The sequence below is a fragment of the Mytilus edulis genome, chromosome 13 (genome assembly GCF_963676685.1).
Source record: "Mytilus edulis chromosome 13, xbMytEdul2.2, whole genome shotgun sequence".
Taxonomy (NCBI): domain Eukaryota; kingdom Metazoa; phylum Mollusca; class Bivalvia; order Mytilida; family Mytilidae; genus Mytilus; species Mytilus edulis.
In genome coordinates, this window is record NC_092356.1 from 29687690 (window position 1) to 29754584 (window position 66895).

Consider the following 66895-nt stretch of genomic DNA (forward strand, 5'->3'; position numbering starts at 1 on the left):
CCTTATCCTTTTCTGACTAACTCGTACGGGTCTAGGGCATAAGTGCTATGGGCCATTTTAGAGGCAATACCAACCTCTACCTCTGGTATAATGGCCGATTTTGAGAATCTCTTAGTTTGGCCAGCCGGCAATAGTTCAGTTCGAATTCGTTGTATCCGGGATACCATATCCTCCCTTTGAACCCTCTACTGACAAACTCGTACGGGTCTAGGGTATAAGTGCTATGGGCCATTTTAAAGGCAATAAGTACCTCTTCCTCTGGTATCATTGCCCACGTGGAGAATCTCTTCGTTTGGCCAGCCGGCAATAGTTCATTTTCGAATTTGTGATATACCAGGGTACCCCCTTATCCTTTTCTGACTAACTCGTACGGGTCTAGGGCATAAGTGCTATGGGCCATTTTAGAGGCAATACCAACCTCTACCTCTGGTATAATGGCCGATGTGGAGAATCTCTTAGTTTGGCCAGCCGGCAATAGTTCAGTTCGAATTCGTTGTATCCGGGATACCATATCCCCCCTTTGAACCCTCTACTGACAAACTCGTACGGGTCTAGGGTATAAGTGCTATGGGCCATTTTAAAGGCAATAAGTACCTCTTCCTCTGGTATCATTGCCCACGTGGAGAATCTCTTCGTTTGGCCAGCCGGCAATAGTTCATTTTCGAATTTGTGATATACCAGGGTACCCCCCTTATCCTTTTCTGACTAACTCGTACGGGTCTAGGGCATAAGTGCTATGGGCCATTTTAGAGGCAATACCAACCTCTACCTCTGGTATAATGGCCGATTTTGAGAATCTCTTAGTTTGGCCAGCCGGCAATAGTTCAGTTCGAATTCGTTGTATCCGGGATACCATATCCTCCCTTTGAACCCTCTACTGACAAACTCGTACGGGTCTAGGGTATAAGTGCTATGGGCCATTTTAAAGGCAATAAGTACCTCTTCCTCTGGTATCATTGCCCACGTGGAGAATCTCTTCGTTTGGCCAGCCGGCAATTGTTCATTTTCGAATTTGTGATATACCAGGGTACCCCCTTATCCTTTTCTGACTAACTCGTACGGGTCTAGGGCATAAGTGCTATGGGCCATTTTAGAGGCAATACCAACCTCTACCTCTGGTATAATGGCCGATGTGGAGAATCTCTTAGTTTGGCCAGCCGGCAATAGTTCAGTTCGAATTCGTTGTATCCGGGATACCATATCCCCCCTTTGAACCCTCTACTGACAAACTCGTACGGGTCTAGGGTATAAGTGCTATGGGCCATTTTAAAGGCAATAAGTACCTCTTCCTCTGGTATCATTGCCCACGTGGAGAATCTCTTCGTTTGGCCAGCCGGCAATAGTTCATTTTCGAATTTGTGATATACCAGGGTACCCCCCTTATCCTTTTCTGACTAACTCGTACGGGTCTAGGGCATAAGTGCTATGGGCCATTTTAGAGGCAATACCAACCTCTACCTCTGGTATAATGGCCGATTTTGAGAATCTCTTAGTTTGGCCAGGCGGCAATAGTTCAGTTCGAATTCGTTGTATCCGGGATACCATATCCTCCCTTTGAACCCTCTACTGACAAACTCGTACGGGTCTAGGGTATAAGTGCTATGGGCCATTTTAAAGGCAATAAGTACCTCTTCCTCTGGTATCATTGCCCACGTGGAGAATCTCTTCGTTTGGCCAGCCGGCAATAGTTCATTTTCGAATTTGTGATATACCAGGGTACCCCCTTATCCTTTTCTGACTAACTCGTACGGGTCTAGGGCATAAGTGCTATGAGCCATTTTAGAGGCAATACCAACCTCTACCTCTGGTATAATGGCCGATGTGGAGAATCTCTTAGTTTGGCCAGCCGGCAATAGTTCAGTTCGAATTCGTTGTATCCGGGATACCATATCCCCCCTTTGAACCCTCTACTGACAAACTCGTACGGGTCTAGGGTATAAGTGCTATGGGCCATTTTAAAGGCAATAAGTACCTCTTCCTCTGGTATCATTACCCACGTGGAGAATCTCTTCGTTTGGCCAGCCGGCAATAGTTCATTTTCGAATTTGTGATATACCAGGGTACCCCCCTTATCCTTTTCTGACTAACTCGTACGGGTCTAGGGCATAAGTGCTATGGGCCATTTTAGAGGCAATACCAACCTCTACCTCTGGTATAATGGCCGATTTTGAGAATCTCTTAGTTTGGCCAGCCGGCAATAGTTCAGTTCGAATTCGTTGTATCCGGGATACCATATCCTCCCTTTGAACCCTCTACTGACAAACTCGTACGGGTCTAGGGTATAAGTGCTATGGGCCATTTTAAAGGCAATAAGTACCTCTTCCTCTGGTATCATTGCCCACGTGGAGAATCTCTTCGTTTGGCCAGCCGGCAATAGTTCATTTTCGAATTTGTGATATACCAGGGTACCCCCTTATCCTTTTCTGACTAACTCGTACGGGTCTAGGGCATAAGTGCTATGGGCCATTTTAGAGGCAATACCAACCTCTACCTCTGGTATAATGGCCGATGTGGAGAATCTCTTAGTTTGGCCAGCCGGCAATAGTTCAGTTCGAATTCGTTGTATCCGGGATACCATATCCCCCCTTTGAACCCTCTACTGACAAACTCGTACGGGTCTAGGGTATAAGTGCTATGGGCCATTTTAAAGGCAATAAGTACCTCTTCCTCTGGTATCATTGCCCACGTGGAGAATCTCTTCGTTTGGCCAGCAGGCAATAGTTCATTTTCGAATTTGTGATATACCAGGGTACCCCCTTATCCTTTTCTGACTAACTCGTACGGGTCTAGGGCATAAGTGCTATGGGCCATTTTAGAGGCAATACCAACCTCTACCTCTGGTATAATGGCCGATTTTGAGAATCTCTTAGTTTGGCCAGCCGGCAATAGTTCATTTTCGAATTCGTTGTATCCGGGATACCATATCCTCCCTTTGAACCCTCTACTGACAAACTCGTACGGGTCTAGGGTATAAGTGCTATGGGCCATTTTAAAGGCAATAAGTACCTCTTCCTCTGGTATCATTGCCCACGTGGAGAATCTCTTCGTTTGGCCAGCCGGCAATAGTTCATTTTCGAATTTGTGATATACCAGGGTACCCCCTTATCCTTTTCTGACTAACTCGTACGGGTCTAGGGCATAAGTGCTATGGGCCATTTTAGAGGCAATACCAACCTCTACCTCTGGTATAATGGCCGATTTTGAGAATCTCTTAGTTTGGCCAGCCGGCAATAGTTCATTTTCGAATTCGTTGTATCCGGGATACCATATCCTCCCTTTGAACCCTCTACTGACAAACTCGTACGGGTCTAGGGTATAAGTGCTATGGGCCATTTTAAAGGCAATAAGTACCTCTTCCTCTGGTATCATTGCCCACGTGGAGAATCTCTTCGTTTGGCCAGCCGGCAATAGTTCATTTTCGAATTTGTGATATACCAGGGTACCCCCTTATCCTTTTCTGACTAACTCGTACGGGTCTAGGGCATAAGTGCTATGGGACATTTTAGAGGCAATACCAACCTCTACCTCTGGTATAATGGCCGATTTTGAGAATCTCTTAGTTTGGCCAGCCGGCAATAGTTCATTTTCGAATTCGTTGTATCCGGGATACCATATCCTCCCTTTGAACCCTCTACTGACAAACTCGTACGGGTCTAGGGTATAAGTGCTATGGGCCATTTTAAAGGCAATAAGTACCTCTTCCTCTGGTATCATTGCCCACGTGGAGAATCTCTTCGTTTGGCCAGCCGGCAATAGTTCATTTTCGAATTTGTGATATACCAGGGTACCCCCTTATCCTTTTCTGACTAACTCGTACGGGTCTAGGGCATAAGTGCTATGGGCCATTTTAGAGGCAATACCAACCTCTACCTCTGGTATAATGGCCGATTTTGAGAATCTCTTAGTTTGGCCAGCCGGCAATAGTTCATTTTCGAATTCGTTGTATCCGGGATACCATATCCTCCCTTTGAACCCTCTACTGACAAACTCGTACGGGTCTAGGGTATAAGTGCTATGGGCCATTTTAAAGGCAATAAGTACCTCTTCCTCTGGTATCATTGCCCACGTGGAGAATCTCTTCGTTTGGCCAGCCGGCAATAGTTCATTTTCGAATTTGTGATATACCAGGGTACCCCCTTATCCTTTTCTGACTAACTCGTACGGGTCTAGGGCATAAGTGCTATGGGACATTTTAGAGGCAATACCAACCTCTACCTCTGGTATAATGGCCGATTTTGAGAATCTCTTAGTTTGGCCAGCCGGCAATAGTTCATTTTCGAATTCGTTGTATCCGGGATACCATATCCTCCCTTTGAACCCTCTACTGACAAACTCGTACGGGTCTAGGGTATAAGTGCTATGGGCCATTTTAAAGGCAATAAGTACCTCTTCCTCTGGTATCATTGCCCACGTGGAGAATCTCTTCGTTTGGCCAGCCGGCAATAGTTCATTTTCGAATTTGTGATATACCAGGGTACCCCCTTATCCTTTTCTGACTAACTCGTACGGGTCTAGGGCATAAGTGCTATGGGACATTTTAGAGGCAATACCAACCTCTACCTCTGGTATAATGGCCGATTTTGAGAATCTCTTAGTTTGGCCAGCCGGCAATAGTTCATTTTCGAATTCGTTGTATCCGGGATACCATATCCTCCCTTTGAACCCTCTACTGACAAACTCGTACGGGTCTAGGGTATAAGTGCTATGGGCCATTTTAAAGGCAATAAGTACCTCTTCCTCTGGTATCATTGCCCACGTGGAGAATCTCTTCGTTTGGCCAGCCGGCAATAGTTCATTTTCGAATTTGTGATATACCAGGGTACCCCCTTATCCTTTTCTGACTAACTCGTACGGGTCTAGGGCATAAGTGCTATGGGCCATTTTAGAGGCAATACCAACCTCTACCTCTGGTATAATGGCCGATTTTGAGAATCTCTTAGTTTGGCCAGCCGGCAATAGTTCATTTTCGAATTCGTTGTATCCGGGATACCATATCCTCCCTTTGAACCCTCTACTGACAAACTCGTACGGGTCTAGGGTATAAGTGCTATGGGCCATTTTAAAGGCAATAAGTACCTCTTCCTCTGGTATCATTGCCCACGTGGAGAATCTCTTCGTTTGGCCAGCCGGCAATAGTTCATTTTCGAATTTGTGATATACCAGGGTACCCCCTTATCCTTTTCTGACTAACTCGTACGGGTCTAGGGCATAAGTGCTATGGGCCATTTTAGAGGCAATACCAACCTCTACCTCTGGTATAATGGCCGATTTTGAGAATCTCTTAGTTTGGCCAGCCGGCAATAGTTCATTTTCGAATTCGTTGTATCCGGGATACCATATCCTCCCTTTGAACCCTCTACTGACAAACTCGTACGGGTCTAGGGTATAAGTGCTATGGGCCATTTTAAAGGCAATAAGTACCTCTTCCTCTGGTATCATTGCCCACGTGGAGAATCTCTTCGTTTGGCCAGCCGGCAATAGTTCATTTTCGAATTTGTGATATACCAGGGTACCCCCTTATCCTTTTCTGACTAACTCGTACGGGTCTAGGGCATAAGTGCTATGGGACATTTTAGAGGCAATACCAACCTCTACCTCTGGTATAATGGCCGATTTTGAGAATCTCTTAGTTTGGCCAGCCGGCAATAGTTCATTTTCGAATTCGTTGTATCCGGGATACCATATCCTCCCTTTGAACCCTCTACTGACAAACTCGTACGGGTCTAGGGTATAAGTGCTATGGGCCATTTTAAAGGCAATAAGTACCTCTTCCTCTGGTATCATTGCCCACGTGGAGAATCTCTTCGTTTGGCCAGCCGGCAATAGTTCATTTTCGAATTTGTGATATACCAGGGTACCCCCTTATCCTTTTCTGACTAACTCGTACGGGTCTAGGGCATAAGTGCTATGGGACATTTTAGAGGCAATACCAACCTCTACCTCTGGTATAATGGCCGATTTTGAGAATCTCTTAGTTTGGCCAGCCGGCAATAGTTCATTTTCGAATTCGTTGTATCCGGGATACCATATCCTCCCTTTGAACCCTCTACTGACAAACTCGTACGGGTCTAGGGTATAAGTGCTATGGGCCATTTTAAAGGCAATAAGTACCTCTTCCTCTGGTATCATTGCCCACGTGGAGAATCTCTTCGTTTGGCCAGCCGGCAATAGTTCATTTTCGAATTTGTGATATACCAGGGTACCCCCTTATCCTTTTCTGACTAACTCGTACGGGTCTAGGGCATAAGTGCTATGGGCCATTTTAGAGGCAATACCAACCTCTACCTCTGGTATAATGGCCGATTTTGAGAATCTCTTAGTTTGGCCAGCCGGCAATAGTTCATTTTCGAATTCGTTGTATCCGGGATACCATATCCTCCCTTTGAACCCTCTACTGACAAACTCGTACGGGTCTAGGGTATAAGTGCTATGGGCCATTTTAAAGGCAATAAGTACCTCTTCCTCTGGTATCATTGCCCACGTGGAGAATCTCTTCGTTTGGCCAGCCGGCAATAGTTCATTTTCGAATTTGTGATATACCAGGGTACCCCCTTATCCTTTTCTGACTAACTCGTACGGGTCTAGGGCATAAGTGCTATGGGCCATTTTAGAGGCAATACCAACCTCTACCTCTGGTATAATGGCCGATTTTGAGAATCTCTTAGTTTGGCCAGCCGGCAATAGTTCATTTTCGAATTCGTTGTATCCGGGATACCATATCCTCCCTTTGAACCCTCTACTGACAAACTCGTACGGGTCTAGGGTATAAGTGCTATGGGCCATTTTAAAGGCAATAAGTACCTCTTCCTCTGGTATCATTGCCCACGTGGAGAATCTCTTCGTTTGGCCAGCCGGCAATAGTTCATTTTCGAATTTGTGATATACCAGGGTACCCCCTTATCCTTTTCTGACTAACTCGTACGGGTCTAGGGCATAAGTGCTATGGGACATTTTAGAGGCAATACCAACCTCTACCTCTGGTATAATGGCCGATTTTGAGAATCTCTTAGTTTGGCCAGCCGGCAATAGTTCATTTTCGAATTCGTTGTATCCGGGATACCATATCCTCCCTTTGAACCCTCTACTGACAAACTCGTACGGGTCTAGGGTATAAGTGCTATGGGCCATTTTAAAGGCAATAAGTACCTCTTCCTCTGGTATCATTGCCCACGTGGAGAATCTCTTCGTTTGGCCAGCCGGCAATAGTTCATTTTCGAATTTGTGATATACCAGGGTACCCCCTTATCCTTTTCTGACTAACTCGTACGGGTCTAGGGCATAAGTGCTATGGGCCATTTTAGAGGCAATACCAACCTCTACCTCTGGTATAATGGCCGATTTTGAGAATCTCTTAGTTTGGCCAGCCGGCAATAGTTCATTTTCGAATTCGTTGTATCCGGGATACCATATCCTCCCTTTGAACCCTCTACTGAGAAACTCGTACGGGTCTAGGGTATAAGTGCTATGGGCCATTTTAAAGGCAATAAGTACCTCTTCCTCTGGTATCATTGCCCACGTGGAGAATCTCTTCGTTTGGCCAGCCGGCAATAGTTCATTTTCGAATTTGTGATATACCAGGGTACCCCCTTATCCTTTTCTGACTAACTCGTACGGGTCTAGGGCATAAGTGCTATGGGCCATTTTAGAGGCAATACCAACCTCTACCTCTGGTATAATGGCCGATTTTGAGAATCTCTTAGTTTGGCCAGCCGGCAATAGTTCATTTTCGAATTCGTTGTATCCGGGATACCATATCCTCCCTTTGAACCCTCTACTGACAAACTCGTACGGGTCTAGGGTATAAGTGCTATGGGCCATTTTAAAGGCAATAAGTACCTCTTCCTCTGGTATCATTGCCCACGTGGAGAATCTCTTCGTTTGGCCAGCCGGCAATAGTTCATTTTCGAATTTGTGATATACCAGGGTACCCCCTTATCCTTTTCTGACTAACTCGTACGGGTCTAGGGCATAAGTGCTATGGGCCATTTTAGAGGCAATACCAACCTCTACCTCTGGTATAATGGCCGATTTTGAGAATCTCTTAGTTTGGCCAGCCGGCAATAGTTCATTTTCGAATTCGTTGTATCCGGGATACCATATCCTCCCTTTGAACCCTCTACTGACAAACTCGTACGGGTCTAGGGTATAAGTGCTATGGGCCATTTTAAAGGCAATAAGTACCTCTTCCTCTGGTATCATTGCCCACGTGGAGAATCTCTTCGTTTGGCCAGCCGGCAATAGTTCATTTTCGAATTTGTGATATACCAGGGTACCCCCTTATCCTTTTCTGACTAACTCGTACGGGTCTAGGGCATAAGTGCTATGGGCCATTTTAGAGGCAATACCAACCTCTACCTCTGGTATAATGGCCGATTTTGAGAATCTCTTAGTTTGGCCAGCCGGCAATAGTTCATTTTCGAATTCGTTGTATCCGGGATACCATATCCTCCCTTTGAACCCTCTACTGACAAACTCGTACGGGTCTAGGGTATAAGTGCTATGGGCCATTTTAAAGGCAATAAGTACCTCTTCCTCTGGTATCATTGCCCACGTGGAGAATCTCTTCGTTTGGCCAGCCGGCAATAGTTCATTTTCGAATTTGTGATATACCAGGGTACCCCCTTATCCTTTTCTGACTAACTCGTACGGGTCTAGGGCATAAGTGCTATGGGCCATTTTAGAGGCAATACCAACCTCTACCTCTGGTATAATGGCCGATTTTGAGAATCTCTTAGTTTGGCCAGCCGGCAATAGTTCATTTTCGAATTCGTTGTATCCGGGATACCATATCCTCCCTTTGAACCCTCTACTGACAAACTCGTACGGGTCTAGGGTATAAGTGCTATGGGCCATTTTAAAGGCAATAAGTACCTCTTCCTCTGGTATCATTGCCCACGTGGAGAATCTCTTCGTTTGGCCAGCCGGCAATAGTTCATTTTCGAATTTGTGATATACCAGGGTACCCCCTTATCCTTTTCTGACTAACTCGTACGGGTCTAGGGCATAAGTGCTATGGGCCATTTTAGAGGCAATACCAACCTCTACCTCTGGTATAATGGCCGATTTTGAGAATCTCTTAGTTTGGCCAGCCGGCAATAGTTCATTTTCGAATTCGTTGTATCCGGGATACCATATCCTCCCTTTGAACCCTCTACTGACAAACTCGTACGGGTCTAGGGTATAAGTGCTATGGGCCATTTTAAAGGCAATAAGTACCTCTTCCTCTGGTATCATTGCCCACGTGGAGAATCTCTTCGTTTGGCCAGCCGGCAATAGTTCATTTTCGAATTTGTGATATACCAGGGTACCCCCTTATCCTTTTCTGACTAACTCGTACGGGTCTAGGGCATAAGTGCTATGGGCCATTTTAGAGGCAATACCAACCTCTACCTCTGGTATAATGGCCGATTTTGAGAATCTCTTAGTTTGGCCAGCCGGCAATAGTTCATTTTCGAATTCGTTGTATCCGGGATACCATATCCTCCCTTTGAACCCTCTACTGACAAACTCGTACGGGTCTAGGGTATAAGTGCTATGGGCCATTTTAAAGGCAATAAGTACCTCTTCCTCTGGTATCATTGCCCACGTGGAGAATCTCTTCGTTTGGCCAGCCGGCAATAGTTCATTTTCGAATTTGTGATATACCAGGGTACCCCCTTATCCTTTTCTGACTAACTCGTACGGGTCTAGGGCATAAGTGCTATGGGCCATTTTAGAGGCAATACCAACCTCTACCTCTGGTATAATGGCCGATTTTGAGAATCTCTTAGCTTGGCCAGCCGGCAATAGTTCATTTTCGAATTCGTTGTATCCGGGATACCATATCCTCCCTTTGAACCCTCTACTGACAAACTCGTACGGGTCTAGGGTATAAGTGCTATGGGCCATTTTAAAGGCAATAAGTACCTCTTCCTCTGGTATCATTGCCCACGTGGAGAATCTCTTCGTTTGGCCAGCCGGCAATAGTTCATTTTCGAATTTGTGATATACCAGGGTACCCCCTTATCCTTTTCTGACTAACTCGTACGGGTCTAGGGCATAAGTACTATGGGCCATTTTAGAGGCAATACCAACCTCTACCTCTGGTATAATGGCCGATTTTGAGAATCTCTTAGTTTGGCCAGCCGGCAATAGTTCATTTTCGAATTCGTTGTATCCGGGATACCATATCCTCCCTTTGAACCCTCTACTGACAAACTCGTACGGGTCTAGGGTATAAGTGCTATGGGCCATTTTAAAGGCAATAAGTACCTCTTCCTCTGGTATCATTGCCCACGTGGAGAATCTCTTCGTTTGGCCAGCCGGCAATAGTTCATTTTCGAATTTGTGATATACCAGGGTACCCCCTTATCCTTTTCTGACTAACTCGTACGGGTCTAGGGCATAAGTGCTATGGGCCATTTTAGAGGCAATACCAACCTCTACCTCTGGTATAATGGCCGATTTTGAGAATCTCTTAGTTTGGCCAGCCGGCAATAGTTCATTTTCGAATTCGTTGTATCCGGGATACCATATCCTCCCTTTGAACCCTCTACTGACAAACTCGTACGGGTCTAGGGTATAAGTGCTATGGGCCATTTTAAAGGCAATAAGTACCTCTTCCTCTGGTATCATTGCCCACGTGGAGAATCTCTTCGTTTGGCCAGCCGGCAATAGTTCATTTTCGAATTTGTGATATACCAGGGTACCCCCTTATCCTTTTCTGACTAACTCGTACGGGTCTAGGGCATAAGTGCTATGGGCCATTTTAGAGGCAATACCAACCTCTACCTCTGGTATAATGGCCGATTTTGAGAATCTCTTAGTTTGGCCAGCCGGCAATAGTTCATTTTCGAATTCGTTGTATCCGGGATACCATATCCTCCCTTTGAACCCTCTACTGACAAACTCGTACGGGTCTAGGGTATAAGTGCTATGGGCCATTTTAAAGGCAATAAGTACCTCTTCCTCTGGTATCATTGCCCACGTGGAGAATCTCTTCGTTTGGCCAGCCGGCAATAGTTCATTTTCGAATTTGTGATATACCAGGGTACCCCCTTATCCTTTTCTGACTAACTCGTACGGGTCTAGGGCATAAGTGCTATGGGCCATTTTAGAGGCAATACCAACCTCTACCTCTGGTATAATGGCCGATTTTGAGAATCTCTTAGTTTGGCCAACCGGCAATAGTTCATTTTCGAATTCGTTGTATTCGGGATACCATATCCTCCCTTTGAACCCTCTACTGACAAACTCGTACGGGTCTAGGGTATAAGTGCTATGGGCCATTTTAAAGGCAATAAGTACCTCTTCCTCTGGTATCATTGCCCACGTGGAGAATCTCTTCGTTTGGCCAGCCGGCAATAGTTCATTTTCGAATTTGTGATATACCAGGGTACCCCCTTATCCTTTTCTGACTAACTCGTACGGGTCTAGGGCATAAGTGCTATGGGCCATTTTAGAGGCAATACCAACCTCTACCTCTGGTATAATGGCCGATTTTGAGAATCTCTTAGTTTGGCCAGCCGGCAATAGTTCATTTTCGAATTCGTTGTATCCGGGATACCATATCCTCCCTTTGAACCCTCTACTGACAAACTCGTACGGGTCTAGGGTATAAGTGCTATGGGCCATTTTAAAGGCAATAAGTACCTCTTCCTCTGGTATCATTGCCCACGTGGAGAATCTCTTCGTTTGGCCAGCCGGCAATAGTTCATTTTCGAATTTGTGATATACCAGGGTACCCCCTTATCCTTTTCTGACTAACTCGTACGGGTCTAGGGCATAAGTGCTATGGGCCATTTTAGAGGCAATACCAACCTCTACCTCTGGTATAATGGCCGATTTTGAGAATCTCTTAGTTTGGCCAGCCGGCAATAGTTCATTTTCGAATTCGTTGTATCCGGGATACCATATCCTCCCTTTGAACCCTCTACTGACAAACTCGTACGGGTCTAGGGTATAAGTGCTATGGGCCATTTTAAAGGCAATAAGTACCTCTTCCTCTGGTATCATTGCCCACGTGGAGAATCTCTTCGTTTGGCCAGCCGGCAATAGTTCATTTTCGAATTTGTGATATACCAGGGTACCCCCTTATCCTTTTCTGACTAACTCGTACGGGTCTAGGGCATAAGTGCTATGGGCCATTTTAGAGGCAATACCAACCTCTACCTCTGGTATAATGGCCGATTTTGAGAATCTCTTAGTTTGGCCAGCCGGCAATAGTTCATTTTCGAATTCGTTGTATCCGGGATACCATATCCTCCCTTTGAACCCTCTACTGACAAACTCGTACGGGTCTAGGGTATAAGTGCTATGGGCCATTTTAAAGGCAATAAGTACCTCTTCCTCTGGTATCATTGCCCACGTGGAGAATCTCTTCGTTTGGCCAGCCGGCAATAGTTCATTTTCGAATTTGTGATATACCAGGGTACCCCCTTATCCTTTTCTGACTAACTCGTACGGGTCTAGGGCATAAGTGCTATGGGCCATTTTAGAGGCAATTAAATGGACTGGTAATGTTGAGATTAAAGACTCTTATTGATCTCCGTAATTTTGAAGAATTATGTCATTGAAATAGTAATTGACAGTTTCTATTTTTCTGTTTATTATATTCCTTCAACAAACTATGTTTCTTGTTTTTCTGATCTTTTTAATTGTGTGATACTATCGTATGTATTGTATATTTTAGTTTTAGAATTGGACTATATTTGTAGACAACGAACAGATTATGGAATGCCCATATGACAATTAATTCCATTTAATTACCCTATATTTAATCATCTTGTTTTAATTACTATAGTTTACATTGATTCAATAATAACAACATTTTAATGTTCATAATTGTTTTGTGTTGTGTGAGGCAATGCAATTAAACTTTTCATTTACTTTCATTTTAAATGACGCGGACCTTGCAGGAGACACCTATTGGCTTACTATTTCCTAATTACTTTATATTGCTATAAATAGCATAACCATATTGGATATTAACAGCAAAAGTTATTTTATTGTCACAATCTAATAACTACCCAAAATATTTCATCGAACGCGGTTTTGATCTCATGAATATTATTGACGGCTAGCCTCATGAATATTAACGCCGGCTAGATCCACACTAGTGCCCATTTCGACAATACATGTCTCTTCAGTGATGCTCGTGGCCAAAATATTTGAAATCCAAAGCTTACATAAAAGATGAAGAGCTATAATCCAAAAGGTCCAAAAAGTATAGCCAAATCCGTGAAAGGAATCAGAGCTTTGCACGAGGGAGATACATTCCTTTCTTAACTTGCACGTATTTTTAATAGGGTTTTATACACAAATGGTGTTATCGGGTGTATTCGCCGTTTTTCTCTCCTGAAAATCAATGTGTAACGCTGTAACATTGAGATTCAGGAAACGCTTACTCTGAATCAATGTTAAAATCAGCACACCCCGCTAAAATATAATTGTTAGTCGGGCTTAAGAGGGGACAAAGATCAGTGCGCCATAACCCAGTGGCGGATCCAGAACTTTTTGTAAGAGGGCGCTGACTGACCCAAAGAGGGGGGCGCTCCAGTTATGCTTCAGTGATTCCCTATATAATCAACCATTTTTTTTACAACGAAAGCACCCCCCTCTTGGATCCGCCTATGTTTGCCTGACGGCTCATTTTATGTAAAATACTGATAAAGGATATTTCCTTATGAAATCTGAAATCCTCTGTGAAGGTGTTAATAACTTTTACATTGTACTATCTCTTTTTCAAAAATTATCAAAATAAAACAAAAAAGTTCTGAAAATAGATTTTTATTTACAAATTAATAGTTATCAAAGGTACCAGGATTATAATTTAATACGCCAGACGTGCGTTAAAACCGAGGTTCTGATACAAAGCTTGGTTCCGAAATAAACCAATACTAACTGCAGCGAATCACTGGCATATGAAGACTGGATTTGACTAGTTGGTGATCATGCTATATGATAATTCGAATTTGCCATCGCCCCTGTGTCGTATGGTGTTAATTAAAAAACATTGAAAACTATCTACGAATTAGTAAAAGTTGAATTTCTGACGCAAAACACAGTTCTTAAATAAATCAGTATATTCCTGTGACGCACTATCATGCGAAGACTGGATTTGACCACTTGACCAGACCCTTCCAGGTGACAATTCGACTTGTTGTCTCAGCTGTGTCGTACGGTGTTAATTGATTAACATTGAAATACACAAATAAACGTTATAGTCTACAGGTGGTCCGATGACTAGAAAATCGTTCCATCTGGAAAAAAGTATGTTCCTGAAAATCTGAAATCAATCGTTTCCCAGAACTACGCTGAAACAAAAAAAATCTGAGAGACAACGTTTCTTGTTATTTTTTCGACAAAATTCATAAGAAATCTTCATGTCAATATACTGTCTTCAACATTAGATAGGGGTTTATATTACAAGAAGGAAAATAGCGCACAACGGACAATAGAGAAAACTTTTTTTTTTAAAAGCAGCCTAATCATCACTTTAAGGCCGAGAGAAAGTCGGTTTAACATGCAAATAATGTCCTTTTTGGAGAGAATAAAATCGGCGGATCTCTAGGCCTGGTACTCCAGCTTCCTCTGCCAACTAAAAACTGGCAGCCATGATAAAGACAAGAATGGTTAAGCTGATCTGAATCACTTTCAGTGGCGGATCCCAAAGTCATTCTTCAGGGATTCCCTATTAAATCAACCCCTAGATCCGCCTATGACCTTATAAACAATCTATCAACCAAGCATGTTTTCGATACCTTCACAAAACTAATTTGGTATATAAATCCGAATCATTTTTTCCAAAACCTTACTATTTACCATCAATGAAAGAATTTTGAAAAAAAAATAATAATCTAATTCAAATCTTAGTAGGACGTGGGTTTTCGAAGCTATTTCTCAGTAATTTTTTTCCCAGCTAAGCATTATTAGTTTTTCATAGGTTCGTATGCACCACTATTCCTCACAACCTGGTCAAAAATAATATTGGTAAACTAATTGGAGGAAGGAAGCAGGTCTTGAATACATCCGTTGTTATAATTTCTTTAGACATAAAAGAAATAAAATGCATTGTTCTTGGAAATCCGCAGACATGATCAAGGCTTAAAATGTATTGCTTGACAGTATGTTTGTTAGTTATGGGAATAATATATGTCATCAAAATATCCGAATTCCTATGGGTACTAACTGCGCAGTACAAATCTATTTGACGATCTGTTTTTATATTTCCGTCGATCTTCTTCCTTATATACCAGAAGAACTTAAAATTATAGTTTTTACATTTTTTTTTTTAAACTAATGAAAAAAAACGTCGTGATAAACTAAATAATACAGTTAAAATGATGGGTAGCTTTTTCATTAGATGTGGGTCTGAATGGGGTCCTTCATATCTATATTCTTTAATTTTTGATACCATTTATTTCTATATGCTTTATTTTTTTTTAGAGCATTTTTTCTATATTCTTTAATTTTTTAGACCAATTTTTCTCTACTTTCTTTAATTAGATTGTCCATTATTCTCGATATTCTTAATATTTTAGCACACCATTATTCCCTAATCTTTTTAATTTTACATTTCTTAATTTCTCTTGTCTTTTATTTTACACTGTTTGTCAAATATTTGGTTAACACTGTTCAGATCTTCTTCAATAGATGGGCTGACGATTTTAAACACTTAAAGCCTCTCATAAATACTGCCGATTTACTTCAATTGTAGATGATGATGATGATAGATGGATAGTTAATGTCCAGTGGCAAATTAAATGCAAATTGAGGACAGGAACATGCATGTTAATGCGATGATTTGAATACAAATATTAAAATATGAAACTGTGGTATGATCGTCAATGAGAAAAGTCTCAACAAGAGACCAAATTACATACAGTTTCACAACTATAGGTCATCGTTCGGCCTTCAACAATGAACAAAACATTGTCAGCGATAAAAGGTCCCAAAATAACAATAGTAAAACAATTCAAACGAGAAAACTAACGGCCTGATTTGTGAACAAAATAATGCATGAAAGACCAATGCGATATAAACTCAACTTTTAACAAGAATAATAAAATGAGTTGGATTGTTAATGTGCTCGTTCACATTAGACAAATTAATCCACCTGGACATTTTTTCAACAGCTTTTTGGCAAGAATCTTGCTCTTAAATGACACATGCTTAGTGGATGAGCAGAATATAACAATTCTTAAGTTTATGGTTGACCGAATCAATGTACCTAAAGGCGAACTTGCTAGGTACAAGGAGACCACCGAGCCGGTGCTTTCAGTTAATTGTATGATGATAATTCATCAAACCTGTTAGGAGTGTGTCTTCCTCGTACGAGTATTCAACAAACACAGTGAAGGGGTGCTATTTCCCAAGTGTCCCTTTTTTCATACAACATTTCTAAACGCTACACAAAAAGTTAAAATTAATAAAAAAAAATAAAAATGACAATGGTTATAGGAGCAGCATTTAATAACTTGAGTACCCAAGTCAATTATATTGTCTTTTCATATACCCATATAATATGATCAATGTGACATGTAAAGCAAATCAAGATTCTAGAAGCACAACATTAAAGCATCTTAAAGCTCCTCTTTTTTCTTTTAATTATGGGCATACGTCTTATGACATGCGCGGATCGTGACATTTTGAAAAATAAACAGGTTTTAAACACCATAAAATATCACGTTATTAAAAAAAAAATATGAAAAAGGACCCCTTCCCCTCCTTCTTTCTGGATCCACCAATCAATAATATCTATCCAGATAAATGTTCTTCATTCAAAATTAAGCCATGAAGTCGAAATCTTATATTCGTAATCGACGGTTTGAAGCATGATTATGTTTTTTACCCCCCAAAAAAACCCTAATATATGCCATAACGTGTCAAAATTATATTCAACGGTGACGTCAGTACAAACTAGCTTGCTTATTAATATACCGTACTTTAGAGGCATATTAAAAACACGTCTCCTCGTGTCTATAACGGATAGAACCTCGAGAGGAACAAAAAACATCTGTTTCGACGGTATTTCAATTCAGAAATTCAAAATGAGATAGTTTTTACACATGTTACAAAATTACCGCATCTTTAGAAAGGGACATAACCTCTCACATCTGCTGTAGAAACACGACCAGGCAACAAAATGTATACACACATGCAGTGTTTAAAAACATGTCAATATTATTAAAATGATCCGTAAAATACATGATATCTCTAATAAATATACGAATAAAAAGACTATATGCTGGTTATACGAGACAGCAACCCAAAAACAAAGAATAACAAAATACATAAGATAGAAAACACAAGTATATGGTCCTCAACGGCACAAGCGGCAGTGGGAATGTCCTCGTTTTTTTAAACTGTTTTAAAACATAAATTCAAGTAAACGTTTTTAAATTTCTATATGATTTTCACAGATCCAATGTGTTCATTCTCTTATCCATACCATATTCCAATAAGAGCAATAAAAGTAGTTTATTTATTTAACGTCACTCTAGGACAAAAAAATATATAAAAAAGGGGGATCGATCCCAAACGCCTGTACATTTTTTTTATACGGGGGGAAAAGGGGGGGGGGGGGGGGGAGTTGGATGTAAGATGATTTTATTCCGTGTTATTTAATAAAGAAAAAAATTGAAGGAAAAAATATAAACAGAATGGCTGTGAAAAAAATAGCACTTTTGATGGCATTGTATATTTCGAAAAAAAAAAAAGAAAAAAAAATGTTCAACATTGATTTTCAATCTTGGTTTTTGTATGTTATCAAAAAGCTAAAAGAAAAAAATTGTCTTATTAAAAAAAAATTAGAAAATGTTATCCCATTTGTCAGTATAATGTTGTGTTAATTTTAATCATATTGATACTTAATTTCAATTTCTAAAAAAATCATATTGATACTTAAGTTCAATTCTAAAAACAAACAATTTTAGTTCAAACTTGTTGAAAAAATCCCATAAACTTTTCTGTTGGTGAAAACTTAATAAAGTAAACCATTAAAACTATAGAAGTAATCAGTAGCATTGATTATTCAACAGTCGCGGAATTTCCAATATCTCTATTTTGAAACAGACTATAGTTGATTCTGCAGACGTATGACGTCAGCGCGGACATATAGTCGAGACGACTTTAATGTCAATTTACCAAAGCGCCAGACGGTCGAACGATCAATGACCATTTTAATACACCTTTATTTCATCTTGAGATGATTCATAATTAACATTCATATAATCCGTTATATATCAATAAATTGAAAACTAAACTGTATTCTAATTATCTGGTTGCAAAACAAGTTTTAAGCGCAAGATATGCATATAAATATGCATACAAGTCATTGAAGTGGGAAGTCAACGGATCGGCAGACCGTGTTATGTATAATCAACAATGTCTATTGTTTTTGTATATTAAAAAGCTTCGACTATCCTTAAAATATTGACAGATGTTAAACATCATAAAATAAAGAAATTATTCTCTACAGTTGTTCCTTATAATATCGACCTTTATTGAACTTTATAACTACTATCGCGTAATCGTAGTAGTAGGACTGATTAACGGAACAGCCAAGTATTTCAGTTTGTTATCAACTGCCGACAGTGGGGAGACGTTAGACGTATGTGTGTATTGCTTGAACTAAGTAACGGAGAGGAACGTTAAACGGAATTTTATTTCGAATGTGACAATTATTTAATGGAACATCTTAGATCACAAGTTGTTAACCCTCATGTAGAGAGGGTTATCAAAAACTTTCAAACATCAGCCATGCGGAGTTTACAAGGCCCTGGTCCCGCTGGATTTCTTTCACCAAGTGACATTGAGGAATACCGTAAAGCACTTAAAAAACTTCCGGAAAAGGGTTTGGAGTACGACCCTCTAAGAGGACCTCCGCCCTTCCCAGTGCAACAATTTCCAGTATTTGCACCCGTGGATGCTACTAAAAGTGAAAAAACGGATACATTGTTAGAAACCGAAACCATTGCTTGTTTTGAAGTTGGAGGTGAAAAAAGGTTGTGTTTACCACAGATTCTAAATACGGTTCTGAGGGATTTTAGTTTACAGCAAATAAATGCTGTGTGTGACGAACTTCATATTTTTTGTTCACGGTGTAATCCTGAACAGCTTCATACATTAAAAATGACAGGGATTCTTCCATTAGGGGCACCGAGTTGTGGACTTCTTACAAAAACTGACGCTGAAAGATTGTGCAATGCACTACTTCATAGGGCACCTGCTAAATGTTCTGAGCCCCCTACACGGGACAGCTTTAAAGTTTATCATGAATGTTTCGGGAAATGTAAAGGGATCTTTAGTCCTGAGATGTATGTGGAACCCATTGCCAAATGTATTCAGTGTGTTGACTGTATGGGCTCATTTTCACCAAGTGAATTTGTTCGTCATTCTCATAAAGCGCTGGAAAACAGAACTTGTCATTGGGGATTTGATTCATCACATTGGAGATCTTATTTATTGTTGGCTAAAGATCAAGAAAACCGTGATCGAGTGAAAGAAGTATTGCAGTACATGAAGTCAAGATTCGATACTTCAAAGAAATATAAACGAAAGCAGGTTAGTTATTTGAATTTTAAGATACTGATCAATCTAGTCTTTACGCTTAACCACAAGTCCTACGTAAAATGTAAAATGTAAAATTCTTCTCTTCAAGCCAACATAATCCAACTTAAATTCTCAAAAAATTGTGCTTCAGGTGTGTGGACTCAAAACTTTCAAAGGTTTATCATGAATGCTGTCAATCGTTATTTATGAAACGGGGAATCCAAATCTGACAGTAGTTTTGTCAAATCTGTTTAAATTTCACTAAACGTCGTAAACATTGATTTCTTAAAACTACATGTACATTATTTATAACTACTACTACTGTAGTAACATACTGTTTGTTTAGTAGTTTTAAACCATCTGTCTCAGCTGTTGCAGATTTTTTGATTTAATTACATGTAATATTTTCTTTGGATCCCGGATATATTTTTTAGTTAAACTTGTGTTTTTCAAAAAGAACAATTGAAAAGCACTTACAATGTACATATACATCTATTCTAAAGAATTCCCAATACACCAAGTCAGTCTTCTCAAAAATCCTTAAAATCATCTTTGAGTTGATATAGCTTATGGTTTTCCTGGTATCTTTTTAGCGAAAATTTTAATGGTGGGATATGTACATGTAGGCTTGTTAATAAAAAAGACTGTGGTCCCATGTTTTACAAACTCTACTCTCAAAAAGTCTCATATTTATCACAATTATTCAAAAATCAATGTTGAAAAGAAAACTTAAAATAAAATTTAAATACATGTGAATTTATTTGAAGATTGATAAATTTTAAATTTAAAGATAATATGTATGTTTGATAGTAAGCTACATGTACATGGTATCAGGTCCGTTCGCGCCCAATACACTTTCGCATCCTACATGTTCGCACCTCGCACGTTCGCACCCAAGGTCCGTTCGCACCCAATTTAAAATCAAGTTCCAGTTGAATAATTAGAAAATCATGATTGTTGTTTTAAATTGCCTTGGTGTAAATAATGCAATTATTTAGCTTCGTATGAGTAAAACATTGAAAATTTTAAATGAAAAACACAAAAGATAATTTTTTTTAACAGATTGGTCCCTTTGATCTGAAACAATTAAATAAAAAATTATAGCAATACACTAACCAAAATTGATTAATATTTAAGATTTATTCCACCCGAAAATCCCGGTCGTCAGAATCTCACTTTATTTAAATGATTAAAAATATTTTAACAATACACTATCCGGCAAAACAAGATTAAGATTTATTCAACACAAAAAACACGTTGTCTCACTTTATTTTGAGACAATGACAACAAATATACTAATATGAATACACTTGCCAAAACTTGGTTATAAAGTTATCAAACACAATACCAATAAAACTTGGGCGCGAACGTGTTGGGTGCGAAAGTGAAAGGGCGCGAACGTGATCGGGTGCGAACGTGAATGGGCGCGAACGGACCCAGATTCCATGTACATGTAGGTGTATGGCATTGATTTACGATATGATTGAATATATTTACATGTTTTGACACTTTTTAATTTTTTTTTAAACAAATTATATGTAGACCAACACTAAAAAATATTTGTGGTTTGAATGTGTTTCCTTATTGAAGCATTATTTTTATGCCTCAAAATGTCTACCCTTGGCCTTAAATCATAATTGCCACTTTAATTTTTTTTAAACAAATTACATGTAGACCAACAGTAAAAAATATTTGTGGTTTGAATGTGTTTCCTTGTTGAAGCATTATTTTTATGCCTCAAAATGTCTACCCTTGGCCTTAAATTATAATTGCCACTTTAATACATGTATGGTAGATCAGTCACTACAAAATTACAGGTATCAGAATGATACTTAAATTTTGTAAAGTACAAATGTAAAAATAAAAAAGAATTTGTACCTATATACCCTATATATAGTGACAGTGTCAGTGTACAAGGTTATCTCAAGGATGAAACACACATACTTTTTTTTGTACTATATATAAGTATAATGACTTATGTATTATGTAACTTTTCTATGATGATATACAGCAAACATTGTAATGAACTGTGTACTTTGGTAATGCTCATGTTGCACATACATGACATAATCATAGATTAGGACTATGTATATATTTAATACACAATGTATTCAAGGTTCTATTAATTAAAAGATTGTGAATCTGTGATAAATTGATTTATTTATTTTTGAATACACACGAAAGTTATTTTTTCCACCTGTGGATTGCCTAATAAACAAAACTGTGACTTACAAATCTACATGTATGAAATTTATGTCTTTCATTAAAAATTGAATACACGATCCATGAACTATAGGTCTGAAATTCTTCATCTTTCAAAGTAATGTACAAAATGTACTTCTCTTTACATATATATATATTATATACCTCGGATCGATCATACACCTTTTTCATGATAACAAATATAGCAAATGTTGCCTTGAGAAATATGTACATGTAAATGTATAAAGTACATGTTCATGTATAAAAGATATATTCAGCATATGTTTGCTGTGTACAATAACATGTTGTGTTAGGCAAAACCAATCCATAATTTAAAAAATTTAGGGTTAACCGTTTTACAGAAATTTGACCTAATGTAAAATGTAAATGAAACACATGATACAATGTAAATGGAGGATATACCCTTTTACATTTATCCTGTTTATACATGTAGCATGATAATGACTCTAAGATTGATTCAAGAATGCTTCCCAATAAAATTCTTCAATTGTTGGCATTTTTATGATTATGGCTATTTTTTTTGGCATCTAAATATCCTGTCTTGAATAGACACATAATCTAAATTAATTATGTTCATCTAATAATTAATTAATCCATGTTTATATATCTTATCTGCCATCCTTAAATCTTTTTTATGACAGATTATAGGAAACAGTCCAGATTATTAAATATAACCTTCAGTTATCTCTATGCATTAACTATATCCCTTCGAAATAAGTATATTTAAAGGTTTTGTTAGCTTCTGGGGTGAATACTAACATTTTTGTGCTTTATAAAGAATATTACCATAAAAAATGTTCCATCCTTCATTTTATACTGATAACTTGAAATTTATATACATGTAGAAAGATCATACTGCATAATTTTGTCCTTGTCAAATTTGTTCAAAGAAAGGTCAATTATCTGTGAAATACAGGACCACAACCAGAGTTCGTGAAATCTTTTTTTTCCCTGTTGGTTCTGCAAGAAAATCAGCTGGTCCTACTATTAATGCTATTGCAAAAATACTAAAATTGTGTCAGTCCTTTTCAAAACTTTTGTGTTCAAATCCTCAGGGCCACCACTTTTTTAGAACTCTGCACAACAAAGCCACGGGTCAGAAGCTGAACTAAAAAAAAAAAAAATGTAGACATAAAGGTGATGCCAAACATATTATTTTGTCCTGATTATAATTTACATTGTAAAAAGAAATTCATATACACATGTAATTGTACCAGTTTTATTTGCTTTATGGTACAGCAGCCTCCTTTTGATATTAAAGAAAGATTCAGAAAAAATGAGATGTCAAGATATTTACAATGACAAGAAAAGTTGAAGGTTCTAATATACATGTATATTCCACCCTTGGAGTGCTAAAACAAATCTGTAGTATAAGCAAATAAATTTGTACTTGGATCACCCTTAAGATTGTCAGTATGATACATTTTTGTACATGTATCTTTTATTCCTTACATAAAAGCACTTTAACAGAGATAATTTTATAAGAGTACTGAAATACTCTTGGGGTTTATGTTTTCCTCATTTAAGGCTTTTTTTGTCATGACTTATTATTTTATAAAAGGTTGTCTTTTATTCCTTACGTAAAAGCACTTTAAAGAAAGGTAATTTTATAAAAGTACTGAAACTGAAATACTCTGGAGGTTTATGTTTTCCTCATTTAAGGCTTTTCTTGTCATGACTTATAATCTTATAAAAGGTCGTGCTCTCTTGTGGATTGAAAAAGTACATTTATTATCTAATGCGTATTCAATTCAATATTCCATCTAACAAACTCTTGTTTACTTTAATTGCACTTTTAATTAAATTTGGAATAAGCATTACTTGTTTTCTCATTTGAATTATTTCATATTTTTCATGTCGGGCTGAGTGATAGAAGGTTTTTATCACCGCCCATACAGTATGGGTTTTTCTCATTTCTGAAGGCTTTACATGTACAGTTGCCTATAACTGCTTACATCCACTTCATTTGAACTTGAAAAATCAAGGGTCACGATTGGAATTTAATTGTAAATTAGATTAATGTTGATCCTGTTTCCAGATTTTTTTAGTGATTTTGATACAAAATTTATGGTCCGGCAGGGCTAGGACTCTTCAAGTTGCTGTACAACGAACCTGAAAAAAAGCCTTATTATTTCATTTTGGCAATAAATAAATAGTGCTGAAAGTGGAATTAAACATTAACAATCAATCAATCAGATATAAAATGTACATCTAATGCATGTAAAAGATTGAAGTTTTGTACAGTCCCACAAAGAGTATGTACATGTAAACACTTGAGAATGAAAATTCTATCATTCTTGAGTGTAGATATAAGTTCAATCAGTTGGGCCATAAAAAAGAATAGGTTTGTTTGCCCAAATGCTACCTACCCAGAAAAAAGCTGCCTACTCAAATTCTTTTATTGTCCTGATTTGAAGAAGTTTTTTTTTTTATCAAATAGGCATGAAGACTAATTAACATCTGATACTTCAATTTCTTTTTTGAAGAAAAAAAAAAGAAAATGCCTTACATGTACCTACCTACCCACTGTCTCAACCTTTGGGTAGGGTTTGGGCAAACCAAAATATTTGTGTGGACCAAAGAGTATGTTCATGTTAACACTTGAGAATGAAAATTCTATCATTCCTATGTGTAGATATATAAGTTCAATCAGTTACAAAAATACAATCGTAGCTGATTTTTTTAGCAGTGAAATTGAAATTTACATTCTCTGCCAAGGGCAATATGCCCAAACCCAAAATATGGCATCTGCATAGTTTACATACTGGAGAAGATTTTATGTCAGGAAGAATAATAAAGTTAGTAGACAAAATCCAGACTATGTGAGATTTGATAGACAGTCTAACAGTCAATGACATTTTAGCCATGGATATATAGATTTTATAGATATGTACATAGTGTATATACATGTATTATATTGATCAGCGAACTTAGATACCATTGTTGTATGGAAGAATAGTAAATTCGGTTAATTCATTCCAGTGGCAAATTGCCAAGTTTTACCTGAGACATGTGACATTCATGTTACCTGTTCTTGTTCTTGTATATTTAATGCATGGGTTTGTTTCTATTTTGGTTTTTACAAACCTATTAATTACAAATAGGTTTTGCATTTTCTTTGTAATTTTATGGTCAAATGCACTTGCAGATTTAAAGTTTTTTTTTTAATTTCAAAACCTAATCTTTAAAAAATAAATCATGGTGCAGGATTATTGTGCACTTTCGAACCAAACCGCAGTCTGCCGAAAATGCTTAAAAGCATATTAAGTGCAGACAGTTCATTGTTTAGTTAAATGACACTTGTAAAATGATACCTTGAAAAACAAACTTAAAAATGTAAACATAATGGTTACTCACTGGGGGAGAACAAGTAATTATAGCCATTTAAGTTGATGCATGGTTACCATGGTTATAGATCATTACATTACCAAAACCTTTTAATATTTTGGCTATACATTGTAATATAAGATTATGATATTTATACAACACAATATGTTTAAAAATGAAAAGTAAGGTATTTACAGATTTAGGACATATATAAAAAGTTATCCAATTTTACATATTCATGTATTCGCAATACTTTTCCATTTGTGAAAGTCAGGCAAATAAGTCTGTTTACAGTATCTAAACTGTCCATCCAAATTTCTTTCAAAAAAGGTTAAAACATCTTTATTGTAAAAAGTGGACAGCATTCAAACATCACAAAATTTGCACATAAAAAAAAATACAAAGAATTTGAAATATGTTTTAAAATTTTTACAATGTACTTCAACACCAAGTGCTGTTAAAATAATGTTTTTTTGTAAGAATTCAAATTATGGTGTAAATTAAATTATATAGGAACATAAAAAAATACGAAAATTCAAACTGTTAGAAAAATACTATGTGTACTTTAAGACCATTATAGTGTTGCGCAATTTTTTGTTTTACCAAGAATTCAAATTATGGTATAAAATGATATAGTTTTAAACATCAAATGTTATACCAGCTATTGCTGTTGGACAGGAATGATGATAGGGCAATTTGGCTTGTATTCACAGATTTACACAGGTGTACAATATCATCATAAAGAGCAATTATAATGTAAGGCAATTACATGACTGTAGGTAAAATTACAGGTCACAGGGTCAAGTAATACATAATACTGAGCCATCATGTAGAAATATTATATAACACCTGGAAAATGACCCAGGTGACCTTTTAAACTGGTAATAAATTATTTACCTGGGGGCTGATAATTTTGATCAGCACTGACTAGACCCTAGACCATCAATACATTTTACCCCTCTAGATATTGGTAAATGTCCAAGCTATACATTACTATGTCAATATAACTTGTATAATCTTTCTCTTAATAATAATTTATATAATCTGTAGGATGTTGGTCAATATGCATTCCAAACTGATAATGAAATGTTCACACACAGAGTTTTATTTGTTATTGTATATGTGAAAAGCATATTAATGAGTATTTTTCATTTTGTTGGTAAATACTGTTAATTCAGAAACAATTGCAATGTTTTTAATAATTGTGAAAAATGAGACAGGGTTATTAACACAATTAAAACTCGCATTTTGAAATTTTTTATATTAAATCTCGCATTAATTAAAAAAAAAAATGACAAAATTGAATTTACAGTGTTTCCAATCACAATTAAGTTTTAAATACCTACATGTATGTTGAAATTTATTTACATAGTCAAATACGGCTGATCATGAAGTATCATAATTTTAATATAGAAAAATGACCTTGGAAAGTTAGGAATTTTATGAAATGCTTAGTTTGTTTATATATAGTACATGTAGGTTGGGCTTAGTGGAGCTTTATACACAATGACTTTTAAAAATATAAAACCAGCGACTGTGACCTTATTTGAATTAGATAAAGAATGAGAAAAACTTGTGCACTGAGGCAGACACAGCCGATATGTATTAGTTTATTATAAGTTATTGCTTATCATGCAAGAGTACCTGTTTTAAATATAATGTGCATATAATTTATAACCAATAAATTTAAACATATATAATTTGAGCTACATGTAAAATTTTAAGATATACTTTTACCTGGTAGATGATTCAACAATAGAATAACCCCATTTAGATTCAACAATGTTTTCAGTTTAAAATGGTAGACAATTAGTCTGAGTCCTCACAAGTAATTGTAAATACCATCAGAATCAGGAATATTATTATGATCAATTTCAAGAATCAGGAATATTATTATGATCAATTTCGCATGGACTCTCATGAGGGTTTGGATGGGATTAAATGATTAAAGAATAATGCCCTTAAAAAATGAAGATTAGAGAATAACGGGCAAAAAAAATGAAGATTAGAGAAAAAAGGGGTCAATTTTTTAAAGAGTAGAGAAAAAAGGGCTGAAAATTAAATGTTTACAGAATAAAAGACCCCCCCCCATCCAGACCCTCTCTCATGCTATTATTGTAGTATTAACAATCTTGAACTACCTATAATTAAAATGAGGGTCTTTAGACCCCTATTCTATCTATTGAACAGAATACAACCGGTGGAAAGTTGCAGTTATTGATCATGAAATGTTATTGTTTTAATTTAGTATCAGAATGTATATTGTTATAACTCTCTTTTTACAGCGACCGGAAATCTGCGACCCAACAGAACTTAAAAGATCTAAAAGTGAAGAAAGTGGAAGTTCTAGTGGGTCAAGTAGTAGCTCCTGGTCAGAATCGTCGGGAGTACGTGGTTTATCGGCATTTACACCATGGTCATCACTGGCATTAAAAGACGGAAAACTGCTTCATAATGCATCATCTATACTCAGAGAAAAGTAAGTATATTTCACAACGAATGGTCAGTACTATGGTCAGCCATAAAATATAGATGACCACAAACCCACTGTTAAATACATTGTAAAAGTCAAACTGCAAATATAAAATATATAATGTATATCTAGATGCCATAAAATTGGTATCGTTACTTTCATGGCTATTGATACGCCTGTTGTCCTCGGTGTTACTTAGGAATTAAGGGTATCAGGGGAACTAGCTGTCTACTGACGTATACTTCTCTCTACTCCATAGTTTGGTTATTGGCGACAACGTTGTCGTTATTTTACAGGTATCTCACTTGAAATGTCCCAAGAACAACTGACTCTTGTATAAAGTTACATTTTTAATTCCATCTCAATTATTGAAATATCTTTTATAATTATTAATAGGTGTGTATAGTTTCAGCTTAGATTAACAACTGGCCACTCTTAAGTATTTCTTTCTCATTCCCACGATCGCAACTTTAACCTTTCAACTCTAACATGTGTTTTCATTCAATTCTCACTCCGATCTAGATCTTACCAACTTTACCCTAAAGTGCACTCGCCACATCACTCCCCTCTTTACAAAATTCGTTTCCACTCGAATTATCTATTTATGTTACGAAATCAATTATAGAACGAAAAATACAAAAATAGAAATAACAAATGAAGGAAGGAATGCACTTGAACTACATGTTCTAAATAATAATGAAATGTCAAAATGTGAACTTTAATTATTTTACAACTAAATTCTAATGCTATAAAATCTACGTGCGCAGAAAAAAAATAACCAGTACTTATCAAATTAATCAAAGAACATACATAAATCACAATCTTATGTTTAAATACCATAAACGTATTACATGTGGATTAAAGAAATATGTCTAGATTAATAATTCTGATGTTGTTGTAAAAAAGATTATTTAAAATAAACAAAATGCGCAAATTACTATATACACAAAAATAAGAAAAAATGAGTAAAAAATTACAAATTTTCTTTAAAATTTGTTATCAGGCTCTCAATCTGGAAAGGTAATTATCCTCAATCTTATCTTTAACCGCAATGACCAGAGTCAATAAACAGGTTAACAAATTATTAAGCGTCCCTTATATCCTTACAATAAATTTCCCATCAGCCGATTTTCTTGACTAATTAATTCTCAATGAAATTCTTCACAATTTCTATACAGTATAACATTTTATTATCAACACGTGCGCACTTCTAAATATAGTTCAATCATTGAACTCTCGTTTTGACCTCTGTAAACATATGGTCTCTCTATAGGAAAAACAGTAAATTGATATAGGAGCTTTTTTTTTATCAGAAATATGTGTTAAAAAAATACATTATGATACAAATAAAAATAAAAAATACATGTTTTATAAAATGAAACAATGAAAAGAATATGTACATTTTACGAAATTTAGCGTCTGACAGATGGAATCTTATTGTGCATGTCTGTAACGTACTTTTGACATTCTAAATTCAAATCTCCAAAGTCTACCCATGAGTTGTCTTTTGAATCAAAACCAACCCATTTCACACGGTACTTCCATTTACCCTTGATTCTTTTCTTTCGTAATATTTTTTCGACGGAAAATACAGCATTGTCGCTATTGCTATTTTGTGTAGCGTTGTCCTGTGATTGGGATAGATTCGGTTGGACTTCCTCAGAAATAAAGTCTGCTGGTGTTTCGTCAACAGAAATTATGGCGGGTTCTACGGCATCTTCGTTTAAAGGTGGTGTTATATCGTAAGGTTCATTCGTCCATACGTAACCACGTTTAAGTCTATTTATATGAACTCTATTCTTCAGTAGTTTCCCGTCAGATTTTCGTCTCAACTTAACGTGTATTTCGGAAAGTTTTTGCGAAATATAATACGGACCAATCCAAGGTCTGTTTAATTTTCGTCCAATACCTGCAACAAGAACAGGTTTGTATAAATACACAATGTCACCTACATTGAAATTAGGATTGTCTCTGTTTTTATTTGCCTTTTTTAACATTTCAGCTTTACGGATTTCAATTAATTCTTTAGCAATTTTTCTAGCTATTTCAAGTTCTTCAAGTAAGGTGGTAACGTATTCCTGAGCTGTTTTGTTGACATCTAAGTTCGGTAAATTAGAATCAATTGGATTTTTCGGATGTCGGCCATACACTAAAAAGAATGGTGAATAGTCTGTTGTATCCACCGACGGTGCTGTGTTATATGCGAATTGAATAAAAGGCAGAAAGTTATGCCAGTTCTTATTATCATCTAAATATTTTGATAACATGTCTTTTACGGATCGCATCATTCTTTCACTTTGACCATTGCATTGTGGGTGGTAACTTGTCGTATGAGTTTTTGTAATTTCAAACAGTTTGCAAGTTTCTCTAACAATGTTAGATAAATAGTTGGATCCTCTGTCGGAGTGTAAAAAACTTGGCGAACCATGACGACACAGTACATTTTCTATAAACGCTTTAGCTACTGTTGAAGCTCTTATATCAGATAAAGGTATAAATTCAACGTACTTTGTAAAATAGCAAATGAATACAAGCACATATTGATATTTGGACGGTCCACTAACGGGTAACGGTCCCATAATGTCAGTACTGACTCTTTCAAAAGGCATTGATGCTAAAGGCATGCTAGATAGCTGAGCTCGGACAGGATTTGAAGGTTGTTTACGCTCCGAACAAAGTTCACACGACTTTATCCAGTTTTCAATGTCGCTGTTCATTAATGGCCAAAAATAAAGACGTTGAGTCCTACGGATAGTTCTACTTATTCCTAAGTGACCAGAAAATAAACTATTGTGAGTTTCTGCTAAAATTGTTGGAACCATTTTTCGTGGAATTGCTAATTGAATGTTTGCATTTAAGTCTCTTTGTCCACGTTTTGATCGTTTATCAACGTGATATAAAATGTCATCATGTAAGAAATAAAATGGCTGCAGCACTAATACTTTTCGGTGTTTGTCCTTATCTTTAGGTAATCTACCGGTCTCTAAGTAGTCTATGATATCTTTATAGTTGTTATCCGCACGTTGTTCAGATTTTATTTCAGTCGTTGAGAATAAATTATCAGCATTAATATGAATGTCTCTGCACTGTTTCACTGATTGACAGGCAATTTTACGAACAGGTGGTGAAAATATCGGATTTGATGATTCTTTCGTATTTAACTGATGAGTCTCGTGTATTTGATATGAGGGTAATATGTTCAAAAGACTTTCGTTGTTGAGGTCATCATCCGGTGAATCAACATATGTACGTCTGCTTACTCCATCAGCATTGCCATGTGATGATCCAGGTCTATACACGATTTCAAAGTTATATGATTGTATGAGTGCTACCCATCGAGCAAATTTGCCTGTTGGTTCTTTAAGCGAAAGTAGCCATTTCAAAGCGGCATGATCCACGTAAGCCGTAAAACTTGTAAATCGGAGATAACAATCAAATTTCTTTATAGCAAACACTAGTGCTAGACATTCCAGTTCGGTAATCCCATAGTTTTGTTCTTGTTTACTCAATGCACGACCAGCATAGCAAATAACTCTTTCTTGACCACTTTGTTCTTGACAGAGAACCGCACCTAACGCAAAAGAGCTAGCATCAGTGTAAACACGAAAAGGTCTATCATAGTCTGGATACGCCAAAATCGGTGGTGACGTCAAGGCGGATTTTAAATGTTCAAATGCACTGTCACATTCTTTTGACCATACAAATTCACAGTTTTTCTTAGTCAGTGCATAAAGCGGTGCGGCAATCTTTGCATAATTTTGAACAAATTTTCTATAATATCCTGACAAACCTAAGAAGGCACGTAGATCTTTAAGTTTACGTGGAACGGGATATTGAGTGATTGCGTCAATTTTTGACTTATCTGGTGCAATACCCTCGTTGCTAACTTTGTGTCCTAAATAATTTATCTCCCTTTGTGCAAATGAACATTTTTGGGGATGCAGTTTAAGTCCAGCATCTCGTAGTTTAACAAAAACGTCTCTCAAGTGTTCTATATGTTCATTAAAAGTTTTTGAAAACACTATTATGTCATCTAAATAGATCAAACAAAATTTGAATGTCATTCCTCGTAATACGGTTTCCATTAATCTTTGAAACATTTGAGGGCTATTTTTCAGTCCCATTGGAAGACGTTTAAATTGAAAAAGACCTAAATGACATCTCCACGCTGTATATGGGCGAGACTTAGGACTAATCTGAGTCTGATAAAATCCACTACGAAGGTCCAAACAACTAAAGTATGAGGGTTGGGTGGCCCCCAAGCTTTCTAATGCATCGTCAGTAGTTAAAAGAGGATGAGCATCTTGTTCTGTTATGGAATTTATTTTTCTATAATCAACCACGAATCTATATTCGCTATTGTTCTTCTTAGCTACAAGTAGACATGGCGCTGCCCAAGGACTAGTACTTGGTTCTATAATATCTTGTTTTAACATATCCTCTATCATGTTTTCTAATATTTGTTTTTGTTTATTACCAATCTTGTACGGTCGTTGTCTAATCGGTTTTTGGTCGCATGGCATGCTGATTTCATGTTGTAAAATATCGCAATTTCCTAACTTTCCACCGTTTACAAAAACATTAGAGTAACTTTCTAATAAATTTACCATCTGATCTCTCTCTTTATCGTTTAGGTCATGACCTATGTGTGAAAGTATTTCATTCATTACAGCGCCCTCATCTTCGATGGGCGTGTTTTGCACAGACGCAGACGTTTTTGATTCATTAACAACAAACACCTTATCTTTGTTCGATAAGCACACAAATTTCCCTACACTAGAATTCTTCTTAATTGTAATAGGCTTATCTGTTAAATTGCATAAACCATGTGCTACTGTCCCGTTTCTAACCTCAGAAAGTGATTTCGCAGCTAATAAGCTATGAGAAGCCAAAACAGGGGACTCTGTAGAAATACCTAAAATTAAATCAGGCAGAGGTGTGCCTTTAATTTTTGCAACAATTAACTTCTCGGACATGGGAGGTACAGTAACATCAGTTTGTGCAACTAACTGACGTCTAGGGTCAAAAGTAACCTTTCTATTTACAAAATCAATCACTGCTCCTTTACTCTTAAGAAAATCAATACCTAAAATAATGTTAGGTTCTAGACCAGGTACTAAATAAAATCTAACATGTGCATTCTCCTTCCCAACTACAATATTTACACTAATTACACCAATAATTTTTACCTTTTCATTATTGGCTATCAAAATAGAGTCTTTATCAGATTTATCAATGTTTACTCTTACACCAATATTTCTCAATTTGCCAATTAAAGAAGGATTTGCGACAGAAATATCTGCACCTGTATCTATCAATGCAAATGTATCATATTTATCAATAGAAATCTTAATATAATTGTTTATCAAAGAAGCAGCGTTTACACTTACTATTGGGCTTGGCGGGTCAATAAGTCCTTCCGGCCTAACAAGTCGCCCCGAATTGTTAGGCTTTTTTAGTTTCCCATATAATATTCTCGACACTCTCTTGCATAATGTCCACGCTTGTGACAATTATAACACTCGATGTCTCTCTTTTTATCAAAACCAGATTTCTCTTGTATACTGTAACTGCGACAGTCTTTGGCAGAATGTCCGGTTTTTGTACACAGTTGACACTCTACTTTGTATTCACTTTTGTTTATTCTAGGGTTTGAAATCTGCATAGCGGATATAGTGTCTTTTAAATCTTTGATTGCCTTCTCCTGGTCAGAAAGTTTATTCAACACTGAGTTTGAAGCTCCATATTCGAAGGTGCTTGTTAGTCCGGCCATCGATTCTTGTGCCAATCTTGCAGACTGTACGGCATCTTTGAAGTATTTTGGGTCCCTTTGAATCACAAACACACGTAACGATCCAGGTAGTCCTCTGATGAATGCGGTTGTAGTCTCCCTGTCTGTTTTGCACAAACGGCTACACCGTTTCTCAATGTCACTAATGTAGACTTCGAGTGATTCTGATGGAAGCATACATCGTTCATATAAATGTTGTTCAAGCATCCATGTTGGGTGTAGTCCACTAAAATGTTCTTTGAATTTTGTAAATAATGTATCACTGTTTCGTTTTACACTATTGGGCAGACCATTAAACCACGATAGCGCACCTCCTTCCAATTTTAGACGCATAGCACTTGCAATTTTTTCATTTTCCTTGTTCCATCCATGGAACGCAATCCATGCATCGAATTTATCGAGCCATAGGTTGGCATCTTCGGTTGGTAACCCGGCAAAACTATCTATAGAAAATCCCGGTGTAGATGATTTTGATCCATGTTGGAATGTTTTTGCCATGTGACTTATGTTGTTCATCAAAATTTCGAAATGTTCACTGTTTACGGTGGCTTGTGTTGGTGTTGTTTGACTAGCTGATTTTTCGGCTGAATTTTTGTCAGGTTCAGGCTGATTTTGGATAGTAACTTCACTTTCTGAATCGCTCATTTTTGAATGTTCAATGGTTCTGTTTCTCAACTGGTATGACATAACAAGTCCATTTTAACCAACAACCGGGTACCTCCACCATATGATACGCCTGTTGTCCTCGGTGTTACTTAGGAATTAAGGGTATCAGGGGAACTAGCTGTCTACTGACGTATACTTCTCTCTACTCCATAGTTTGGTTATTGGCGACAACGTTGTCGTTATTTTACAGGTATCTCACTTGAAATGTCCCAAGAACAACTGACTCTTGTATAAAGTTACATTTTTAATTCCATCTCAATTATTGAAATATCTTTTATAATTATTAATAGGTGTGTATAGTTTCAGCTTAGATTAACAACTGGCCACTCTTAAGTATTTCTTTCTCATTCCCACGATCGCAACTTTAACCTTTCAACTCTAACATGTGTTTTCATTCAATTCTCACTCCGATCTAGATCTTACCAACTTTACCCTAAAGTGCACTCGCCACACTATGGATTTTTTGTGGATATTTGATTTTGTATTGTAGATTTGCCAAACTCCGCATACAAGCATATAGAAAATAAAGACTTTGAAATTGGTGGTTTATCTCAGTACTCATGAAAACCATGAAAATGAGTATACATGTACAAAATGTATCTCACAAATTCATAGAACATTATAATACTTTGAATTGAACTTTGTTATTCTTCCATCATTTAATGGGCATTTTCAATTTATCCCTTGACAATAACATACTGAACTTGAACTTGGAACTATACCTATATAACTTTTAATGCTATTTTCATATTTTATAAGTTGTAATAAAAGGAATTGTTTTTCATCCCTATGACAGTTTGATTGGTCGATGATGGCCGTTACTATGGTTTTATTATGCCATTTGCTAGCTATAGAGGTTTAATAATCCTTACATCCATCTTGAATGAATAGATACATGTGGGTTAATCCCCTGATCATAATAGAATTAATTATTCCATCTGACCTTTACCTGTTAATGAAATCTATGGAGTGTATAAATTCCAGGTTTGGAACTTACAAAAACATTTGTGATGTCCTTTTAATAGGACTACTTTTGTACCTAATTTTGATATTTAAAAACCTACACATACATTTTCTCAATTTTTGTCAGGAAGTTTTATGACATTAGACATGACAGTTTCTCTCGTGTGATGAGAATATTTAAAAGATATTTCATTCAAATGTACATTATATATATATCTCAACAATGTAAAAAAAGAATCAATTATTTAAAGCTTCCAGAATTTTCAATAATGCTTTTGAGAATTAAAGACTGAAATGATAAGTCTTGCAACGGTGTTGGCTACGTGTACTGTCTATGTCCTAAAGCTACTTCAGAAAATTTTGTTTGTAACACAAGAAATAAACCAGCTGAGCATCATACTTTAGCTGCTTGAAACTATTAACACAAAAACTGCTGAAAGCATGAAATCAACCAAGGCAGCTAGTGTGAAATTTGAAATTATTTAATCTCAGAATATTATTTTGGCATTTTAAAGTAACTGTAACCCTGTTCCTTCATGATAAAACTGTGATATACTGTTACCCTCCATAAAAAAAACTGAATGATAACATATTGGTAAAACTGAGTGTTACCTTAATGGTAAATTGTCATATACTGTTGCCCTCACACACAAACAAAACTGTCATTTATAGTGCTGTAACATAAATGTGAAAATTGTCTAAGATAAATTGCAACCTTTTTTAAGTTTATTTTTTGTAGTCTGCTATTTGTGGGTATGAAGAGTTAGGGTAAATAAACATAATTTTTTTATGGCCGTAGGTATACATTTGTACTTATTATTTTGGCTGATTGTGTTTATTTTATTAACAAGTGTGTGTCTATTTTTAGCTTCCCAGGAATTCCTGCATACCTACAGTCTGGACCTCCTGTTTTACTGAATCCGGACCGAGTTGTTCCTTCATCTGAATCATCACGGTATGTATAGAGCATTTTATGTTCAGGTATAAAAAAAAATGCCAACCTTGGTCACAGCTTGTACTTTTGTCTTTTTTTACAGAGCATGAGATTTTAATTCTGTATTTTTTTTTAGTACAGTATGTCAGTTTGATAATTTTGGAAGGCCAGTGGGGGGGGGGGGGGGGGTATGGGGTTGTTTAAAAAGTGTTGACCTTGCCATTACAGCTTATAATTTAGAGATAATAACTGGTGACTTTCAACACACTCTCCTTGAAAGACTCACACTTTTTATATTTCGTTTTACTAATTTATGTTTTAATTGTTTAACTGAAGACATACACCTAGTTGTATATAATAGTCTATACTCTTAAAAATCGGGATAAAAGATTATTCTTATACTGTAGGGTTGAACAAGTGTCTACTGTTTATAGATTAATACTCTAAGCTTCTTTTATAGAAAGCATTAATATTTGGCTGACACAGGCCCGGTAGTCTGATGTCGATAACATTGTTTACGTTTAAAATTTAAATACTAATATAATTTTATGAATGGTCATTTTGACAGATTAAATTATTTTAAAGTTCAGTAATGTTAGTTGTGTGGTGATCCTTGACGAACCCTGTCTCATAAATATACATGTCAGGTCAGGAAAATAATACACAATTTGACATGTCCTTTTTTTTTTTACATCTAGTGAACTTTATATTGAATGGATAGCTTGTTAATGACAACTGAGGAAGAGATCTGCTTTTATGTGATATTAAAAACCAAATTTTTAAGGGGTTCAACTTAATGTGTGTCCAAGGACCTGAGGACCTTTTGGGGGTCGGGGGACATTTCATTTTTGAATTCCTATTAAGTCCTGCACTTAATATTGATGCCTAGCAGTACAGGAAGTGACTCCTCAAGTAGCACCTTTTATTCGAAAAATTCAAATGGCCCTGGCAGTGTATTAAGTAATAGACCATAATCCCAATTGCAAACTTTGATGCATGTACATGAAAATCACATATAAAATTTAAATTTAGTCTCCAGCATATTCTGAAATGATAGGTGTACATGCAGCACTTGTTAATTTAGAAATGCCCGCCAAAACTTGTTAGAGATAAAAGTATGATTAAAATATATCATACTACATCAAAATTTGTCAAAATTAATATAACATTTTTCAGACCCAGACAAGAACAATTTGTCTAGGTCTAGCAGGGTTTACTGAGTCTACAATAACAGTGTGTGCTCGATTTCCTGATTCTGCAAAAGCAGTGTGATAACATGACTACATAAAGGGGTATTTTTCATACATGTACTTGTACACCGTGATGATTTCATAAACTAGTTCAATAGGCTTTATGGAGCAATTTATATCAGATTAACATTCTTTTTTTTTTTTTATCTTTTGTTATCGTAATCAGTACATGCATGTTAAGTTGAAGGTCGAGTGTACAAGGTGTGTTCACGAGATTAGCAATTTATAATTATCTATTGATCAGGCTATATATTTTAATATGACAAGGAGATTAGGAAAGATAATAACATAAATTGAATAATTCTTTCAAATATGTTTTGTCGATTGCTCATAAACATTTTTTTATGTATGTCATTTTCTATGTATATTAAAAACATGTATATTGTCCATCATAAATCTTTCGAAGATAATTAGCTGATTTATGAGAATAATATAAGAAGAAGGAAATATGGTGTGATTGCCAATGAGACAACTATCCCTGAAGGACGGTTATGAATTGATAATGAAATAGAATGAATGAGTTTAACATTACTTTGTCTTTTTTTTTATTTTCAAACAATTTTTTTGGAAATTTTAATAGTTTAATCACAACTTTATAATTTTTGTAAAAACAATGAAGGGGGAAGTTTTAAATATTTATTAAAAATCATGAAAAACAGGGTTTTATGGCTTTTAATGAGTGCTAGTTTGAAAAATGATATTTTCAAAAAATGAAATATGATAAGCTTTTTTGAAAAAAAAAAAAGAAAATATTTAGCAGGATTTTGGCATTTCAATTGCATTTTATACTTAATTAGAAATACTTCTGAAAATCCATAGAATAAAAGTTAGTCTAAAATGTATTTCATGTTTTTACCAGGCATGACACAGATTTAATATGTTTTGCTTCTAAAGTTTCATTTAAAAGCCTTTTTGTAAGTTCTTGTATATTTCTAGTGTTATAGATCCAGCTCTAATAGTATATTGTGTTGCCCACTTTCTTTACAATTACGTTGTCATACATATATATATATATATATATATATTTGTAAAACAATACATCAGGAGAGAAAAAAATAATTGGATGTAATGAATGTCATATCTACATGTCAGAAGAAAATATAATATTCATGCATGTTCATGTATAAATTCAAGTACTTGTATACTCTAGAAGTTGGTTAATGATTAGTTTAAGACATGTCTAGAAATATTCCAGTATACATGGTATAAGCCCTATGAGTTATTTATCTATCCTATGATAAGATATTGTTGTTAAAGTACAACTTTGTTTTGAAAGTCAGATTAGACTATTGAGGTCATTTTACCTTTAAAAATACAATTTATTTGTTCTGTAAATTTATTTTTTTGGGGAGGGGTTGAAAGATGAGTGTTGACAGACATTAAAATGAAGTTTTAAGAATTACTCCTCAAAAGCACACCCCTCCGATGAGAAATGGCCCCCATGTCCTAGCACAATCTAGAATTGCACTCATAAAATTAGGGAAGGACCTAATCCAGAAGTTATGTCTGTTGGTCAAGCTATTGGTCAAGCTTGTTGTTCATTTCCATAGCTGCCGATGGATCAATATAACTAGAGAAACTTGATCAGGGTGACCTAGGGAGCATTACATAATTTAAAATCCATTGATTGTGGACTTTGGACTTGAACCAAACAAACAAAGATTAATGGTCTACTGGCTGTAAGTGAATTATTGAATATCAATAAAATAATTTATGACCAAGTAGGTGTGTGTCCAATGAAAGGTCAGTGTTGTTTGATATGGCATGTACTATAAGATATAGTTTGACCAAATTAGACCTGATGTTTGCTTTAACTTATATTTCTTTTCCAATGTTTTACCAACTTTGTATGGGCAAAATGTTTAAACGGTTTAAACTGTCCCTTCATTTCACTTATATACGGACCAACAAATATTAAAGGACCAAGTCTGAACCTTAGTAAACATGATAACCTAATATGTTGGTATGAGTCCCCCGGGACAATTATGAAATTTCATATGTATTATTATAACTGACAAATGAATAGGAGATATCGCTATTTTCACATGCGTTTTCAAAATTTTTCTGTTTGCCTTACCAGTACACAGTTTATATATTATACATGTTTATGTACATTGAAAGGAAACCAGAATTTTTAAGGAGACAATTTTCATATACCTTCTATATCCAATTTGCTCAAACGAATTTAGAATACTTTAGATTCCTTCATTTTTTGTGGGTATCAATTTTCGTGGATTGAGGAAGTTTGCATTTTCCTAAATATTTAATTTCGTGGTTTTTGTCAAAGTCAGTGTTCAACCCAATAGCAAATTTGGTGAGCATTTAAATTTGTAGTTCACCTGTACCAACAGAAACCATACAAATTGATATCCCACAAATACATGTAATATACATGTTTGAATCCACAGTAATCAGTTAAGGTGGTACCCAACACTTTCACTAAAATTAATTTGGCTCGTTTAATTTTCATAAAATTTTGACAAAGTATTTACTAGTACTTTGACCATTTTACAAAAATATAAAAAAATTTGAACCAAGCTTTTTATCAGAAAAATTACACTGGTTATATAGCAGTTTGACAAACACTAATTTTGATCATTGAGAAGCTTAATATTCCCTTAACAACACAATGTCATTAAAACGTTAAGGTGATTGTACAGAGTTATCTCCCTGTAGTGTTAGGTACCACCTTACAACTGTAGTGTATTTGTCATTGTCAGTTCACAATGCATTATTTCTATTTTCAGATATGAAAGAGGTTTTGCTCCTAATGTATCTTTAGCCCCAGCATCCAAACACAAAGATGATGTGGATGATATCAGTGACGACGAGGAAGACAAGGAACCAGTTAAAACAGAAACAGAAAGGTCAAGGTCACCAGCTTCTAGAGAATGGGATCTGCCAAGTGAATCTGATGACTCCCTTCACCTTTCAGATGGTATTAATTTAATATTTTTTAATGGTCATAAGTATATCAGGGTTTTTTTTAAGGGGGGATCACTTCTGTTCACAAGTTTGGGACTTTCATACTGGTACTTTTATTTTATCAAGTGACCATGATTACAATTTTTATCAATTCTGTTGTGAAATTGAAAAAATAAGTAAGTGTTTACTATATATTAAAGCAAGTGTTTCCAGAAATTCTTACCAAAATTTTAAGGTTAGAGCTCAAAATTAAGGTCAGTTGGGAAAGTTTGAACACATGTGATATATATATGTGGCCTATAATTAATCTAAGACGTACATGTTCTTTCCTTAGTGTTTTATCACATCTGTGTTTATATTCATAATGTATTTTCTAGTGAATAGTAGTATATATTTTCTTCTCTGATAAAAGCTTGTACATTCAACTTTGAATCAAGAGGTTTGATGTTTTAAAGTACATTGTAAAGTAAACTATATTTGTATCTTCTTAATAGTAGTTACAAAATGTAGGTTATATATAATACAGTTTCAGACTATTTGTAAAATTTGTTTGTCAAAGTTGTATGAGAAACATTATATGTGGCAGACAGTGCAATTAAAACCTGATACATGAATTCGATAAAACGAGATTTATAACAGATAAAGTTAATCCTTTGTTTACAAGCTGACCTTAAATGGTTAATGTTTCAGCCTATGTTGATATCGCAAAAACAATAATAACATAAACATTTAACATGTTTAAAGATCTACTTAATATATGAAAAATTGAAGAAAATTTTCCTTATTTTACTGACCACTATATATTTCCTCTTTCCTTTAATAGAATATAAAAATGAGAAGATGTTGTATGATTGCCAATTAAAGAATTAGGGAGCAACCAAGGGGGAAGTTATGGGTTGGGTTTTTTTTTTTGTCTCCTTAAAATTTTTTTTTTTGTCATAATAGAATACAAGATAAGGAATGAGGAAAATCTGGTCCCTCCCTCCTCCTCTTTGAGGTATACTGCTTGTTCCCTTATTCACATGTAACCAAAAGATGAGGATGTATACAACTAATGGTCATAAATTCATGTGGCCTTTTACAATGAGCAAAACCCTATAAAATATACTGTAAATTCAGAAATTATTGCCAGGTCTTTATTCAGAAATTATAGCCAGGTCTTTATTCAGAAATTATTGCCAGGTCTTTATTCAGAAATTATAGCCAGGTCTTTATTATTGCGAACAATGCAACAGAGTTGTTAACGCAATAATTTAAACTCGCATTTTCGAAATATTTTATATGAATTAAACTGGAATTTTTCTCAAAACTGACAACATCGCAATAAGAAATGCATGCAATAATTTCTGAATTTACAGTAGTATGCATGCTAAAAAAAAAAGACTCTGTCATGACAAAATGTGAACAATTCAAATGAGAAAACCAATAAATTGTGGCAAGTTTATTCATATTGCGACAAGTTTATTCATATTGCGACAAGTTTATTCATATTGCGACAAGTTTATTCATATTGCGACAAGTTTATTCATATTGCGACGAGTTTATTTATATTGTGGCATCTATTTATTTGTAGGGGAAGAGACTACAGCAGATTCACCCGATCTGAAAGCTTCCTTAGAGGAGGAGTTACAATTAGTACAGTGCATGCTGGATAAAACATCATTGAGTCAGGAAGAAAAAGATAATTTCCTCGTCAAACTTGGAAAAGTTCATTCGAAAAGAGACGAGCAGTTCAATCAGATGGTTAGAATGAACAGCACTTTGAGAAAGGTGAGTGGTCAGTTCCAAGAGAAACTCCGGATGCATTAAAAGGAAAATCTAGGTGCAATCAAAGGAAAAATCTAGATGCTTTCCAAGGAAAATCTAGATGCATTTGTAGGAAAATCTAGATGCTTTCCAAGGAAGGTCCAAAGGGGGTTACAAAATATTTAGAACAAGAAGAAAAACTTGAAAAGGAAACATCATTAGAGTACAATAATTTAAAATATCGGGAGCCACATGATCAATTTCAAAAGTGGGTCAACAAATTGACTGGCTGTTAACCTACTGGCTGTATGATACATGACATTTTATAATTAGCTTGTCAAAATTGTGAGACATTGTTTTGAAGACTATTATAATACATTTACATGTACATTATGATATACATGATATCATGGAGTGCATTTTTTTAAACTGTCATTTGTTATTCTAATGAGATATACAAGGAAGGAACACTCACTAGTATACCAGTCAAAATATGAATCAGTGGCAACCAAGAAACTTTTAAAAAGGGGGGTGGGGCGGGGACTGTCATGTTCACTGATTCCATATAATCAACAAAATTTGTTCACAAACAGGGAGCGGGTTTGCTATTTTCTATGCCAAATGGTCTAAAAAAAACTTTCAATTGAAAATGTTCTTTTTTTTTTACCTTTTAGATTTGCATGTAATATGGTTGCTGTAACCTACTTTTTTTTTGCTTACAGGAAGTTGAGGGTTTGAAGAAAACAATGAAGGAGAAACTAGACAAAATGGTTGAAAAAAATGAAAAATTAACGAAACAATTGGAGAGAACGAGGATCGAAACAGAATGTCGATTAGAGGAGGCTAATGACGATAAAGATAAACTGGTCAAGGAGATCAAAAGATTACAAGGTCATGAAGAAGTTGAGGTAAGATACTCAAATTAATATGTAAGAAAACAACACAACGGATGCCACATGTGGAGCAGGATCTGCTTACCCTTGATGAGCACCTGAGATCATCCCCAGTTTTTGGTGGGGCTGATGTTGCTTAGTCTTTAGTGTTCTATGTTGTGTCTTGTGAACTATTATTTGTCTGCTTGTCTTATTTCTCAACTTATAGTCATGGCGTTGTCAGTTTATTTTCGATGTATGAGTTTGAATGTCCCTCTGGGTTTTTTTTAACCCTCTTTTGCTTCTTTTCCTTAAAGTTGGAAATTTGTTTTACATTCTTTGGTTAAGAAAACTAACTTTTTGACAAAAGTGAGAGAAAAAATGCCAGAAAAATATCTTTTAAGATATGAACAAAATCCAAATATTTTTTTGGTAAAAGATGTTAAACAATGATTTTAACATGGATTTAATATATTTTACGTAAGTTATTATTTCCTCATTATTTTTTTAAAACTGAATGTCAATTTGCTATTTTTGGTCAGATGTGTTATTTAACATGTTTATGATTTGACAGTGACGTCACAACTGACATTTTCGTGTCTTAATGTTTAATGTTATATCATCTTATCCATGTCTCAATATAACTAAGATCATTTCGAAAAGATTAAAAAAATTGAATATTTTTGGAATTTCAGGGGTAAAGTTATGGTTTTATTATATTTTTCCTTTCCCTCCTGATTGAGTTATATATCCTAATGTTCTTTTAATTGCCTTAGTGCTGTGACTATCATAAATACTTTTAGTCTACTTCGATGTACTTTTGATAAAAAAAATAAAAAAATTGGTAACTATATTGTAAAGAAACCATGTACGTGGTTTGAAAAAAAAAAATTCAAGTCTCTCAATTTTACTATTTCAAAGAGCAGCTGCATGATCTATTATTAACTACCCACTTTGTTTCCCCGGAAAAGAAGATTGTTTTTAAGTTATGACCCAGTAGCACTAAGTGCAAATATTGAATCGTGGGCTGAGGTAGTTGTTAAATTATTGTTCATGTGTAGACGACCTGAAGGGTCTTTTAAAAAAGACAGGAAAAAGTGATTCATTGTTAAAATATTGAGGAAGAACTAGTAATTGTTATCTCATCCCAACCCAGAAAGTATTATGCTGTCATGAAGATATATATATTTAAATTTTTCAACAATTTTACAATAACAACACTTAAGAAAGCACAATAGGAAGTTGTTAAATAATAGACTGGTTTTCCTCATCTGTCCCATGAATTAAATCGTTCAGTGACCTGAAATGATTACTGGTGACATCACCTGTTAATAAGGCGTTCTTATTCGGTCAGTAACAGTAAAGCAAAAGATTAGTATGTTAAATGTTATATGCCTGATAAATTTTCAAAATTTACAAATTATAGAGTTCTTATAATTTTGACAAGTCTCCCTTTTCTGAATAAAACAAGAATTTTCAACTCTTCTTTTGTTTTGAGTAGATTTGACATGATAGCAGAATTTTTTGATTACATGCATTTTTCCAATAAATTTCACAAATTTAAGATTAATGAATAAAATTCAATGTTGAGGTTTAATACACTTTATATGTTCAAGTATGGTTTAAATGCATGAAAAAATATGATAAAACACTAAATTTCAATAATTACTGGTAAGCTTGTATGAAAAAGTTTATCTATTCCTGATATTAGTAGACATCAGTGCTTCAGAATCAAACAAAATCTTAAAATAAATTAAAAAATCCAATGGACTTTGTTATATTTTGGTAAAATTTAGAAATTTAGATCAGTAACTGCTAGGCTCTTACACTAGTTAATTTGCTTTAAATGGCACTGGAGACCAACTGTGATCCGAGGTCAGATAGTGAATTATGAACATCTTGCTCCCGTGAACTTCTATAAATTGATCACATGGTTACAATCTATCATAAGCTGTAATATTGACTTGATCACCAAGTTGTTAAGTTCTCTGTCTGCTGGTACAAGTTTTTGTTCAGGGTAAAGGGAGCACACCTCTCAGTGCTAAATTTTCTTGCTGTGTTGAAAACCCATTGGTGGCTATCGGCTGTTTTCTACTTTTTGGTTGGGTTGTTGTTTTTTTGACACATTCCCTGTTTATTTTCTCAAATTATTTGCATATTTCTGATATGATTGATTGATTGTTGGTGTTAAATGCCACTTCAGCACTCTTGGGTATTTCATGGTCAAGTAAGCCATGGTTGCTGAAGAGAATCTGAACTTCAGCAATTCTATACAATTAAGATTTAGTTGAACTGACCTTGCCATGAGCCAGGTTCAAGCTCTAAACCCTTGTGTCTATATGCTAGTGATTATAATTACCGTAGTAGATGACATACTTGGACCACTTGACCGCCAGTGACTGGGAGACAAGAAAATGGATTAAAATAATATAGAGAATAGTGAAAGCATTGAAGAGTGTTATCTATAGAGATTTAAAAAAAAAAATACATATCCTGAATTTTGAAAAAAGGAATTATTCTGAACAATATTTATGTGAACCAATGAAAGAAATAATAAAATGGATTAAAATAATATAGAGAATAGTGAAAGCATTGAAGAGTGTTAACTATAGAGATTAAAAAAAAATACATATCCTGAATTTTGAAAAAAGGAATTATTCTGAACGATATTTATGTGAACCAATGAAAGAAATAATAATGTATTTAAACTGGTTAAATTAAGAGATTATGTATCATCATCATGCTGAGTGTGGTAGACGTACACAGTCCAATTGATATACTTTGTTGAGGTTTAAAATATGTCTGTCTCCAGGCAGACATATATATATATATAGTTTATTAAATTTCATAAGTTTATATTCATGCTAAGCTGGTTCATTACTTATCTAGCTAATTAATTAAACATGTTCTGTTGAACTTAAGTGTGACTTTGTAATATATAATTAAAAAGAGGCATTGAACTTAACACTGCCAGCTGGCTCCATTGAGTATATGTGTGGGTGGGGTTTTAAAAAAGGGGGGTCACATCAAGGTGCAAGGATGGTAGGTGTTTTTTTAAAGGTCTTTTTAAATAAGATTGTAATTATTTTGAAAGGCTTGCATACAATCTTGATAATTAAAACGTTGAACTAATTTACTGAAAATTTATAAATCCTTGTAAAATCGTACATACATAGGTAAAGCATACCCAAATGGTCCTCATGTCTGAATACAATTTGCTAGTTTTTGTATTGTTCAATTTGTCTTATTGTTGTTAAAAGAAACTGATGTGTCACTTATTTATCAAGTACTGAATGACCTAGGAATTGGTCTACGTCTTTTGTATAGTTTTTCTGAAGCAGGATTGAAAACATATGTTCATAACAAGCTGGATGATTTATGTTGTTATGAAACATATTTGTTTCCATAAAAGGATTTCTTGATATTTATTGTCAGTTTTTATGGTAATAAGAAATGAAAATAATACATTGAAGTCGTTAAAGTGTTCACTAAGCGTTTTGTTTCGTCTTGTATCTTATCTTCGGCAATATGGACTTTAAGATGTATATTTATAACCAAAAAAAGTATATACATTTATATATCATTTGATAGTTGTTTTGATTTACCAAAGCTCAAAAATATAAAAATAAAAACAATATTTATAAGGCAAAACCTTGTAACTTTTCTCATTTATTGAAAAAACCAAAGGAATTTTGAAAATAATTTATTTTAGTTGAAAAATAAAACACCAATGCCTTGTGAAGGTATAGGCACTGATAGTAATAAAGTAAATAAAATTTCAGGTTCAAATTTTAGAATATTTTAATGTGTTTATTTTCAAATACCTCAGACCATGGTCATTTGGCATTACAAACAATGCTTGGTACATTTTAAACTATCATGAATAAAAAAAATCTATTTAAAGGTACTTCATATATTTTTTCAAGCTCAGACATTTCCTTATTGGCTCGGCTCCTGTGCTTTTTTTTAAAACACAAGCTGGTACACGAGAACTCATTAAGGTTAACCACAACTTTCCCTGTTATTCATCTGCAAATTGCTCTGATTCAACAACCAGTTAACAATTGTGGTTAACTTCAAAGAAACAGATACCAAGCAACCATAGTCGCCAAAGTAAGCATGTTTTGGTCTAGACATGTAAATACTGATCCCCTGTTGGTCACCCCTGACTGGTCTCCTTATCTACATAGTTGTAAAATGTTGTTTATATATTATCAAGGTCGTTTACCTGTGTATCTTGCCAGAAACAACACCTGTGTAGAATATTTGTGGAATCTGTTAAAGAATTACTATCATTGTTGAATTCTTAGTTACCCCTCTGGCTCGTGGATGAATTTTTAACATGTAAAAAGCATAATCGCTGGCTGCATATGGGGAAGTGTGCATATTGGCCAAATACAAAAATATAACTTGTGGATCTTCTTTTGAAGGGCAAAAGTGGGGGTCTGCAGTTCAGACATGTTATCTTATTCATTTAATACAAATACAGTAGTGCACAGACAAGAAAATAACAGCATGAAAAAAGTTTAGGCAAAGGCATAACAAAATTATGTGTAAAGTCCTTTTAGATCAATGAGTTTAAGAAGGTAACGCTCTAAAATCTTTCTTTTTGTGGACAGTTGGAATAGATCATTTTAATTTCAACTTAACTGAAATAAAAACTGCAGACTTGAAAATATGATAAATAATCATGATTCTAGCCCTGCATTTCCTTATCCTGTTTTTGACAAGTTTTATATATTTTTTACCTTGTTCATTTCCTATATATGCATGAAATTTCGCAGTCAATCAAATTTTGAAATGACAAGGAAATAAAGTTTGAAATGAAATCACATTAATCATGGGGATAGTAACAAAAAAACATATCATGTCTAATTATTAAAGCTTTGACTAAACTTGATCATGCCTCTATCTTTAGGTTTATTTAAATATAATGTGGATTCTTTGGAAGGAGAGTTGTCTCATTGGCACTCAGACAACATCTTCCTATATCTATTCATTTATTTTTGTGGGTATCAATTTTTTAGGATGAAGGTACACTTGCATTTTCGTGTATATTTGATTTTGTAGTTTTACCAATTTCAACATACAATCCTATATAAAATTTTAAATTCATTGAATATTTGAATTTGTGTTTCAATGATGTACCCACGAAACCCACGAAAATTGGTAACTAATGAATAATAATGGATCCACAGTACTGGTACATAATGGGTAAAAATTAATATCAATTCAAATGTTCTTGAAATATAGATATAAGAAGATGTGGTATGAATGCCAATGAGACAACTCTCCATCCAAGACACATTGTGACAATTTGTAAAAGTAAACCATTATAGGTGAAAGTACGGTCTTCAACACTAATCCTTGGTTCACACCGAACAGCAAGCTATTAAAGGCCCCAAAAATTACAAGTGTAAAACCATTCGAACAGGAAATCCATGGTCTTATGATCTATATTTAATGCAGGGGGAAAAGTGAATACTTTGAAGCAAAATGTGCCATAAATAAAAACATGCATTTAATTAAGTCTTCGGCATCCAATAGTGACTAATAGTACAGACTGTCGAATTTGTCAAAGTAGGGTGTTTATCAGATGAAATACGACAATATGTTATTAATTCTGTGGTTCTACAGTCACATGTCATAATGGATGTTTGACAAGGTCTGTCTGACATATATGTATATTAAATTTTAAATCTATATAGAATTCTGTTATTTGTATGCTTTAAATGATTAGCCTTCTTACATATTTATAGAAAGAATTATAATAAGCTTAATTCATAAGGAGTAGGGTCAAACTACTTAAGTTTTTTAAACTGGAGAACGACAATTAATGACCTTTGCTCTGTTTTATTATATCTATGAATGAAATAAAATGAAAAACATGTTTTAAACATCCATGAGACTGCAATTTAAAAACACCAAGTTGAATGAGAAAGAGGCTTATGCTCCTTAACAATGGTTTAGTTTCTAGACCATCTGGCAGGCTATTATGAGGGGGAGGACAGGGGTAAGGGAGACAGGGAGAAAGGGGGTAGGAGAAAGGAGAGGAAGGCTGGGAGAAAGGAGAAAAAATAAAATATCTCTCCTTTTAAAAAATGATCTAATATTTCAAGAAAAAATATCTCAAAAGGAGATGTTTTATTCTAATGGGAGAAAGGAGAACGGGGGTAGGAGTTTAAGGAGAATAGGGGTGGGAGAAGGGTACCCCCTGTCCTCCCCCTCTATTATCCCCAATTGTCTGTTGTCTGTGACCTATGCTCATAATCTGTCCATCTGTTACTGTTATCATAATATATGTAAAAAAAAAAAATTCGCTGGATTTTTTTTATTCTTCTTAAAAATTTATTTATTAAATTTATCATCTGACCAATCAATGTATTGCAGTTTCTGCTTCGCTTAGTGAAATTATGTAAATTTTAGTATCCACATCCAAAAACAAAATAATTAGACAGAAGATGTTGTATGTAACAAGGAAAATTTCTGCTCAAAAGCTTCAAATTTAAGACTTGTAATAGTTCAGTATTTTGTTATTGTTGAAGGTCATTAAGTGACCTCTAGAGTTGTATTAGAATTTTTGTAAAAAAAAGTGTTCTCATTGGCTATCATACCACATCTCCTTATTTTCATACAACTTATTTCAGTGAAATTACATTTGTGTGGCCTAAGTTGATTAGGCTGGTCATAATCAGGTAAAGACTGACCAGTGGTATTATAAGATTAGCTTGACCAGTGAGAGTAATCAAATTATTTCCTTATGTCAGATTAACCTATAACCTGTATCCTGGCTGTACTATGTTTGGTATAGACATAATAAATTATGGTTAATCTTTGTGTATTTATACACATCAAAGATCAAAAGATTCATCTTAAGGAGGATGTATATGTTTTATAGTACAAGATAAAGAAGTCGGAGATTATCTATGGGATTAACTTACATGAATTACTGACTTGTCAGACAGATTATTGAATAATTTAATAAAGAAGGCATCCTCATACATTTTATTGACAGTTTTTACAATAAACATGAAATACATACATGAACAAAAAAAATTATGATTGCGTTTTGGGAATACTTGAAACATTGATGATTCATTTAGTTTCTTTGATGATCTTTGATGATTTAAAGGAAAAATTGTATTTTCGTGGCTCAGCAAAGTCAGCATTATAAGTCTTCGCATATATTCACTTAGTTACTTTGATTCCAATTTTCTTTGATTTAAAGGGAAAATTGTATATTGTGGATATTTGTTTTCGTGGCCCAACAGTCTTAGCTTTTAGAAAATATTTACTTCTTAAACTTTTAAAATACTTAGTTCACTTGTACTCACAGAAATTGGCATGCCATTAAAGTAATAAAAAACACAGTAAGATAGAAATATCTTACTCTCTCTAAACAAGATGTTTATCTGTTTATGACAGCTTTTTGTGTAAAAATATCTTTTGGCCATGATTTTGTTCTCCCATTTGGAGCCCCTCGTTTTATTGTATAATCAAATTGTCACCAGTTGCATCACCAATAGACAGAATATTGTTATTGATTATAACCCTGCTGCATTTATAGGTGATCAGCAGAATCTTGGGATTTTCCATAAAATTGCAAATTAGGCTAGTCTGCATATTGATTTACGTCCTTTGAATCTGACTGAGTGGGTGGAGTGTAGAGCCATTATGGTGGTACTGATCAAAAGCAGGGGAAAAAGTTGAGCATTCAGTTTTTATACTTTGATCAATGAATATTGATATTATTCATTTTTTTAAAGTTTTTAATTGACTTGGAAAAACTATTCAGATTTATTTTTGTTTTGTTATGTCCGTTTTGGGGAGGAGAAAAGACTTATAATTGAAAATTGATGATTATGGTTTTTGTTTTTGTATCTTCCAATGATGAATGTGCAGTATTGTGAAAACAAATTCAAAAGAAATCGTGGGATTGGCCAGACGTTCGTAAACAAGCAATTATTTTTCTTGTAGGTAAAAAAATTTCCTAAGGGCAGTAAAACCCATAGAATTTATTATCTTTCAAAAATAAATCCTTAATTTTACAATAAATCTGATATAAATAATGGTTTTACTGTAGACTTAGTTGTCTATTCTGTAATTAGTTGGGTCTATATTGTAATTAGTTAGCAGGTGGTTCCCCTTGTCAGGATTTGTTCTATTTTTGATAGTAAATAGAGGAACCAGCAGCTATATTAATTTATTGCAGTGAAGAAAATTTCTGACATAACTTTTTAAGTTAAAATAAGGTTCCAGTGGGGTAAAAAATTATGAGAAATGAATATTTTTATCAGAGGGTTGTAGAATAGTGTGTTGTTTAGTTATTTAGTTCTATACAGTGCTGAAGTCTAGATTTTTCATGTTTAAATCTAAGAGTAAATCAACAGAAATTACACTTTTTGCATGTAATGTTAAGGAATTTAGGATTTTGGGATTTTTTTTTTTGTCCTGGAAACCAAATATTCGATACAGGAAATCCCAAGTATCCCAAGAACCCAAAAAGCATGTTGATACTTAACATCATCTTTCCATCCACGCGGAGTAACATTGAGATTAATTGTTATAGATTGTGCGTTGATCACAGCCATTTTGCCGATTTTTAGGTCAATTCTCCTTTTTGCTATCTCTATATTATTCAATTTATTGTAAAAGTTACCCAACCTACTTTAAAGTTGGGTGACTCAGAAAGATTGTATAAGAGTTATGAATTATTAATGTGGCAGACCACTGGAGCCGAGGCTATTAAATTCTACAAATATAAGACTGGTAACCTTTTGGAAGTCAAATTGATTAGATAAATAGTAATTGACACTGGGTCACTGTCAGGTTTTTCTGAAGTTCTTCCATTAGATCTTGGTTGCATTTGCAAAATATGTTTTTTTTTCCCCTGAATATCAAAGCCATCGATTCTTTGACTTTTTGACTCTCATTAGAAAAGTTAGATGATTCAGAAAGGAAGAAAATGCTTTTGACAAAGTGTTGCCTCCCTAGTTTCAAAGTTCATCTGGGAATAGATAATGTCTTTTCCTCCCCTGTAAAATGGTAGATACTGTTTAATGTCTTTGATGGATGATTCATATTACATAAAATAAAATTGTTTGTTTAATATTGATATACACTAGAAATAGTGTCAATAATATATTGAATTTCCTAGAATATATGTTTTTATTAACTTGATAGAATACAAATGAGAAGATTTGAATTGAGTACTTGTTTACCAAAGACCAAAGATGTAAACAAGTTACATATACCATATGACCTTCGACAATGAGCATTCTCATTCTATGATAAAGTGTTAGATTTAAAATGCATAGATTGATAGTAATGCTAAATAATTTGTTTGGGGTATTCTTACTTTATTGGAAAGGGTCATGGCAATCAAAAGTTTAAGCATATATAAACCTGTTTTATGACTTCACAAAACATTGAAAACAGCACTTTATTTATTGCATGCCTTTGAAGCACTTTTCTGGATCTACCATCATCAGTCAAAGCCAAACACAAGTTTTACTATTTCAGACTAGCTTTCTCCATACTCTTTTACTGTGGGTTCATTTATTTTCATGCATGGGTACCAATTTTCGTGGATTGATAAAAACTTGCGTACTCATTGTATTGGCAAATTCTGCATACATATTCCTTTAGGAAATCTGTATTTCGTTGAACATTTAAATTTGTGATTCCCCTGTCCCCACGAAATCCATGAAAATTGGTATCCAACAGAATATTAATGAATCCACAATATTATTTGTTTTTCTTTTTTTCTTTATCCTTTCTTTTTTTTGACAATTTTTCCCTATTTTTTTTTTCTGACTATTTTATCTCTATTCTTTATTCTCTTTTTTTTATGTACCCATTTATTCTGCACATTTTGTCTTTTATTTAATATCTATTCTGTTAACCCCCATTAAGACCCTCATGTGTCAAATAGGTCTCAATCCCAAACTAACCTATAGTCCTTTTCTTTTTTCCCATCAGTTTTATAGACAGTCTGCCAAGTTAACACATCAATAAACATATTCAAATAACCTTATACCTTTATTACTAAAACAAAATTAATAAAGTACTTATTGTTATTATGAATAAATTATTCCAACTTTCAAAGGGTTGACTGACCAAGCAGACAATTGGATGCCATCCAGGCAGACAGGCTCCCTATCATCATTCAGCACATGTATACAATGTATTTTTTATAATTACATGCTTCTATACTTATAGATTAAGTTAGATGCAATTAGATGTAAACATAGTGCTATGTGGTTTATGTTTAGTACATTTGGCATGTGTGTATAACTGTCATGTTATTTTTAACTTGATGCCAAATTTTCATGCAGAGAAATATTTGAAAAAAATGTGTGATCCCCACATCTTAATTGGAAGTATATATGAATTTTTAACATAGAAAAGAAGTATTAAAAGATATATAAAATTATCAATAAAGTAAAGAATGTTATGGACAGAATTGGATAAAGCTGATGTGAATTCATGACAAAAAAATCCCAATGCACGTTAAACAAAACCCATTAAAAAGCATCAACATATATTTCTGTTTTTCATCTCAAAGTTGCAGTGAGGTGTAGATTTTATGAAAGGCATGCTTTTAAAAAATGTATAATTAAGTTTTAAATGGTTCAAAACATCCTGTTTGTAGCCCTTCTCTTCCCTTTTCCCTTTTTTTCCATGTTTCTTATGTCCCTGCTGAGAGACTGAAGTAAAGTATAGAGATAAAAATGATATAAGTCCTCATTTTAATATGCTATTGTGATATTTATTTATCAATATCATATATATATCAAATGGAAAAAATGAGGAGAGAAAACTGCAGTTGCTATTTTCTTTTCTTTTGCTGACATTGCAAAATTTTAGCAAATCATCTTACTAATTTGATATTATTCTGTTTTGATGAACCGTATACACTTCCCACTAGTCATTAAAAGAGACACCATTTCTTTTCAAATGATAACTAATTTAACAGTTTATTGACATTGCCAATGTACTAGAAACCCCAAGATTTCATTTACATGCATTTGCAGCAATTTTCAAAATTAGTTTGACTCCAAAAGTCGTATTTTTGTTTTAACATGACAGCATACTGACGTCAAATGAAGAATTAATATGACCTGAAACTGTAATGCAGCTTCTGAAATTTTGGAAAATCCCGACTTTGATTGTCGATATTGATTCTTGTCTGACATTTTCCCTTTGGAAATAAAAAAAGAGTTCATCATCCTACATTTTACTGGGAAAACCCAGACATATTAATCTTGAAAGGATATGGCGGGGAAACAAACAACTGCAACCTCCGCAGAGGAATGAGATTTGGGGGGTTTATGTTTAACAAGAAAAACATTTCTATTCTTTGACAGATATGTATCCCTGGATACTCAATTTATATTTGTACAATGAAAAACTACAACAACAAAAATATAACGATGTATTGGTTTTAGTTTTTACCCCAGGATTTTGTTAGTGCTTTGTTAAGCATATGGTATCAGACTGAATTGTCTTTAACATTGCAATGTGATGTACGATTTATACTGCAATGCTTGGAACAACATGAACATTCAAAGAAGTGTATTTTATACATATATATTTGCATTGTACAAAAAATACAAAAAAAATTTAAAAATGTCAAATACAAAAAAAGTATTTTTTCATTTAAAAAAAAATGTTGACATGTATTTACTGTAAAAAAAACAATTTTGAAATTTCAAAAACAAAATAAAAATATAAATATCGTTAATATATTTTTGTTTTGTATATGACATTTTAAAAAATGATAATAAATTGTATAACTTTTTACACATATCCAAGCATGCTTGCAAATATTTGAGTACACAGTGTGCTTTATTTGTTTATTCATGAAAGAATAAATAATATGATAATTTTAAACCTTGGCAATATTTAAATATTTTGTTGTTCAATGACCAAAGGGGAACAACTCCAAATGATATCTGATTTTCCTTAACTTTTGCAGTGGTAGAACTATAGTCATAATAGTCTATAAAAACATTTTAACAACTGTATTTTATCTATTATTTAGTAATGTTATATGCTGTACATGTAATGTAAGATATTGTATTTTATTCTTTTATTTTGTAGACTTCGAAATATGTGCAGATAAATGGAGAATTACAGACCCGTTTGCATCAATATGAACTTTTGTATGAACAAGTCAGACGTGATAACATGATATTACAAGATGAATTACAACGTTCTGGTGTCATGGTTACAGAACTATTGTCAAAACAAAGACGATTTACTCTTCCAAATTCTCCACAGGTGTCACCGCGGAAATTGTCACCAAACTATGAACAGGTGAAGAAAGAAAGAGACACCTGATGAAATTGCTTTTTGATAAATTATTGTTTAAATTTGCACGGTAGTTCTGTTGTTACAACACAAATGTGTGCCATCATAAAATATGTATCCCGGTAACAATGCAGTGCTCAGCTTGATAGCCAGTTGCCATAGAAACACAAATGCCGTTTGATGGTTTCTGTAGGGGTTCTGAGTTGCACGGTATAGTGCATAGTGCTGAGAACGGCATCTTTTTTTCCCCATTTGTAACATGATGAAAGACATTTGAAAAAAAGGTTACACATGGAGTCTCCTAATTCCATAACCGTAGAGGTAGTTTCAGAAGAACATGGAGTTTTGACAATTGGAAATATTTTTTTAAAAGATATGAAATCTGAACGAAAAATATTCTGAATTATGAATTTATCTCATTTTAATTAACAGTACGGTCACAAAACAAAAGGGCATTACGATTTGTTGTTTATTGAACAAAAAATGGAGACTTCTGTGTGTTTTAAAAACTTATGTTTCTGAACAGACTCGTTAACATGAAGTGCTGTGATGGAAGAAGTGCTGTGAGACTTTGTAAATATTGTTGTTAAACTGTTGTGCTATTATTAATTATTATTATTATATGGTAATTGTTGTGATGTTAGTTTTTTGGGGCATAAAAGGGGGGATTTTAATAATTATTTTCCCGGTCACATTGTGTATGTTCTCTAGTTTGGCCAGTAAGCACTGCAGCAACATATTGTTATATTTTTGATTTTATTATTGATTTTAATCTTTTTATTTAACCCCTTTTGTGCCCTTTTGATTAAGATAGATACAATGTACTCATGATAACAAAAAAGGTCAAATGTTGTATGCATACCTACTTTGGAATATTTAAGTTGATAAAAAAAAAATCAAAAATTTTGCTACAGTTTTCCATTCAATTTATTTTTACATTTTCCATTGAAAAAAAAAATATTACGGTTATGAATATACAGTTGTTTTTTAACTGTTACTATTTCTTTTTGGTAATGATAATTTCTAATTGAAATTCATATTAAGTATATTTGATTAGGTAATATGGTCTTCAATCTATAAATAAGAGTTTGTGTTGATTTAAAAATTTTCTTGAGATACTGATAATAGAAAAAAACATTGCCGTTTGATTTTATTTGTAAAGCTTGAAGAACAGACTATATTGGAGCATGGTTGTGATATGTTGCATCTTCATTTAGCTAAAGTTGTGTGTACGATAATTATAGGGCAAGGGACTTAATTCAAATTTAATGTTCCTTCAGTCACAGTTAATTGATATTATATTTTCCTTCACATTTCTTACTAAAATTTAATTTTCAACTGTTAATATTAAAAAAAAGATAAAAAAAATTCAAAGTTTGGTTTCATAGACAAAAATATTTTTAAGGTAAATTTGAAACCAAAAAATCCTGAAACAATTTAATTAAAATTTGAATTGGATGTGAAACATTTAAAAGGAATGTGAAAGGAAAGATAGTAATCAAATTCCTGTTACTGTAATTTTAATGTAGAGTTATAATGTTATCAAATGTTGAAACATATGCCTGTATACATTAAATCACATGACATTATTTCATTGGTTAACATTTTGATCACATGACTTATTACATTGATGAATATTCAATAATATAGTGCTGCTGAAATGCCATTACAAGTGAATAAAATTTACTGTAAGCCTGTATGATTTTTCGAGTGAGGCCAAGCAAATAAAGTATTGTTTCCTGTCTCCATATCTACCCTATTTTACTTTTCCCTGGACTAAAACATTTTTTGGTTGGTCACTATTCAGGTCTAGACATAAAGTCTAGAACATTTCTCTATAAAGACTATGTAAAATATTTTGAAAAATAAAATCATTTTACCTACCCTACTCGCTTCTACAAGGGAACAGGAAACAAGTTTATATTTTTGTTTGGCCTGATTAGATTTCAGAATTCAATAGAACATTAGAGGTCAAAGCACATTAGTTAAACCATCAAAGATTGAGGATGGCAAATGGTTCTCTTGTTTTAAACACTTTGTATAGAATATGTTAAAAAAAAAAAGATTGCATTCCCTAACTAAGGGGACAGAAAAAACAATGAATAGGACGAAACTCCATCTAATGTAGGCTAAAGGTGAATAAAGTAAAATTCATGGTGTTTTTTTTTCATTGTTATGTATGTCAGTTTAATTTTTTTCCAAGCACTGTTTTCAACTATTAAATTATTTTAATACGGAAAGAGCTCTAGTTTTCATATAAATGGGAATTCTGTTTTATATTTAGTTTTTAAGGGGGTCTATTCAAACTTAACTTTAATCTTCCAAAATACAAGACTATTAGCAATTGTGATAGATATTAAGGATTAGTATAGATGTGCTTAAATTGATGAATGAAAAATGTTTACAAACAAAAGAAAAATGGTGTTTAAGAAGTGAATATTTTTGTGTTCAATTACGGCTTTGTTTCAAACATTTGTATCGATAAATTTGTAATTAAATGGCATTGGATGTAGTTTACGGGTGTCAGACTATCATGTATTTTTGTCCATTTTGGCGTTCCATAGAATCATTTATTTGCAGGTGCTATATATTATGTCACATTTGTAATTACTTCATTTGTAAGAAATATAACGAGGTTTATGGGGTTGCCTCCCCTAGGCAGCATAACATCTTGTTGACTTGTTCATTACAAAGAATAACTGATTTTAAAGAATTGGATATCCATGCTGCACTTAAAATTAATGTTGTTACTTCTCTCAATGGATTCCTTTGAGGGTTCATGTTATAAATATTTGGTTAAAACTACCAAGAGAAAAAGGGGGGACAGGATCTGTAGGCATTGTATTCCTGAAAAAATAAATACAACAAGTACCTTTCTAAAGTTTTGTTTTTTGTATTTGTCTTATGTCTTAAATTATCCAAAAGAACCAGACTGTGTTCTCTGGCTTATTCTGTATAGGTTGCTGTGGAAAGAATTCAAAATTTATATTGTGGTTGTAAACTAAAAATCAAAAAGTAACAATACATTTTACAATTTGTTTACGAATTAAAAAGAAAACATAGAATTCTATATTATAGGGAACCATTAAGATGTAACCAGCTTTGATATTCAATTCCATCAGATCAGTTTATGTATCATTCACTCTTTACCATAGACAGTCTAGTTTCATACAAAGAGTTAATTAAATGAGACATTTCATATTTAAAAATAGGGTAAGCCAGGAATAATCAACTTCAACAGTATTCTATGTGAAATATATTAAGTTTTAATATTACATAAGAAATTACAATGAAATAAATTATCTGTTAATATACATTTGTGAAAATTACGATAATTAAATTATATTTATTCTTAAGCATGCAGATTTTGTTTCTGCGGTTTAAATTTGATTTTTTACGAAATTTTTATTTCATAGTACTTATGACTTCCCATGAGGGTCTTGCTCAGTTGGCTAATTAGTCTTTTCAGAATCTAAAGGACTATGGGTAATCTCATTGTACGTACACCAAAATGAAAATAATGTTAAGTCATTGGTTGAATTTCTTTTGTTTATTACGTTTTAAACCAATCACAACGTTTTGGGGTACGCTTTTGGAATATTACCAAGAATGCATTAGATTCTAAAATGGCAAATTTCAAGTAGGAATAAATTTGGTTCGCTGCATCTCTTCTGGAGGTTAATATATTTTTGTTTATTTATGGAGACATGTAATGGGCCAACTTGCTGAAGGCATATTGTTTATTCTGAAAACTCTGATTTCCACTGCCATTAAAAAACACACATATTTAGAAAGTAAAATATTTAAGCCAATCAAGACTTTTTATTTTAAACTGAACAATTTATTGAAAATCTTTGTATGAAATAGGTATCTATATGTAATAATGAGTAAAAAATATTTTGTTTTCATGGAAAACTTGATCAGACAAATATAAGACTGTTTTTAGTTTTCTGATAGATTGTCAATATCTGTTATTTAGTGGAAATCTTCAAAATATATATATTTGTACATGATCAAATTTTTCATGTGTTTATGTAGTCATTTATCTAATAATGCAATGAAAATAACATCGGAGTCTTGTGATAAGAGTTATATTATGCAGGGACAAGACACACCTATCATTCGATCTTGGGCTTTCTTGTTATAAAAATTAACTGACCAGGTTTTGTTGTTGTCTTGTTAGATTATTTGGGACAGTCCCACAACAGAAAGTTGGACTGCACCTGAATCTAACACTAAACTGTTTCTTGTAAGATGAAACTGCTTGATGTAAATAGAAAATGACAAAACCGATGAATAAAACCTGGGAGGGGGTCTGGGAGTTGGGGGGCAGTTCAGTCATTTAAAATAGGCAGTTAGCAGCTAACACTGTTACATACAGTACTCTAATCTTTTCAGATATTTTGAATATTGAGACTCAACTCTTCCACTCAATTGAAAGTAGGTGGGAGGGGTTAAGCATTAACTATTAGATAGCAAATTCCAAGTTACAATTGTGTAATATTAAAAGAAAAACAACGAACAAAGCAAATGGTTGGATGATGGGTGTATCTTTTTTAACATAGGAGAAGAATAACATCATTTGTTTATATGCTCTGACCAAACTGAGTATTGTTATTGACATTGTTATATTGATGTGCTTTAATGATTTTGAATAAATGTTTGTTTAGATTACAAGTTTTTGTCAGATTTTGAATATTATAAGAAGATGTGGTATGATTGCAAAGGAGACAACTCTCTACCAAAGACGAAACAACAAAGAAGTAAGCAAATGTGTGTTATATGGCATTCAACAATGAGCAAAATCTATTCAGCAAAGCAAGCTGTTAAAGGCCACTACATGATAAATGTAAAAATAATTCAATTGAGAATTTCGTTTGTTCTTTAAATGGAATTACACAATAACAAATCTGATATACAGCAACAAATGACAACCATTGAATTAATTAAATTAAAGGCTCCTGACTTTGAACAGACTTAATGGTACTTGTAATCGAGGACATTAATTTCCCCCTTACCTTGGATATATGTGTAACAGAACAACATTAGAACTAATTAAAATCAGTTGAAAAGGGCTTTAACTTGTCAGATCAATAAAAAAGTGGAAAATCAGAAAGACTCATTTGATATCCGGACAATTACTTTAGTTTAAGTGAATGGATCTCTATGAAATTTTAAAAGACCGTTCAATACCACAAAAGGAAGGTTGGAATTGTTTTTGGGGGTAATGGCACCAACAGTTTAGGAATAAAGTATCAAAAACAAGCATTTTTGTAATTTTTGGATAATACCTTGTGTAAGTGAATGGATCTCTCTGAAATTGTGCCACACGGTTTCATATCACAAAGGATAGTCCGGGATTGAGTTTGGGGGTAATAACAGTATCAACAAACAGAATCTCTCCTCATTCCACGAAAAAAAAATGCATCCATGAAAAATAAGAACATTTGCAGTAACAGCAAACATTCTTACTTGACCTGGGCCTGTGGTCTTAGCCAATCAACACTAAGGTTGTGAGTTCGAATTAAGCCAGCATTTAGCATGTGCACTGGACTCCATTCCAATCTGTCTGTCTGTCTGTCTGTCTGTCTGTCTGTCTGTCTGTCTGTCTGTTGATACATTAATATAAGATATTGATAGTGCACCATGACAAGTTATATATCAAGTTAGCATTTTGTTGCAGAGCAATTAATTTTAATAACCGGTGGGAGACTATGGACTACCTTCCAATACTCTCAGAATGCTTGTTATTTTCATAATAAAACTTCAAATAAATAACGGAAAAAGCTTCACAAATATATATTTTGGGTGCGGCAGTTTCTCGCTACATTGAAGACCCATGCTTTTTGGTCGGGTTGTTGTCTCTTTGACACATTCCCCATTTCCATTCTTAATTTCATAAACCCTATCTTCAAATGGAAAGTTTTAATCTCTTTCTAATAACCATATGGGAATAAGTTGTCATAACTTTCAAGGAATTTCGTTATGATTTTGATTGAAATGTCGTCCGTAAAATTTTCGTAATGATGATTTCAACTTCACCACTTTGAACTCTTGGTTTTATAACAGCAGGTAAGAAGCAACCGTCTATCAAAAAAATCATGATAGGAAATGCAAGCTCCGAAATATTGTATAAACGGGAAGATATACACTAGTTAACTCAATCTATAAAGTGTCTTCAGCTGGCAAACTTTAGTTCAGTCACAGCTTTGTAAATAGCTGTTGTTTTATGCACAACACATTGCAGGGATTTGAACACGTTTTAAATATAAATCAATGCTCATTACGTTAGGAATCTGGATACTGGCTCATTTATTTCTTTTCTTTTTTGAAGATTTTCTATATTTTATTTTATTTGTTTTCGTCCTTTATTCTTTATACTTTATCAGTTATGCCTAGTTTTTCTCTATTCATTATTTTTCTTAACTTTTTGTTCTGCATTGTTTGTCCATTATTCTTATACTATAAATCCCTTCCAGACCCTCATGTCCAGTAATGTATTGTTTATAAATACTTTGATATTTAAATAAATACGCGTAACTATTATACTATAAAAGAGGGACGAAAGATACCAGAGGGACAGTCAAACTCATAAACCGAAAATATAATAGTCCCAGATACAACATTATCTGTTTGTGTAAAATTGCACTTTAATGTTGCAAAAAAGAAATTTTTGCCACAATTATAAAAACAATGGAGACACATGAAGTATAGTTCAATTCTAAAATAATGTCGGAGTATGTTTCAAATTGCAAATTAAGTTGAAATTATAAGTTGAAATCATTTTTTATCCATTCATGCAGTGTACACAATAACTTTAATGTTTTATTTCGAAGAAAGATATCAGAATCTTTTTTCAATGCTACAGTACCTCCTGAAATGGCCATTTTTTCATATCCTGCCCAATCTTGAATTTTATAATTACTTTACCATAAATAAGAAATCGGAAAAAAAGTTAAGACAGGAGTTTCGAGTAAAACGAAAGGCAGGATGAACAACTTAAAGGCAAACCAAATTGCAGGATAAACTAATAAAAAATGCAGGACCTAATAAAGTGAAAAATAAAAGGAAAGACAGAGATTGCACTCCTTAAAAAAATCAAATGGTAGCTGTTATCTTCCAAATTTTTAAGCGTCGCCGTTATCTACCATCTATTTTGTGCAGATATCGTGCGGTGTATGAAAAAAAAATCTGTACGTGTGGAGAATGTAAAATTGGCATTGCAAATTATTTTAAAATATTTTTTTCCTTACAAAATGACCGTCTAAACAAGGTTATATTGAAGCAGTGTTATTTGCATCTTGTTGTTTTTTTATTTAATTTAAAAGTATTTACTAAAAATTACTTTGAGAAAACCGGATCAACATGATCAAGGTATGGCAAGATATTTGCTGCTGCTATACTAGAATATTACTTTTGTTGGAACTGGCCAGATATTTCCTGCTGCTATGCTAGGATTTAACTTTTGTTGGCACTGGCATATTTGCTGCTGCTATGCTAGGATATAACTTATGTTGGCACTGGCAAGATATTTGCTGCTGCTATGCTAGGATATAACTTTTGTTGACACTGGTATGATATTTGCTGCTGCTATGCTTAGAAATAACCTTTGTTGGCACTGGCAAGATCTTTGCTGCTGCTATGCTAGAAGATAACTGTTGTTGACAGTGGCATGATATTTGCTGCTGCTATGCTAAGAAATAACTTTTGTTGGCACTGGCAAGATATTTGCAGCTGCTATGCTAGGATATAATTTTTGTTGGCACTGGCATGATATTTGCTGCTGCTATGCTAGGATATACCTTTTGTTGGCACTGGCATGATATTTGCTGCTGCTATGCTAGGAAAAAACTTTTGTTGACACTGGCATGCTATTTGCTGTTGCTATGCTAAGAAATAACTTTTGTTTGCACTGGCAAGATATTTGCTGCTGCTATGCTAGGATATAACCTTTGTTGACAGTGGCATGATATTTGCTGCTGCTATAATAAGAAATAACTTTTGTTAGCACTGGCAATATATTTGCTGTTGCTATGCTAGGATATAACTTTTGTTGACACTGGCATGATATTTGCTGCTGCTATGCTAAGAAATAACTTTTGTTGACACTTGCAAGATATTTGCTGCTGCTATGCTAGGATATAACTTTTGTTGACACTGGCATATTTTCTGATGCTATGCTAAGAAATAACTTTTGTTGGCACTGGCATGATATTTGCTGCTGCTATGCTAAGAAATAGCTTTTGTTGACACTGGCATGTTATTTGCTGATGAATTTCTTATTCCAGGAATAGATTAACTTAGCCGTATTTGGCACAACTTTTTGGAATTTTGGGTCCTCAATGCTCTTCAACTTTGTACTTGTTTGGCTTTATAACTATTTTGATCTGAACGTCACTGATAAGTCTTATGTAGACGAAATGCGCGTCAGACGTATTAACTTATAGTAAGTATTTACACAATAAATAAAATATCATACAATTTGAGATAAATACCTAATGAAAAAAACAAATGAAAAAAAAAAAAAAAACATATTTAGATAATCACACAATACACAGATTCTAGAATACACAACATAAACCCAATGTTTTTCAATCAATTCAAAATTTCGTCAAAGTATTAAAGACTTCTATATAAAGGAATGATTTTTATAATAGGTCTGTATCTTGAAAATGCTGTGCTGTAGCGTGTAAGGAGTTTCTTGATCTGCAGTGCAACTACTTCCGGTTTGTCTAAAGTTTTAAATTTTACAACACTCATTGCACACAGACAATTTTGGTGATCATATGTTTAACGTTTCAGACCATAAACCAATTAGATGCTCGTTTGCCCTATCGGACAATGCACTCTATGTATCTAAAGACGACGATCTTACTGATCATGAGCGTATATTATGGACTAAAGCAGTACAGAAAGGTGCTAAAACCGATAATTCTTTGCCGTAGCATATGAAAGGTGCATACATCAGTGAAATAAATCGTAAAATTGAAGAATCTGCTGAATGTGATCAACGTTTTGTATGGTCTGTGATAAAAAGTGGCGAAAAATTATCGCATTGTCAACAATTCAATATTAGCCGTATTCAACTTATTTCTTTAGACGAAATACGTGACGATATGGTGACTTATTTCCAATCTGTATTCAGTTTCGACAGCAGCTTGATCAACCCTGTGAAAGAAAAAGCTGTAATTATAGATTATCGCTATTTTTTGCATTTTTAATTTGATCTTTTTTGGTGATATATTTTGATATCATGCTACTCGCTTGAGATGAAAATTATCGCTAGAAACTAAGCAGGCATGTGGCGTTGCTAACGAAATTGAAATGAAATTGACAACTTTGTCATAGGTAAAATAGCGATAAACAGATTATCATTGGTCATCTCACTGTCAGTCCGTCCGTTCGGCAGTTCGTCCCGCTTTCAGGTTAAAGTTTTTGGTCGAGGTAGTTTTTGATGAAATTGAAATCCAATCAATTTGAAACTTAGTACACATGTTCCCTATGATATGATCTTTCTAATTCTAATGCCAAATTAGAGATTTTCCCCAATTTTCATGGTCCATTAAACATAGAAAATGATAGTGCGCATGGGGCATCCGTGTACTTGGAACACATTCTTGTTTATCTAGTGTTCATTCAGATCTTCTTAGACAAATAGACGAAGGTCCTTACGGAAGTATGCTATTCAATCTTCGTGTAAGTAGTAATCTACAAATGTATCTTCAACTTCATAAGGTATGAAAACTTTAATAAACATTTGTCAAACATATAGTGAAGCTGTGGGATTCCAATTTTCATCAGCAAAAGGCGAAGTACTGAACTTTTGTTCTTCAAAATGTGCTACCATCAGTCAACCATTGAAACTTTACGGAGCGGACATTCCAGTAGAAACATCAACCAAGCATGTTGGAATTATATATTGATAAGACATGGACCTCCTTTTCGAGATATTTGAGATTTTAAATATGGCGGGAAAAGGCTAACTCAGACTTTTACCTTATATTCACATTGGTATTATTTGGGTCTCAAAACAAAAGAAAGAAAATCAAGAATCTATAATGATGGAAAATTGTATGTCGGAAAATGAAAATAAAATAAAGTAAACTTAGAGAAATAAACTAATAAATAAATAAAATTGAATTATATTACATGCTTAAGCTCTAAGACAAAGTAGGTGACGTAAGATTAAGTTATAAATAGTTTCGTCTTTTTGTAAATAATATAGTTAATCTCATTTCTAGAGTTCTTTTGATCATAGCTATTAATCTGACGTTGAGAAATAAATTAAATAAACTGTCATCTTTTAAAAGAATAAAAATGTTTGTAATTTGCCGTAGGAAAATAACCCTAAAAGTATTTCTATTGTCTACTTAATAATTCTATAAAGTAAGTAAAGATTTTGATAATCCTTTAATTGCTTTTACGTAACTAAATAAAATATATGTCAATCATAAACATCTATAACATAAAAAGAGAATAGTTGACCAATAAAAAGTAACTTTAGAAAATTCAAAATTGACGCTAAAATTTCATAGGTGAATAAAATAATTCCAATCAGCACGTGATGTTGGGGTTAAAAAGGGAAGACCGCAACCTCCCAACATCACATATCACACTTACATGTAGATAGCTGTTTGGAATAAATAATTGAAACATCATTGTATTTTATTCACCAGGTATGTAAATTGTTAAAGTATAAACCATTTTCAAATGAATTTTAAAGTAAGAATTTATCTTCTGATTTAATAACTTTGATATTTAAAACTTAACTTAAATTTATAAAAGATTTCCATTAACAGATATAAGTTAAAACAAAGTTAACTATTTAAATCAAAGATCACATATCACACTTACATGTAGATAGCTGTTTGGAATAAATAATTGAAACATCATTGTATTTTATTCACCAGCGCCGGTAGTCGAAAGGAGAAAGTGTCCGAGATGAGGGACACGCCAGAAGAAGGCATAACATAGACCTGAAATGAGTGAGCTAGCATTCCCCAGATTCTCCGAAAGAAAATAGAATTTCAGTATGCATAAAAACGAGTCACAGTAGTCCCTAGTGGAAGATGTCAGTCCGTCCCGATATTACAGTATTATAAACGTTTTGGAGGGAAAGGGGAGACAACCTGACAGAACAGCGATTCTTCCCCCTTTTCCTGCATTACAGATGGTGGAGCAAGAGGAAAGATTCTTGGTACCTCAAAACTCAAAAACCAGCATTTGGAACTAAATATTGCAAAGAACCAAACTTAAGTGAAAATTTACAAAGGAAGTCTATTTGGAGTTTTTGACAAGAAAATATGCTAAGAACCGAAAAATTGGAAGTTTCTTAAAAGTTTGAACCTGGAACATTATACCTGTTTTATTTGGATAAGCTTTTCGAATCCTATCATTATTCAATTTGTGGAGAAGACATGAAGGAAAATTGGAACACTACAGAAACTGGACTAAAAACTAAATTATCGGACCATTGTGATTATGTTTTCAAAATATTTTGTGAATTGATGTTGTATATATATGTAAATATTATTGGTATGTGTGATTTAAAAAAAATAATTAATTTAAATTCTTTAAAAAGAGCAAGTAAGTTTAACTAATGGAAAATTATTATATAATATGTGAGTTAACGTAATATAAGCGGAAATAGTTTTCAAAATAGGCTTTACAAATACGTAAAAAAAAAAAGGTCTGAATATAAGTGTAGAGAAAAGTTTTTAAATTTTGTTTAAATAATGAATAGGTTTGTAAGATAGGACAGACATGCTTTTAAACAACTTATAAGATTAGTTAGAGCAATAATAATTAACAAAGTAAGTTAAAGGCGTAATTATTAAGGTGAATCTTAATTCCTTTTACTTAACGGGCAAACGTTGA

General features: G+C 34.2%; 1 protein-coding gene across 1 annotated transcript; it reads left to right on the forward strand.

Moving 5' to 3' along the window:
* Nucleotides 1–18124: 18124 nt before the first annotated feature.
* Nucleotides 18125–59692, forward strand: LOC139500844 (ski oncogene-like). Its single transcript, XM_071289723.1, has 7 exons — nt 18125–19545; nt 27369–27562; nt 35845–35931; nt 39908–40098; nt 41659–41855; nt 42554–42739; nt 54809–59692. The coding sequence occupies exons 1-7, from the start codon at nt 18670–18672 to the stop codon at nt 55046–55048; spliced, it is 1971 nt and encodes a 656-aa protein (XP_071145824.1). The 5' UTR covers nt 18125–18669; the 3' UTR covers nt 55049–59692.
* Nucleotides 59693–66895: the final 7203 nt, after the last annotated feature.

Coding starts and splice junctions, on each gene's coding strand:
- LOC139500844 (XM_071289723.1), top strand. CDS start 18,670: ATGGAACATCTTAGATCACAAGTTGTTAACCCTCATGTAGAGAGGGTT. Junction 27,563..35,844: donor TCATCTATACTCAGAGAAAA/GTAAGTATATTT, acceptor GTCTATTTTTAG/CTTCCCAGGAATTCCTGCAT. Junction 40,099..41,658: donor CTCCCTTCACCTTTCAGATG/GTATTAATTTAA, acceptor ATTTATTTGTAG/GGGAAGAGACTACAGCAGAT.